Below are 72,089 nucleotides of genomic sequence, written 5' to 3'. Positions count from 1 at the left end.
TATTTCTTATAATTAAAGAAATCTAAATTGATAATTTTAATTGTTATTAATATAAAATATGAAATATTTTAAGATTCTTGAAATAATGTATTTAAAATTAAAAAAATATTTGTAATAATAAGTATAAGAACTCTAGCAATGTTAGATAGCTATCTATTAAAAAATCGAAATTGACGATTATACGTGATTGATTCAAATTATTTATTATAATTTTAAAATAAAAATTAAATAAAGTAACTCTATAAAATTGTATTTTTCCAAATTATTAAAATAAATTTAAAAAATATTTAATTTATCCATCAAGTTATTATAATATACTGTAGCCTGTAACTGTGATCGAGATTAAGAATTGATAATACATTAATTCAATTTTACGAAATTGTTATTGCTTTTAATCTCTGTTAAATTACTAAGGTTCATTCAAATTTAATTTATCTAAAATCCATTAAAAATAAATAATTTCAAATTTACCTTCTCAAAAACACTGCAAAACGTATTGACAATATTTTTTGTGAAGAGGCTAAGATAGGCTCGGTTAACATTCTTGACAATCGAATCGATGAGATAAAGTACAGGAAGTTTGATCTCGCTTCGCACCTAGTAAAAACATAATACTCACACTATCCTCCAACTATTTCACTAGAACTAATTATTCTTCTTAGGAGCTTGCCAAAGATGAATGCTTGCTTGCCTTTGTATAACAAGACACTTGTGTTTTTAAGTATTATAAAATTCAAATATTGACATAACTCGTTGGCATGTGATTTTCTCAATTATTATTTATTAAACATTTTATAATAATAATTTCAACATGGAAAATTTTAAACAATACGAATAATTATTACAAAAGTTGCACCATTAAAATAAACTAATTTGTTCTTAAAATATTAAGAATAAAAATATCTTATGCCATTACGTTCATGTATATTGTAAGAAAAATAATATTGATAAACAAACGATAGCAATGTAGATATTTGTATGTAACAGAGGAACACTATTTGTATATCATGTTTCTTATTTATCACTCATAAATATAGTATGTTGTGTGTTTGAGGAAGATGTATATATCGTAAACATACCAAGTGATATTTATTTTTTTTTCTCTCACCAGTGTCAACGCTTCACTGTTGTATTTGCCTATAATTGTTTCTTCTTTTGTGATCCAAAAATTCCTCTAAACCTCAATTCTTTTTAAAATTTTTTTTTAATTGTTTAGATCACATTACCTTATTAAATCAATTTTTCAGTAAGAATATATTAAAGAGACTAAATGTAATTATAATTATTCTATAATTATAATTAACCAAATTGAATTTATTTTTAGCTTCTGGTTTAAAAAAATGATTTAAAAATACATGTTTTAATCAATAATTGACACTTCTCTTTATTAATACATTAGAGTAAAAACATTAAAGTACCAAAATTGAGAGTTATCTTCATCTGTAGTTGAATTGAAAAGTCAAGCAACTATTTATAATTCAAAGCTTTAATCACTTTCTTTTATTTCAATAAAGAAATTATTACTTTATTTTAAACATATTGTTATTTATATGATGAACATTTTGACTACAATGATTTTTTGAGTCTTAAAATTAATATTTATATTGTTTATCTACCAATTCAAAAATTGATTGGGATCACATTTAGCGCAATGTAGTTAATCTTCATCTTATTATGAATCTAGAATATCATTAAATACTGACATTAATTTTTTGTTACTAATTATACATTTTTAATTAAAACAATACATTTTTCACAATATAATAAATTACTTTAAATAATTAATAAATTATAATATATTTCTATTCTGTTTAAATATTTCATATTCATTTGCTTAACCTTATTTCGTCTAAATAATAAAGTTTTACTTTTTAAAATATTTACAATATGTAAATATCTACTTTTTTTATAACAATGCATTTATTTTTAATATAATCAATAATATATGAAGTAAGAAAAAGTTCAAGAAATGATACACAGTATCTTGATATTATTTTTATGGCACAATTAAAAGATTGTATACAAATATCTATTTCACATACATCATAATTATGAAAAATGTTTATTTACTGATAAAAAATAATATACCTTTGAATAACTTATGAAAAATATAATTTGTTACAAATATGGACTTCACATCTACAATTTCACCCTAATATGTACAACAAATTATATATCATTTAATAAAAAATTTTTTTTATGATTTTATAATAAAAATGTAAAATCAGCAACGTAACATCAGTATCGATGTGTTAATATAATAATTAATACTCTTGAGTGTTTAATTACAAAAGATATTAACCTTTTGCAAATGGACTTCAACTGCTTCAACAATGGCTGTGGCATGATCAATGTAATCCTCTGCTAAAATTGTAAGCATATTAATCAGAGGTTTGCTGTTGATTGTCAGTTCTAATAAAGATGAAATATATTCCTCAACAATCTCCTCTGAGTTGTGACCTTTAGAGTTGTTGCTTCCGGACATTTTCAAATAATATTTAGTTTTTGTAATATAAACTAAATATATATAGTTTTTAAGCCTGTAAAATACAAAATTATATATAAAATTTTTGAGTGAACATCAATAAATTTATAAAAATTATATAAATTACATGTTTTAATAAGATTTGAATTATTATAAAACTTATTATTTATTTTAAATACATTTTAAGAATTTAAGTACAAATATTTAGAATGGTTTTTTTTTTGTTTTTTTTTTTTAATCTATATTTTTGAAAATAATAAAAAAAACAATTTATCTTTATTGGCATCACTTTTAAATAAATGAAAAATAATAAAATATTTTTCACTAATATTAATATTTCTATTACACAAGCGCCGATTATTAATTTTATAAAACTATAATTAAATGGTAAACATTTAAATTAAAAACATTAAATTTTTCATATTTACCTTTCATTATTAAAAATTGGAAAAATAAACACTTGATTACAGTTTCTGCAAGTTACTCTAGTTTTCTTTAAATTAATTTTTTTAAATTTAAGTCAATTTAAAAAATTCTCGCTTTAAAAAAGAATATCATACAGTTACTTGTTTTTATAAAACTTACAATATTACACTTTAAAATGTTGCAAAAATATATAACATTAAAAAGACCATATTGAATTTTATACTAAAACCTTTAAAAAATATTTTTAAAAACAGAAAATTCTATAATATAATAAATTATTTTTATATTACATTTTAATCAACAAAAGTTTTTACAATTTATCGTTAAATAACACTTTATTTGATATGACTTGATTATAGTTTGTTTTATAATAGGTTTAATTATGTTATAAATCATTTCTTTTAAATATTGAAAGACAATTTGGAAATTTAATCTTTTGGATAATATCAAATAAAAAAATTAAGACATTCAATTTTATTATTTAAAAAAATGTCAGTAGTCCATCATAATCCAAAAAAATGATTGAAAATATAAATATTATATTAATCTAAATTTTTATCAATATGTCAACTATTAAAATATATATTAAACTTAATATATCTCAAAAACATTCAGCTTATTTAAAAAATATTATTTATTAGTATATATGTATTAAATATCAATTACACGAATTATGCATAAATTTATTAATAAAATTTTTAACTAATATAGATTTTAATTTGATATTTGAATAAAAACATGTCATTTTAAATTAACTTATCAACATTATTGAAAAAACTAGATACACACACAACATTTTTGTATAATCCCTATATTACAAAATAAAATCAATATAAATTATTAAAGATAAGGATGATAAGATTGTATGGTAAATTAACAATTGCATTACTAATTACAAAATTTTAATAGAACTTTGATTACTTTAACAATGGCATATAAGTAATTTAAAAAAATAACTCAATGTGTAAACAATTCAATTATATACCCAGAAGATATTACTTATTTCAACTAAGAATAGAAAATTGCGTCATTCGATTCTATATAAAATAAACAAGGTTTACAAGAAATCTGGATTCATATAGAAAAGACCACAAAAACAAGACAAAAAAAATATATACGCGTCATTTTCATTTCTTTATTCATATAATTCTTATAAGAAAAACAAATCATAGTTTAAAACTGCTTCAGTCTTATATAATACAAATTTGCTCGTATTCTCGTATAAAATCATAACGCAGATGTAAAGCAGCTGTCGAAATAAAAATTTAAGGCTTATGCATGTATACACATAGGTACATACAAAGGCTCACCTCTTCATTAGCGCAGCATCGTGGCATGTGTTTGTATTTTCTAATCTCGGTCGAGAAGTATAATAACCAAAGGTTTAATTTTCAACAGAATACTGCCTTTTCCTTTCTGACGGCAGTTTTCGTTTTCTTATTGTGTCAAATAAAAAAAATAACGATAATGGTACGTAACTTAATCTAAACACTGGATGTACTTATTTTCTTGTTCACATAAAATTTCGCAACCGAGCAGCGTAAGACTAACAAGCGCAGAGAACCACACGGTCAAAATGGCGTCTTCTTCTCGATCGTTCTCTCTCTCTCTCTCGCTCCCCCTCTCTCTTTTTTCCACGTTTGCCCGCTCTCGCTCACATTCTTTAGAACTACCCGAGTACTTACCTACCTACATGCCCACCTACCCATTTACGTATATGCTTGACCAACTACCCACCTACCTACCAACCCGCCTATTTACGTATATGCCTATCTACCTGCATGCCTACTTACGCATATGTCCATCTACATACATATATCTACCTACCTACTTGCCTATTTACGTATAAGTCTACCTACTTACCTACCTACCTACCTACCTACCTACCGACCTAATCTGTCTTTCTTATTTGCTTATTTACTCCCTCTTTCGGCAAAATTTGCTTTCACGCAAGCATTTACAATTAATCGCATACTATTTTTATTTATGCTAAACTAAAGATAGAAGTATAGCTAGTTTTTTGAGAAAAATTTGTAATTACTGTATAATTATGTTCTATACAATCAATTTAACAAAAATACAAAAATACAAAAAATTCCTCATAAACCGATATACTCAATAGTTTTAAAAAACTGAAATAAATCTGAATATAACAATAAAAAAAAATAAATTATTAAAATGCTAAAGAATATAAAGAGTAAAAATAAGGATAAAGTATAAACAAAAAGAATATTGAAGTGGTCTATGCATTTTACCCTCAACTGCTTTGACAAATCCCAGTAACGTTATTATGCATTCATCAAATCATACAGTGCATCAAAATATGAAAAATTGCTCTCACATCCTAAATTATTTTTATAAAAATTATTTAAAAGTATTTACGGCACATTAAGGGGAAAATACCGAATTCCTATTCTTATTGGAAATTTCTTGAGTCCCTCATACTAATCCTTGCACATGTCCAATCTCACAATATTATATATAATATCCTAATATTATATATTATTATAAATATGTAATATTTATCATAAAGAAAAAAATTATCAACTAAATACAAATCATGTCATAAAAATTCGTTTTTCAAAATTATTTTTATTGCACATATCTACAATGAAAAACATTATTTGATTTTCTTAAAATTATTTCAAATAATGATTTTAAATACGAAAGGTTTCTCATTTGTTGTATATATTTTTTCTGCTTTTAATGTAATTTTTCGTTAAAAAGGTGTAAACTAGTATTAAATAATCTATTTTCATCAGACATTTTTCAATTAATTTTTAAAAAATAATAATTATTGAAAAAAATTAAAAAATATTTTTAATCTACCTTGTTAATATATTATATATTAATCCTATGATTCATTTTCATTTAATCAATTAATTAAATTTAATATTAATTTAGTTTTATAAAGTATGTAAATAAATTGCAATGACTTTTATAATAATGATTTTAAAATGTGTTAAATATAATGATCTAAATGCAATTTTCTGTCAATTTTAATATATTCTTTTTAATAAAAGAGAACCAAATAATTAATTAATATATTATTAATATATTAATAATTCCTTTTCTATACCATGAATGTATCTTATATATAATATGTTAGATAAGAAATAAGCAAATTTTTCAAATTTTTATTTACAAATTATAAATTATTTATTCGAATTAAAATATTATTTTTGGTTTTACGAAAAATGGTTACATGAAAAATATTTATAATATATATTATAAAATAATACATCAAATACGAAACAGGTTTTTTTTTTAGTTGACTTTTAAAAAGTATAGTTATAGTTATAATACAAAAAAAATGTAGTTTATAAAATATTTAAATAATAAATGAGGCCAAATAAAAAATTATTTTATTATACGGATTTTATATAAACGATTTAATTTGAGTTTTAAATTCTGTTGCTCAAAAAGTAATCATTTTTTTAATTTTACAGCATTGGAACTTGTCATACTTTGAAGTTAAGAAAATTAGTTTATGAATCTATTCAATGATAAAATGTAATATAATTGTAAAAAATAAAATCTTTAAATTTATTCATTTATGCGTTGTTAAAATTGTAACAATATTACAAAATACTTACGAAACAAAATATAGTTCAATTTTTGAGTTCTTTGAATTCTAATAGAAAGCACATTTAGATATTTGTAATACTCAATGAGACTTGTTACTTTCCACAATTTACTGTCATTTCGAATTAAAATTTAGTCTTCATATATTGATTTTATTAATGAATAGTTATTTACTTATTCCAAATTTAAAAATTAATGAAAAATCGGAATAGCATATTGTTATATTATGTACGCCTTCATATACATTTCTGCGCATATAAGCTCATCGTTTCCTTTAACCCTACGTAAACACTTCTTAAACTAATTTTCTCTAAAAATCCATAGTAGACATAATAATATTATGTCTTGAATGGAGTTAGATCCATTTTCTAGTCAAATAGTTAGCAACTAAAAAAGAGAAATCTTGAATCGATTTTATAAATATTCTGACCGAAATTTATAAAGTATCCTAAAAAAGCAGACATCATAATTTTCATTTTAACGTATTAAGGATATAATAATTTATAATCGTAAACATTCGACAGAAACTACGAATTCCACAATCAATTATCAAATTAATAAAGGTAGCAAATTACCAATTACAGCTATTGAAACAAATAAAACGATTTATATAAAATATAGTTTTGATAGTATAAAAAAAAGAATAAATTATACAAATCATAATACAATTAATAGTATTAATACATAATACAATTAATACATAATACAAACAATACTACCATTAATAGCAGAGTAAAGAATATTAAAGCTTTTAAATTGATGTTGTAAAACATTGAAAATTATCTTAAAAGGAAAGAAAATTAGCTTAAATGTAAGAATTATAATATAGCATTTCTCTATGTACCTTGTACTAATTAGAAAATAAATTTTGTTAAATTGTAAATATTGAAAATTCTGATTTAAATTAACATATTCCAATTCATCTTTTAGGCAGTTTACTCGAGTTTAGAAATGTACTATAAGGCATAATTTCCTACTGTGTATTATAGAATATTAAAATTTAAAACTATTTTTAATTATTCATAATAAAAACTTTACTATTCTGGTACAGTATAACACAATGTACTACTTCAATTAAATTGTGGTGATACAATTAATCGCTTTCCTAAATTAAAGGACATTTGAATTTACTTGGTCAACTTATCTTGCATTAATAAATGATAACTCTTTTATTGATGTATCATATGTTGTAATCCAAAAAAAATTCAATGCATCATAAAAACAAAAAAATCTAATCAAAGTTGCAAATGAAAGAGGGAAAATTTATATTAGTATTAAGTAACTTATTGTACTGAATGAATTGATATTAAAAATTTCAATATTTTATAATACCGAATTCTCAATTTATATTGTCATATCGATATTTTGTTTAAAATATATCTAAATACTGAATGAATTTATAAAATAAAATAAAATAAAGTGTAAGAAACAATTAAAAAAAGAATCAATTTTAGTAAACAAATTTTTAACTGCTATATAACATTAATATTATTGAGTAACACTATTCTAATTTTTCGTATTTTTATAATTTTAAAATATATTTCATATTATAAAAATAAATATTTTTTATACAAGAATGGTTTGTTAATATTGATGTTTAAATTATTTTTCAAAGTAAATAATATTACAATTTGATTCCTTATTTTGATAACAAATATTTTAATTGAATTTTATTAAAAATTACAAAATTAAGGTAAAAGTAAGTATACGGTCAATCTGATTCCAACACGTGTTGGAGATTTCAAGTTTGTTTAAATTTTCTAATAGAATAGATGTATTATATTAAATTGTATATTTTTAATTTTTTATGCATTTTATGTATATTTATTTATTAATACAATTAAATTAAAATAATATTATTCAAATATATTTACAAGTTTTATATATTTGTAACTATTTTCTAATTGAAACCCCTTATATTACAATTTGTTCAACAAAAATAAATATAATTTTGACCGTACAAATAACTTGTATTGTTATATTCTTACTTTTTAACAATATGCATAATTAATAATGTTTAGTTACATAACTCAGTTTTCATACTGAATACGTTTTGCGTCAGTAATATGAGATTTCTACTACGCATGCCTCAAAACTCAGTATCTATGATTTATACAGCCAACCAACTGACTTCAATCATTAGGTTTTAGGCTTACCGGAAAGTTATTACATTGATAAATTAGTTTTTCTTTATATAATTTAATAACATTTATTTGACTAACATGTATATTTTAGTAATTGAAATATACTACTACGATATATGAAATAGTTAAAAAAATTGTTATTTCAATGTTTAATAAACTTAAATAAAACTAAACATCTAACCTCAAGTTTTAAAAATATTTTCTTTAATATTTATTAATTAAATTAATTAATTCCTTTTTTATTATAAATCTATATAATTTAAAATGGCAGATTCTGATGAAGATATTGATAGAGATTTAGATACAGAAATGAACCTAGCTGGTTTTATGTTTGGCAATATTGATGAGAATGGTCAGCTTGAGGATGACATTCTTGACTCTAATGCAAAACAGCATCTTGCTTCTCTATGTCAGTTAGGTTTCAGTTCATTTCTACATGAAATAATATCAGAAAATAAAGATACTGAAACAAAAAATAATAAAAGTAATAAAGATTCATTAGAGAATGGAGAAACAATTCAAAATCAAAAAGATGATATAGATTATCTTATAAAAGATCCAACAGCTTTTGATTTTTCAGATATTAATGAGTTAGCAGAAGATTGTAATGAAGACATTACAGGTAGATACACATTTTTTAAGAAATTATAAATGCTAAACTTTCAGTTTTTCAAATAATATAAAAATTTTATAAATTTATTTCATTTATATCAATTTAAAATTAAAATAATTAAATGAAAATAATACATTTTTTATATGAATGTTTTTGATCTTATAAAATTTTATTTTTATTATGTAATATTATATAGTTTAAAATATTTTATAATAAAAATTTTGATTGGTTTTGTTTAGTTCATAATTATTTTAATATTTTTTTACAATAAATAATATAAATAGTATTAATAAATAATATATTTGGTAAAAATTCAAGCAGAAAAAGAAACTGATTATGATGCAGATGATGAAGAGGTAGAACATAAATTAGATATTCAATTAATGCCTCCTCCACCTATTCCTGAAGAAAAAGAATTGTTAACTGCAGAGGAAGCAGAAGCAGCATTAAAGCGAAAACTTGAAACCCCACTTGCTTCTATGTTACCATCAAAGTATGCAAATGTCAAAGTTACTGAACTCTTTCCTGATTTTCGTCCAAACAAAGTTCTTAGATTTTCAAAATTATTTGGTCCTGGGAAACCTAGTAGTTTGCCACAAATTTGGAGAGGTGTTAGAAAAAGACGTAAAAGAAAAAGACATCATGATATAAAAGATTCAGATTCTGGGTCAGATGAAAATAATAGAAAACCAAAATTCAAGGTAAAAATTACCTTTTTTTTTATTAATACAGTTTAATTAAATAATTAATTCCATAATACTAATAAGTATTTTCAATTTGTATGTAATTTTAATTTTAGGGTTGGGTAATGAATTATTTATCAGAACTTGTTGTCGATAAACTAGGTGAAGATGACGAAGAAAAATTGTTAATGCCTATCAAAGATAAAGAACAAATTGGAAAAAGTGGAGAAACTGGGGATAACGGTGATATGGGTCCAAAAGTTGCTGATTGGCGGTTTGGGCCAGCACAAATTTGGTATGATATTTTAGAAGTACCTGAAACAGGAGAGGGATTTAATTATGGATTCAAATTATCTGAAAAGGTATATTTCATTGTAATGTTAATTAATTAAAATTTTGTAAAAAATAAATTAATTCAATATAAATAAAATTCTGATATTGATTCAATACAACTACAAATAAAAATAAATAACTATAGTAAAATTTACATAGTGAGTTCATGAAAAACTATACTTCAACTTTACACTGAGTACCAGTGAATTACTAAATAGAAGAAAATAAATAAGGAAACTCATAACTAAAATAAGAATAAATAAATATAGCATACACCTTTATGTAACTGTTATAATTATTTCATACAATGTATATTATAAATAAATAGTTGACAAAAACTTTTTAAAATAAACATTACTTCAATATATTTTTTTATATGTCCAGATTGACGAAGAAAAAATAAATATCATTGATTGTGCTGATGATGCTTTTTTAATGGTTTCTCAATTACACTGGGAAGACGATGTTATATGGAATGGTGATGATATAAAACATAAAGTAAGTTTATGATATAGAACATAAAATTAAAAAAAAATTTGTTAAGCAATGAAGTTATAAAATATTGATTTCATGATTGCCACAATATTTAAAAAAAAATTCAAGTTTTAATCGAATAAAATTTTAATAACAGAATTTTATTATTTAATTTCTACTCATTAAATAAATAAATAGAAATATTAAAAAATATATAGAAACTAATAATAACTTTAGCTATTCATTATAATAATGATACATTCTATGAAATCAATTGTACAATTTTCAATTTAAAATATAATATATTTATGTAATATGTATAAATTTTAATAATTAATAGTAAAATAATATTAAAGTACTTGTAAAAACTTTCTGCAGAAATGTATTATTGAATTATAAAACATAAAAAATATAAAATTTTGCATTAATTAAAGTATTATTTTTATCTAAGAAAATATATAATATACTTATATATTTTTATTATTATGTTCGTTACATTTTTTATTATAAATTAATTAAATTTTTTATTACTGTGTTCTATAAATTATTCCCTTTAAAATTTGAAATTTTGTTTTATTTAGGCTAGACATAAATTAAACACAAAAAATAATGCTGCTGGTTGGGTTCCTTCTAGTGATAATAGAACTGCTCAAGCCTTTAGTCAACCAGGTAAAGGTGTACCAATTCCAGTAGCTCCAAATGTCAGATTAGCTACCTCACAAATTTCTACACCTATGCATTTACTATCACAGAAAAATAAAATGTAAGTGTTACATTTAGATTATTTCATCTAATAATCTGAGACAATAAAATAAAAAAGTGTATTTTATATATGTTTATGAAAATGTGAAATCTTAATATCACATAAGTTAAGGTTGGGTATTTTACATAGACTAAAATGAATTTTTTACTTTAATTAATTATAAAAGTATTTAAAAATGTATTTGAATTTCTTTAAATAATAATACCATAACAACTCAATTTATTGACTTAATTTAAATTTGTCTAGCATTAAAGTCATAAATAAAATCATATAACCAAAGTATTATTAAAAATATACTTCAATTTTTAGACTACTAAAATTTTAAATACAATATCTATAAAATATCTAGTTTATCAATATGCATATAAATATATATATATATATATATATATAGAATATATATTATAAATGCCATAACATTTAATGAATATCATTTCATAATTGATTCTGTAAATAAAAAAATGCCTGTAAAGTGTTATTAATAGTCCCTGATCATTAATGAAGTTAGTTCTTTTGTTGATATTTTATGAAGAATCGTAAACATTTTTTACAAATTTTAAAAAAAGAGTATTTTTTAATGTATGACTATATTACATATATTCTTGAGAATTTTGCATTACCATCTAGTTATAAATTTATAACATGCCATAATTTGATATTTGTTTTAAAAACTACTTATAAAATTTAAACAAAATTGTTTATTATAAAATCAGTTTATACTGAAATCTCAAACAATAACATATCAAAGCACATTTTTTTAATTTGTAGGAATAATACAAAAAATCAGCACCAACACTCAGAATATCATGATGACACTTGGTATTCTATCTTTCCAGTTGAGAACGAAGAGTTAGTATATGGGTTATGGGAGGAGGAGATTATCTGGGATGCAGAAAGAATGAAGAAAATACCAAAACCAAAAATACTGACATTGGATCCTAATGATGAAAACATCATCCTGGGTATTCCAGATGATATAGACCCAGCATTGTTGCATAAAGATAATGGACCTCAACCCAAAGTTAAGATTCCTCACCCCCATGTAAAAAAGAGTAAACTTTTACTTGGCAAGGCTGGAGTGATTAATGTATTGGAGGAGGATGCACCACCACCACCACCAAAGTCCCCTGACCGAGATCCTTTTAATATTTCAAATGACACGTGAGTTTGATTACTTTTTTAATTTTTATTATAAAATAAAACAGTGAATTTTTGAACATTTAATTAAATCATCTAAAATATATTAATATTTTGGTAGTAGAAAAAGGAAACTTTCAAATAAATATTTTAGTTTTAAAATAAATATTTTAAAATAATATAAAAATTATTATTAGAAAACTTATTTTTATTTTTAATCATAAAAGGTTATTATGAATTTAAATATTTAAATTAAATTGTTATTAATGTTCCATAATAATTATATTTATTTTTATTTTGAACAATTTATAAGTTTCTTTTTGAAATTAAAAACAATGTTTTACATTAAGAATTATAATTATAAAATTTAATATAATAAATATACATTTTTGTAGATACTATCTACCAAGATCATCAGAAACAACATTAAGATTGAAAGTTGGTGGTGGAAATCTTATTCAGCACAGTACTCCTGTGGTTGAACTACGTGCTCCATTTGTTCAAACTCATATGGGTCAAATGAGGTTAAGGAATTTTCACAGGCCACCACTAAAACGATATAGTCATGGTCCTTTATCACATATAGGTTCACATGGAGTACTACCGTTATTAAAGCATATTAAGAAAAAATCAAAGGTGATAGTTTTGCTTATCATTTTAAAAATCAATTGACAAAATACAGTAGAAAAAACAGATCTTTGTTATAGTGAATTTGTTATAAATTATTTATTATTCATTTAATAATTACAGTATTTAATAAAAAATTCCATTTAATTAGATAAAGTATACACTTAGATTTAGTTAATGATAAAAATTATTCAATAGAAGTACTGCAAAGTTCAAAATAAAAAATAGTTTACAAATTTTTATTGATGGTATATAAAAATTTGTATATTCATAAACACTTATCCATATCTATATATTTTCATAAGAGTATAACTTTTAATCATACGTATCTATATTGTGGATAAATATCAATTGTATTACTTGAATTTAGTTTGAACATCAATAAAATAAAAATAAAATAAATTCTTAATTTATTAAAAAAATTCATAATCCTTTAAAAATTTTAGATGCGGGAACAGGAACGAATAGCTTCAGGTGGAGGTGATGTTTTCTTTATGCGCACTGCTGAGGATCTAACAGGTCGAGATGGTGAGCTGGTACTTGTTGAATTCTCAGAAGAACATCCACCTTTGATGAATCAAATAGGAATGTGCTCAAAAATGAAGAATTATTATAAGCGTAAAGCTGGTAAAGATCAGGGCCCACCTAACTATAAATATGGTGAAACAGCTTATGCACACACTAGCCCATTTCTGGGAATACTAACACCCGGACAAAGTATTCAAGTTGTAGAAAATAATATGTACAGAGCACCAATTTATGAACATCATGTACCAAATACTGATTTTTTAGTTATTAGATCAAGGTGAGTGTGTATTAATGTGTTGTACATAAATATAGCACATGTATAGTAAATAAGAAATTCATAATACTCTTATGTTTAATTTTTAAAAACAACTTAATTTTTATATATTTAATATTATTGATGAATTGTAATGTTTAATGCAAATATTAATTGTATAATTAATGTCTATAATAATTTTTTTACAGGCAACAGTATTACATTCGTGAAATAGATGCACTTTTTGTAGCAGGACAAGAATGTCCCCTTTATGAAGTACCTGGTCCAAACTCTAAAAGAGCAAATAATTTTGTAAGGGATTTTCTTCAAGTTTTTATTTACAGATTGTTTTGGAAGTCAAGAGATACACCTCGAAGAATAAAAATGGATGATATTAAAAAAGCTTTTCCTTCACATAGTGAAAGCAGCATTAGAAAACGTTTGAAACTTTGTGCTGATTTTAAAAGAACTGGTAAATATCTATAAATTGTTATTAATTATAAAAATAATATATCTATAATTTTTTTCCATTAAAGTAGCTAAAACAAATTTTATACTTAAAATAAAAATTAAAAATCATACATAGATTTAAGAGGTATTAATAATTTAATGATAGGTTTGAATAACTCTTTTCAATAATTTTAAATCAAGAATATATGTACATGTTATATTGTACTACTTGATTTGATTTAAAATATTTTTATCATTAAAAATAATCAAATTAATTTACATTTTCCTACAATTTTTGAAAAATTTAAAAATAATATTGTAATTTAACATACATTTAAATAACAAAACAATAATAGAAAATATCTATAATTCCTTTTACAATTTTAAATTAAAAATTTTATTTTTACTGTATAAAATTCCTTAAAAATTATCAAAATGCAGTGAAAAGTAATTACAGTTTTTTTTTATAAAATAATCTGCAATAGATTACATAACATTTCTTTAATTTCTGTATTGTATTTATATAATTTATATAATTTTTTTATTTTATATATTTTACATAGTGAAGAACGAAAAAACTAAATAGCATTGTCACTGATATTGTTACAAATTCTTACTTCACTATCCCATCAATTATTTACTCTATAAATATTATTACTATTTCGCAGTTACATTATTTTATTCTGACGATCTGATTAATATAAATTTATTTCTGATTTAATGTCCTTATTCTTCGTAAAAATTTTATCTTTAACAAGCTGAAAGATTTTTCATTGTATATTATAGTTTTACATAAAATTGTGTATAGAATAAAAATAAAAATATGATTATCCGTCTATTTAAAAATAATTAAAATATTTTTAACTGTGAGGAATGGATTCAAACTGGTGGGTAATAAAGCCCGACTTTCGATTACCCACGGAGGAAGAAATACGTGCTATGGTCTCACCTGAACAATGCTGTGCTTACTTCAGTATGATAGCAGCAGAACAAAGGCTAAAAGATGCTGGCTATGGGGAAAAGTTTCTATTTACACCGCAAGATGATGATGATGAAGAAATGCAGTTAAAAATGGATGATGAAGTCAAGGTTGCACCATGGAATACGACACGGGCTTACATACAAGCAATGAAAGGCAAATGTCTCCTACAGTTAGCAGGCCCAGCTGATCCAACGGGATGTGGGGAAGGATTTTCTTATGTTCGTGTACCAAACAAACCAACTATTAGTAAGGTAACAGTAACATCAACTAAATTTTTTAGATTTTATTATAAATTTTTATTGGTAAATTTACAATGTAATATATCGAAAATAATTCCTAATATTCTATACAAGCTTTTTTTAGGAAGAACAAGAAGCTCAACCAAAACGTACCGTTACTGGTACAGATGCTGACTTGCGGCGTCTTTCTTTGAACAATGCCAAAGCTTTGCTACGTAAATTTGGCGTGCCCGAGGAAGACATAAAGAAGCTTTCACGATGGGAAGTCATAGATGTTGTACGTACTTTATCAACTGAAAAAGCCAAAGCTGGTGAAGAAGGCATGACTAAATTTTCACGTGGTAATCGATTTTCAATAGCTGAGCATCAAGAACGGTACAAAGAAGAGTGTCAACGTATCTTTGATTTGCAAAATCGAGTGCTTTCATCAAATGAAGTACTCAGTACAGATGAAGGTGAAAGTTCTGAGGAGGATAGTTCGGATATTGAAGAAATGGGTAAAAATATCGAAAATATGCTTAGCAATAAGAAGACCAGCACCCAATTAAGCCTTGAACGGGAGGAACAACAAAGGCATGAGTTGAGAAAAATGCTTATGAATGATGCACCAGGTAATTGAATTTACGTTTATATGCAATTAACCGAAATTTTTTAATGAAAAAGATTGTTTGCACAATAATTTATTTTATCAATAAAATGTAAAGAAACCTATTTTACTAAATCTAATAGGTACACAAGATGATAAAAAATTGAAAGACAAGAAGAAGGATGATGAAGAAGAAAACTCTTCTTCGAATTACAATTCACAGCTGGGTCGTGTATTAAAAATTCATCGTACATTTCGTAATCCCGAAGGTAAAGAATTCACCCGCGTGGAGATTGTCCGAAAGCCTGCTGTTATCGATACGTACATCAAAATTCGTAATTCAAAGGATGAAAGCTTTATCAAACAATTTGCTACACTAGATGAAGCTCAGAAAGAAGAGATGAAACGCGAAAAGCGTCGTATTCAAGAACAACTGCGTCGCATCAAACGCAATCAAGAGCGCGAGCGAATGTTGATCGGCAGTGCATCCTCTGTGCTAAGCTCCAACCTCATTTTGGAACGCACTATAAGTACTAGTAACCTTAATGGTGCGAGCAATAATTCTACTAATAGTCAAAATTTTGTACTTCCAAGTACTTTAGATAGAAGTGGAGCTTCAACACCTATTACTACAGGTGTTAACGGCTCAAACTTGGCAGCCACCCATAACTTCGCTTTAACAAGCCTTCAGCATATTGGTTCATCCTCAGCTTTGGGTGTTCAACAGCAGCACCATGGTAGTAAGTCACGGCATTCCAATTATGAACAATTTTCCAACTCTTCATCACCTACTAAGCGCAAAAAGTCAAAGCTGAAACCCGATCTTAAGCTTAAATGTGGAGCTTGCGGTAATGTTGGGCACATGCGTACAAATAAAGCCTGTCCACTTTATCAAAACAGTATGGCCAACGCTGCACCGATGAACGTTGCTATGACTGAAGAACAAGAAGAGGAAATTGAGAAGCAGCTTAACACTGAAGATCAAGATCTAGTCAATATCGACGGTACCAAGGTCAAATTGTCCTCAAAACTTATTAAGGTTTGGTATATTATAAATTTTATTAAAATAAATGTGTAATGATAAAAGATAAGATATGAAATTTCATACACAATCCTATATAATTGGGTAATATAAATAATTTTACAATGTAATAATTAAATAAATTCTTTCTATTTTAATTGCATAGATCATGTGTAAATGTTTGCATTTAAAAACTAGACATTTCCAAAGAAAAGTGATGATAGGCTAGGAGCAATTTAAATTTTAAATATATTTCTTTAATTCTAATGTTAAACAATGTAATGATTGTACAGCATGCCGAGGAAATGAAAAGGCGTACGTTATTACTGAAAGTCCCAAAAGATGCTGTATCAGCTAGGAAACGCAAGCGACCAACTGGTGATGATCATTGTGATTATTTAAAAAGATATCAAAGGCCAGCAGGTGCCAATCGACGCCGTACCGATCCAGTCGTTGTACTGTCAACAATACTTGAAAACATTCTCAATGATATGAGAGATCTACCTGATGTTCAGCCGTTCCTTTTTCCCGTCAATGCTAAGGTATAATAATTTTTTTAACAGAAACAGAACATAAAAACAATAAATATCAATTATTTAAGTACAATTTTTGTAATTAGCCAATTACGTTTGTGAACATTTATCTGAATTAGAAAAAAGTCTTTATATAGTGACAGTAATTCTGATTGATCAATACATTTTTAAACAATTTATTAACTTGTACAATCAATTAATTCTAATATAATTAAGAAAAAAGGAAGATGAAAAATTGTTAAGGTACAAAATAGAAATTTAAATAAGTAAGTTTATATTTTAATAGATTGTCCCTGATTATCCGCGAATTATAAGCAGACCAATGGATCTTCAGACAATACGTGATAATCTACGTCAAAAAAAATATCAAAGCCGTGAGGAGTTTCTTGCTGATGTAAATCAAATTAAAGAAAATAGTTTACTATACAATGGTCCAAAAAATCCGTTAACAGAAGCAGCACAACGAATGCTTGATTTTTGTGTGAAACAAATTGCTGAAAAAGAAGATAGAATAATGAGACTTGAAAAGGCCATTAATCCACTTCTTGACGATGATGATCAAGTTGCGCTTTCTTATATTCTAAATACAGTAGTGAATGATAGACTAAAAGCTATGCAAGAAGCCACGCAATTTCTCAAACCCGTTAATAAAAAGATTATTAAGGATTATTACAATATTATTAAAAGACCAATGGATCTTGAGAGTGTATCAAATAAAATTGCTGGTCAGTAATTAATTTTTTTTTTATTATAAAATAACAATAGCTTTAATACATTTTTTCTAATATAAATTTATTAGAATAGAATTTCATTTCAATTTTATATATTATTACAATATAAATTCAACTCGATAATTACTTATATTAGAATTCCTATAATATTATTATTAATTTACAACGTAATCGTTGTATTCAGTATATCAATATATTGATACTAAATATGAATTTCTTTTTTATAATTATTAATATATATATATATATATATATATATATATATATATATATATATATATATTTAATAGCTCATAAATACCATAGTCGTGCAGAATTTATGAGAGACATTCAACAAATAGTAAATAATTGTGTACTTTACAATGGTGATAAATCACTTTTGACTGCAAAGGCTGAAGTATTGCTTAAAGTATCCAAAGACACTCTAAGCGAGGTATGATTTAAGTGACATAATTACATATTATGACTTTCAAAAACTATTTTATCACTGAAATCTTTTATTTTACTTTATCAATATACCACAAAAGAATCAACATAAATAATGATTATCATTTTAGTATGATGAACATCTTTCACAATTAGAAAAAAATATCTCTTTGGTACAACAACGAGCTATGGAACAAGCAGATATTGATAATTCATGGATTGGTGATGGCAACTATGAAGAAAATTATACCATTGCTGAACCAGAATTTAGAGAGGTAAATAATTACAGTTGTCTATCATAGTGTTGCTAAAAATAAAATAATATAATTACCTATATATTATACTTTTATAGAGTCAAATAAGTTCTCCAGAACATCCATTTGGTAAATCTAGCATAGACGATTATGATTTTGTAGATGTTGAAGGAGATGTAGATGCTGAATTAAGCAGACCATCTGCTTTAAAAAAAAAAGATGTGCTTGAAGAAGGTAAAACGGTTTATTAGTTGTCTTCATTTTTAACTTTTATTTTCGATTGATAATACATCAAATTAAAGAGAATTAAATAATTGACTAAATGATTTATTTATTAATCAATATTATAAAATATAATAAACACAGTTTATTTATTCATTTATATATGTGTAGCTAGACGATCACGTGGTAAATAATCTAAATAAAATATTTGGAATTTTATTTTAAAGATTTTGAAAGTATACAAATGTCTTTAATTACAATCTTTATACCTTACAAATTCTATTATTTTAGAAAAAAAATATAAATGAAAATAAATATAAATAATATAAAATTTGTTTTACATTTATCTGTTACCAAAAAATTCAAATGAGAAATTCTTATTAATGATTTATTAAAATCTAATGAAAATTATTTTTTTAAATACATATTCTCAACATAAAAAATATTGTACAATCTGCAAGTTTAATGATAAATTTGAATATACATTTTATGTATAATTTACATTTTATAATATATATTATATTTTTATCAAATTTTAATATTGAATATGATACACATTTTTTTCACAAGCATATTTTTCATGTCATTCTGTTATCATTTTAGATTTACAATTTTCAAGTGAAGATGAATTTGATGAGGTGCCTTTTAGTGTTGACGATGCGTTCGAATCTAACGAATTAAAGCCACTCATACCAGTGGAAGTGAGACCTGATGAATTACCTGCAGATGATGACAGTCAACAAGTAGCTGAAGCCATGATTCAACTTGGCAATGCTGGATCTTATTTGGAAGAGCCATCGATACAACAACATGGCAAGTATTAAAATGAAATAATATCAAGTCAAGCATACAATAAACTTAATTATTTTAGAATTTAAAATAAAAATAAATTTTCTTTCAATTAATTAGAAATTAGTATCACTAAATTAATATAACTAAACACGTTTATAGTACACATTGATTGTAATTAAAAAATGATATATAAATGAAATAATATTTTTGAAAACTATAAACATTTATTTTAATGAATGTATATGCTGTATAAATATATTAAAACTTTTTATTCTACATTAAGTTATTGGAAGTAATTTATAGAAAATTTTTAAGTAAAAAATAATTAAATAAAGAAGGCTAATAAAAATAACGATTTAAAAAGAAAAGAATATTAAAATTTGAAAAATTTTATAACTTTTATAACTTATATTTTGTAATAATTAAATTCCTTAACTACTAATAAATGTGTAAAAAACTTATTTACAATTAGTAAATTATTCAGAAAATTTATATTCTTTCTTTAGTTGGTTCTAATTAATACTTTATTCTTTGAAGATGTATGTTATTTATACGAAATATAAAGTAATTTATATATTGCACTATTAAAAATAGCATAAACTTCATCAATTTTGAATATTTTACATTAGTTGACTGATTAATGTAATTTTTAGTACTATTACATTAACACGCAACAAATATTTCTTACGTTTACAGAAGAAAGTGTTGATTCAAATTATGATCCGTCCGATTCGTTTTTTACTACTTTACCAATCAGAAAGGATGATGGAGAATGTAAGATTCAAGATGATTTAGCTGTTTCTGAAAGTGACGAGGAAGAGCAGAAATCTGACATAAAAAATAAAGTACAATCTCTCTCAACGACGGAAGAAGAATTAGGAAGTGTTTGGTTTTAATAACAAATTATGCTTCTTGTAAAATATTTTTAAAAGAATCATGTTGAATCGATAGTCAAAATAAGCAAATTTTATTAGTGAGGTGTAATTCGTATATAAACATTTATAGATAAATTAGTATTAGATAGATACATGATATATTTTGCTCACAAATCAACAAATTGTTTAATTTTTAATATAATATAACATCCTTTGTAAATAAATTTTATATTAAAATTTTTTAATTTTAATTATATCATAGATTAAAAATGATTGATACTTATTTATTTTCTTAAAAGATACATTTATTTAAACGATTATACTAAATTTATAAAATAGAATGATTTTCTAATTTCTTTTTGTATTAATATGCATTCAAAATTGTGAGAATTTAATTAATTAAACTCCATTAAATGAATATGAATTTTATAATTAGAATAAATTTTAGCACTGAAACTGTATAATTGAAAACTAAGCAAAGCGACAAAAAGTAATTTTAAGAATTTTGTAATATACTCTGATATTGAAATAATTTAAAGTATAAATAAAATGTGTTTATCCTTAATTATAACTGTTTTACTTTTTTTAAAATATAAATAAATAAAAAAATAATTATAATATTGTGTTATAACATAAATAAGAATCCATTAACAAATATGTAATAACATAAAATTATGTTCAGTTTCAGAAAGTTAAATAAATATAAAAAATTAATTAACAAATCATTAACTTTTTAAATAATTATAAAAAATTCTTTTTCAAATTACAATTTATACAATAATTTATATTATATTTTTTAATTCTACTATGGGTACTTACTTAATTCTTATATGAAATCGATGTAGTTATAGATTTTATCGATTCTTTCAATCTAAACCGTTTCCATAACCCATAACGTACTTCCCAGTCAATAAGAAACAAATCAGACTTGTTCCAAAGAACATGATGTTCTGCAAATTTATAATGTGACTGCAGTGGTGGATTAAGATGTGGTGCCCATTGAGCTCTTTCCATCACTACTTTATTTACATATATATGAAAGTCTTTCGCATTATGAATCCAACATATGAAGGATATAACAGAAATGATGATGGCATGAATTTAAAAAAGTACATTAATTAAAAAAACTTTTTAGAAACCAATTTTTGTAATTAATTGATTGAAATAATATGTATAGATGTACATGATATTTATAATTCAAATCGTAATGTTTGATACAAATTTTTTTAATAAAAAATGATACAGTTAATTTTTTGTACAATAGCCATTTTATAAGACTTCTAAATATAATTATTTTATTTGTATGCATTCTAATACGTATTAGATTTCTTTGAGTCAATAACTACTTATATGAAACTCGACAATTAAGTATTGGAAAAATTTTTCAAAACCTCATAAAAAATAATTCATAATCCTTTCATTTAAAAAATTTTTTTATTAATTTTATGTGATACGTTGTTGTAAATTTCAAAATTTGTTTAACGTAATTTTTATTATCAATACTTTGATGAGAATGTAAATTTTCAAGATTTGTACATATTAAAATCTAATATATGCTTTTTTAATATATTGATTATTTTTGTGGTAAAGTTTTTGTAAAAAGGAAAACAAACTTGTATATCAAAATTAATTTTTCTTAATTAAAAATATTATTTTATTTAATAAAAGTTTCTAACCAATTTGATTTGATTTTTTTATAATAATTTCTTGAAGATTTATCATAAGGCATGATAAAGCAGCAGCAGTGAATCCACAGGGTACTTCTATGGCTAATAAACAAGCTGTACAATATGTTGTTTCTAAATTTAAACGAGTATGTCTGTGATTGATAAAACTCTTAATTAAACTTTCATGTATAATTTCTCTATGTTCCTTTAAGAATTTGATATCTTTTTTATCGTATTTATTAACTCTTAGTGTTAATTTAACATCTTCAAAAAATATTTTTGGAGTATTAAATAACATTATATTTTTACCTCTATCAATAAGATGTTGTAAAACACGATTTCCTAATAAAGATACAAATCGAATATTTGATTTAATCATTTGCATTATAAGAGACAGAATATCAGAAGTTAGAATACTAGCAAGCAATTCTCCTTTATGCATATAAGCTGCATATTCCAAAGTACTACCGAAATTAAGAATAACATTATCATTTATATTTTCATTAATTGACCAAGAACTCATATGTTGAATTATGATAAGAAGATGATTATTGGATGTATTTTGGATAATATGCCTAACACATAATTCTAAGCTACTTCTTAAATGAGTAAAGGGTAATTTGTCTAACTCTTCAGAAACATTATATAAACTCTTATAGTACAGATTAAGAAATCTTTTTAAGAATATTACAGTTTCTTCAGTTTCTGGCCAATTATAAGTATGAAACAATTTATATAATACTTTTACAATAAATTTGATATCAACTTCCATAGAATTTTCTGAAAATTCAATTTTATCACATATTTCATGATACACTAATGACGCATTATATCCATATTCAAAGAGACTTTTAATTATATTAACACAAACTTCTTTTACTTGCCAAAATTTTTCTTGATTTATGATGTCAATAATAATTTTTATAATATCTCCTTGTTTTTCTGTTATAAAAATTTTAAGTAACTTAATATAATTGTTCTTAGCATGCTGATATCTTCTTTTACACTTTCTTTTTGATAATACGGTTCTTATATGTACCGGAATGTTTGCATATTTTAATAAAATTTTAATCGTACAAGCAACTAATTCGTAATGATTTTGAGACTGTAATTGATAACGTGAACTTTTACAAAGAATTTCTGTTATTAGCTGTAGTTCTTTATCATTTTGTAATTTATTTTCACTATCTGAAAATTCGTTTGAATAAAAATTATTTAGTTCGCGTAATTTTTTAGTTATTTCTGCATCAGTAAAATATATTAAAACATGAGGAAGACAAAATTTCATTTTGTGCTCAGATATAATCAATTTGTGAATCAAACTACCAAAATTCTGTTAAATCATTACTCATTTGTTAATTATTTAGTTTACATAAATCGTTATTTATAGAAAATTATGCAATAAATATATTTTAATAAATTATATGCATAAACAAATTCTAGTTTCTTATATTTTATTTTTTAATTTTTAATTTATAAAAAATTTGAAATTATTAACGCTATAGTCCTATATTAATATTAAATGTATTAATAGTCGTATTAGTAATAAAATCTAAAAATTATAAAATTATTGAAGTTAAAATATGTAAGACATTTCATATAAAAATTTTAATTATACCATTATATACAAGTAGTATCAATATATTTTTTTATTTATTGTGACTTTATTTGCAATAACGATGAAGATTTTTTTACTTTATTAATTTATTAAATTCAACAAAGAAATATTATCGATATAAAGTATACATTACTCTTGATTGTATGTATGTATGACTATGTAGATTGAAAAGTACAAATTATTTTTTATTTAGTTTTATATTACATCTTGGTGAATAATAAAAATAAATTGTTTCTATTTGACACATATGATTTTAAGTAATTTATTAAAATAAACTACGTTATTTTTTTTTATTAGCCTAATTCAGAAGCCCAGAAGTAGAAATTAGGAATATGACATAAGTGCGGGTAATCGTATAGGGCATAGAGAATATCGAAAATCGAGAATAAGTTCTACCTTCATGGCATTAGTTATGTTAATATGTTTTTTATATGGATTAACATAACTATGGCATGTTTCATGTGTACTTTTGTAAATGCTTCAAAATACATATTCGAATGCATTGACGACTATCTCTTTTTGAAGAGTTTAGCGTTGTTGCTATACAGACATGGATCTTATGCGCAATCTGCAATTTCTTCATACGTTCAGAAGAATAGTTAAAAAAAAAAACAATTAAAAAGTTGATGCAGGTATGATTGAATTGATTTTATCCACAATATGATGAAATTGAATTCACAAAACAGAAAACAATCTGTTGTAAAATTTTCCACTTTAATGTTCATCATAATAAATTTGTAATGTGTAACAATATAATTGATATTGTTTTCATTATGAATGTTCATTCATAATTAAGACAACTGTTGTACTATTTAACTCTTGTTGACTATTTTTTTATTTGCATTTGATTTATAAATGAATTAATTTTAAATTTAATTATAAATGATTTATTTTTATTTTATATAATTACTATAAGACGTATTGAATTCTATAAAAAATTACATTGTTTAAATTTATATTTTTTAAAAATGATTTAATCATTAAATAAATAAGTTTTATGTATGTTATAGGTGCACTTAACAGAGATGTTAAAACAAAATGTTACATGATAATGGTAATTTAGAGGTATTGGCATCATGTAGAATTCTATGGCAAAAATGACAAGCCATGTTATGACTCTTACTCCTTCTAGAAAGCGATGGTTTATTGTATTATTAATGATCTTATTATTATGTATTATTTTAAATTTTTCTTATACTCCAGATATACATGATGAATCGATACTTCAAAGTAATATTGTTGAAATACAAATGAAACTAGAGCATTTACATTCTAAATATATAACAAGTCAAGAGGAGATACAGTTTCTTACTTATAAATTAGTTAAAATGACAGAGGGTATACATTTGCAACCTGATATTCAAATTTTTATCAATAGCTCTAGTTACAATATTACAAATATAAAGTTACCATCAATATATAATTTTCTACCACATTTACTGAATAATCCAAATAGTTTGCATCCAGCTTTTATTCACAGTAAAGGAAGATCTGGTGTAAGCATTGTCTTAGGAATTCCTACAGTTAAAAGAGAGATTCAGAGCTACTTAATAGCAACATTAAGAAATTTATTGAGTCGTATGAATCCTTTAGAAACTGCTGATACTCTTATCGTAGTTTTCATAGCTGAGGTACAATAACTTTATTATATTTTTTATTACTAATAAATCTTTTTAAAAACTTTATAAGTAGAATATAAAAATATGAATTATGATCATATCCACTATCATATATTACATGTGCACATAATATGTATTATAAAATTATGAGAAAAATTGTATACATATTTAATTATATCAATTTATAAGCACAAATGTTCACAAATTATATAATATACTGATTTAGTAATGTATAATTGTAATTAATAATCATCATTTAAAAATAATTACAATATAATTTAAAAAATTATAGTAATTAATACTAATTATGTTTTATTTTCCAGATTGATATTGAGTATGTAACTTATGTAGCAAAGCAGATAGAATTGCAGTAAGTAAGAGATAATTTATTATATGAATTCAACTTTTTATTATAGTATTAAAATTTTTAATATTGCTAATTATGTACTTAATAATAGTGATTAGTGTTTTTTTTATAACATAAAAAACAAATATATATTTACAAAATTTGTTAAGTAGTTATAAATTATTTATCTGTGAGGTTTATCTGTATGTCTTAATAGTGAATAAAAATAACTATAGAAAATTTTTAAATCTAATTTTTAATATAATTTAATGATGTATAATAATATAGTATTTGATAAGCTTTAAATATTAAGCTATTATAGCTTTAAAATAAGCTTCAAATATTAAAATTAGTACTTCGTATAATTGTAAAAGTTGTTTTGGAAAAGATTTATTATTTAATTATATATCATGTTACAATTATACAATGTTACAACCTTGTTACAATTAATTATTTACAAAATATAATTTTTTTTTACAGATTTCCAGAAGAGTTTGAATGTGGTGTAATTGATATAATATCACCCCATCCATCATATTACCCTGATTTTACAAAATTACAAGACACATTAGGTGATAATCATCAACGTGTAATATGGAGATCAAAACAAAATTTAGACTTTGCTTTTCTTATGTCCTATGCACAGACTAAAGGAATATTCTATGTACAATTAGAAGATGATATATTAGCTAAACAAAATTTTATTGCTACAATGAAATCTTTTGCTTTACAAAAAGTCAGTATGAAAGAAAACTGGCTTGTACTTGATTTTTGTCAACTAGGATTTATTGGTAGGAATTAATATTTTCATATTTGTCTTAGTTTATTCATAATACAGACATGTATTATGAATCTGTATAATACTTTTTGGCAGTAGGATTTATTGGTAGCAATCAATATTTTCATATTTGTCTTAGTTTATTTATAATACATTTCTTTTTACAGGAAAAATGTTTAAATGTGTAGATTTGCCAATATTTGTTCAATTTTTTTTAATGTTTTATAATGATAAACCTGTAGACTGGCTTATGGATCATTTAATATTTACAAAAGTTTGTAGTCTTGATATGGATTTTGTAAGTAAAATTTTATTTAAATATATTTTTTTCAATAATTTTAAAAATTTATATATATATTTATAGAAACGTTGCAGAATGGCTAAAACTGAACTATGGTTACATTATAAACCATCACTGTTCCAACATGTTGGTACCCATTCTTCTTTAAAAGGGAAAATACAAAAACTGAAGGTAATAAATTATACTATTTTAATTTATTTATAATAAATCTATTTTTAATTTAAATATAATTTCTAGGATAAACAATTTGGGAAAATAATATTGCATTATGGCCATAAAAATCCAGAAGCTATTATTGAATCACAAATAAAATCTTACAAGCAATTTACACTTAGTAAAGCTTATAGAGGAGATACATTTTTCTGGGGTCTTTTACCGCAAGTAGGAGATCATCTCAGATTTAAATTTATTCATCCAATTTATTTAAAGAGGTAACAAAAATTTTTCTTAAAAATTTATTTACAAACCTTTTATAATTTATACATCTTTATTTTAATTTATAGATATTTATTTAGAAGTGGAAATGCTGAGCATCCATGTGATAAGTTTTATAATACTACTGTTGAAGTCTTACCAGAATTGGCTAATTCTATCGATAGAAATCGTAATAATGTTTCAGAAGATGGTTACATTATTATAGGTAAACAAAATTATTTTTTAACTTATTTCAAATTTAATAATCAGCCACTTGTTATTTATAATTTTATTATTGATAGGTAAATTTGATCATGCTGGCATTGCTCAGGGAATTGTGGATCAAAAATTAGGAAAGATTTTGGTACTTCGATTGAATGTACACAGTGAAAGTGAAAATTGGGCAATTTTATCTGAAGTAAGTATCTGCATACAATACACATAAATAACCAAAACCAAAAATGTTACAAAAATTTAATGAAGTACAGTTTTGATTTTGAAAATAAAATGATATATTATTAAGATTAATTTAAAAACATTTAATATATAATTAAAATTTATATATCAATTTTTTACCTGATAAATAATAAATTATATATATACTTTTAATAGATTCATATAGAAGAAGATGCAAACAGCTGACAGAAAGTACTATAGATGTGTAAGGAATTCATTTCACATAGTTCATCATTATTTAAGGAATTAAAGTTAAAAATTTTCTAGGATTTTAGTATTAAAATATATAAAACTTTGAATTAAAACATCTATAAAGAATTTATTTATGAAGATTCTAAAATAATAAATTTGATGATGTATATAAAATTTCTCAAAAGAATCATCTTAAATAAAAATAGTATAAGAATTCTTAAATATATATAGTTCATACTTATTATATCTAAAAAATTAAATTTTAAATAATTAATGTATAGAAATAAAAAGTTGATTTCTAATTATTTTCTACATTATATATTGATCAATTTAAAGCAGGACTTTATTATAATTGTAAAATATTTTTAATTTTTTAAATATGAATTTTGGTATTTAAATAAATATTTGCTTTATTTTCCTTTTTACTTGCTCAATCAAATGAATTTTAAGAAATAAAAGTAAACATTCTATATATTACGGTTAACATGCATATACAAATACATAAACCTTTGCTATTTTTATTTATAAAATGCATTGTTATTTCCTAAAATGTTTTTAGTATCAAATGAATATTCATGCTGCCATTTTCTAATTATTTATTATAATAGTATTTATAGATATTATACAATTACCTGAGTATATTTGATTCTAATTTAAAAATTGAATGAAAAAAGAAATAAAATTCTCTTTAAATTTTATTCTTGCTATAGAGAACTTGAAATTTTCTCATTGTTCAAAAAAAATAAAACATTAAACATCAGTTCATTTTATAATCAATTTTTTGTGTTTCAATGTTGATATAAATTATTTAATGATATTTGTATATAAATGTTATGATCAAGAGATTATTATATATTAAAAATTTGTATAATAAAAACCTAAATTTATTAAAATTCAATTTATTATTAGCACCATTTTTCTTTATTTTATTGAAAAGTAATCTTGATATCATAATAGTTTCTTCAATACGACAATGAAAAATATTTATATAATATTAAAGTATTGTAAAATTTTTATATTCGTTGTAAACAGGAATATAAAATGTATTTATATATTATATAAATTGAATCTAAAAGTATACAAAGTATTGTCATCATATATACTAATTAAGTTTTTTTAATCTTGGAATTTGAAACTAGCCCTTTACAATTATTTATATATATTTATACAATATATTTATATCTTAAACCATTATGAGTAGTTCAATCACATTGGTGCAACTTGACTATTAATATATTTTTAATTTTAAAAAGCTTAAAATAATATTTTAAAATACACTGTACTTTTAATTAGATAGCATTCCAAATAAGTAATATTTTTTTAGCAATTTACATTTGCTGAAATTGAAATTCAATTTTAAGAATTTTATATTTTATATAGCTAATTTAAATACCATTTGTACCCAAAATTAGTGTTCAAAGATAAATCTTGTAAAATATTTTTACGTTATAATTAAGATGAATATCCTGTTTAAAACTATGACCAAAAAATCTTATTTTTATGCCATTTCAGTTAATATTCAATGATTATTTTATAAAGGCTTTGATATATTCATTTAATGAATGATAATTTTCACTTGCTTAAATACTATCTTTTATCTATACAAACCTGTTCCGTTAGTGCAAATTAATATAATTAATCAAAAATATATTTAACTTTTTAATAATTGTATTTAATTTCTCGTTACAGTACTGTGGGGGCATCAATAAATCGATGACAGTGCAATTAAAGAGTATGCATTACTGAATATAAATTTGAATTTAAAACTTATTAAATTTCATTGACGTATATACTCTAAAATTCATACAAACACACACACATATATATATATATATATATATATGTATATATATAAAAGTTGGAAAATATATTTCAGGCAACATACTTGAGATTTCGGTTTACAGTCAAATTATGTGCTCATCATAGATAGAAAATAAATTGCATAAATATAGTGTCAATGTATTATATAAACAGTTTAAGAAATATAATTTTAAGAAATTAAATAGTAAACATAAGTCATTTTGATACAATGATGAAAGCTATGTTTAAACTCTAACAAAAATTTAAATTATATAGTATATTCAATAGGTACATTGTTTTTGCTATGTTTATCAGTAGAAATAAATATATAATTTTTTATAATTTCTACTTTAAGTAATATATTAGTGTTTATTTTAACATATTATATTACATGTTGTTAAAGATTCAATTAGACATTTATTATGCATACTTTAAACAATTTTATTATACATGCTCCTTTAGATATTTTACTGAAAATGTATGGTATTTGTTATAGATAAAATTAATAGTTTACACTTGTAGATGAAAATGAACATGCTATAGTTTTGATATATTTGTAGTAATCTCTAAATTAAATATTAAGTAATAAAAATCTGTATTGCAAAACTATCGCATTAACAATTTTTTATAAAATATAATATGTGAAATAATTAAAAATACATTCTATTATGATAAAATATGATAGACAAAACAACAGATAATATATGCTTTATATTAAAAAATTAAGTAATAATTATTTACAATTATTAAAAAAAAAATTAGATATAAATTATTTGCGATGTAAACAAAATTTATGATTTCATAATTAAAATTATTTTCACACAGATATATGATTCAAAATCACAAGTTTCTGTACTAACTTATAATAATAAAGATAGAGAAATTAATGGTAAAATGATGAAGGCTATTTTTTTTTAAAAAAGATAAAATAAAAGACTATATAAGAGAAGACTGTTATATAGATGTTAAATAGAAAATTAATATAAATAAAAATTTTTATTTAAAAACGTCGTTTTAAATTACATAAATATTATTTCTATTATTCATTTAATTGTGCTACATTGTTTGTTTTGAAATATCTAGTTTCACGTTTAATAGTTTACAATGAGTCACCTTTATTTTACGTACTTATACAATTATAAAATTAAAATATATATTAAAAACTCTGTGATTAAAATATATTTAATCACAAATAAAATTAATAATAGCAATATTTAAATACAAAGTATTATTAAGTATGAGTATGTATAAATAATAAATTTATTTTAATTGAAATACAGAAATATAAAAAATATATTTTTTTAACTACCCATTAAAACAAATCTTATTATCTAAATATCTAAATATTTGTTTGAACATTTTGTAGAACTTAATATTAAATCTACATGCTAAAATTTTGATTGCACTTGTGATAATATAGGATGTACTGTATTGTATAACCAATTCCTTTTTCTATATAATTAAATATTTCTATGATACGGTAATAATGAAATTTACTGTAATGTGGCATGATGTAAATACAATGATTGTTATATAGGTTAATACCCAATTTATTAATATTAGCTATACATTTGCATAGTGAGATATTTTATAGGACTACTACTCTATTTTCTCATGCATTTCATCTTAAGAGAGCTAGCTAAATCAGAGGCTAAAAATATTTGAAAATAATCTTTAATGCTGAACATGTCAAAAAAATGATGTTAAAAATAATTGTAGTTTATAAGCTTTTATAATGATAGCTTCTATTTAATTATAATATATGAATAATGCGAGGCAATCAATTCAGAAAAATTATAAATTTCAGTGGTAATTGTTGATTGAACACACTTAAATATTTTACCTTAATAATTTAGTTCTTTCTTATTATTGATTTCTAAAATATAACGTATGCACAAACTTGAATACAATATTATATCGTATCATATTAATCATCTATTCTTTTATTTATTACAAAAAATAATCCTGTGCACTAATATGATCTTTCATTATGCCTGCTAACATACGACAAAAGTGTGTAGCTCAATATAATTTATTATTAATTAAAATGATGAATGAATGCTGGAAACTGGTAAATAATTTCTCTTTTAGAAGTTTAGTAATGTCTGTGGTTAAATAATTTAAATTTGTTGATTTTTAAAAAATTATATACATTTGTATAAGATTTTTATTACGTATTTTCATGAATTATTTGTTATCAACTATGTATTAAAGAAACATCATATTTTGAAGGAATAGAACTTCTGAATTCATCTTTCAATATGCTAGTAATAACTTGTTTGGTTTCAAAATAATGTTTTAAATTCATCATAGTTATTGTAATAGCAAAGAAAGAAAAGGTAAGGGGAAAATAAATATCTCTCAAATACAATTAAATAAATAGAAAATGCAAGTTACTCTAATAATCTATAGGTTAACAAAATATACAGAAATTTTAAATATTTTTTTTTATTATATTTCATATAAATTATTAAATTTATATCATATAAAAGTTATAATATACAAAATTAAAAAAAAATAAAAATTAAATTGTTTAAAAAATATATTTTCTTTTGTATACATTAAATGTCTTAATAATAGTTATGAGATGTTTAACTTAATCAGGATTTAATTTACTTATCTTCTTTTTCAAAGCAGTAACAGGCTTAGCTATTTATTATACAAACATAACCGTTACATTACTGATTGTATATAATTGAAATGTTTACTTTGTTTTCCTATTAATGGCAGTTTGCAATGTGTACGTATGTATATATATATAGATTTATATATATATATATAATTTAATATATGCATAACGCATTCAAACATGTGTATGTTTATTCCTACTTTCATTTTTTTAATTTTTTTTAACTGATACGTGTATTAATATAAAAGAATGAGAGTGCAACTAATCAATTTTTTTAAGGAATTTGAAGACAAATTAAAAAAAAATAAAGATGGAGCAAAAAACTAGCGAATAAGATGCTGAACTTTTATAGGTTCTCTTTAAAGGTTTATTTTTATTAAAAATTTCGAACAGAAGTAATTATAGTATATCTATAAACGATGCCAAAAATAAAACTTAGCCTCGTTTCATTTGTAATTATTTTTCTAATAATAATTTTGAGTGTTCATTTTTTTTCTATGTTACAGTGTTCTACTAAAAACAAAAAACTCGTAAATAAACCAAAATTTCATTTGATCATATTAGTATTAAGTGGCCCAGAAAATGTTGAACGAAGAAATAGTATTCGTGAAACTTGGTTATCACAAAAACAAACTGAAGTAAAAAATTTGTTTCCAATTGGGTTAATAAAGCTTAGGCTAGAGCAAAAACAAGCCATAGAATCAGAGAATGAAAAATTTAAAGATTTATTATTACTACCAGAGCTACTTGATTCATATGGAACTGTAACTAAGAAAATTTTACAGTCATTTGTACATGTATATGAGAATTATGATTTTAATTATTTATTAAAAGGGGATGATGACAGTTTTATACTAGTTGATAAAATTTTAAATGACTTGGATAAATGGCAAAAAAAAGGTTCCAAAAAAGAACTGTATTGGGGTTATTTTAATGGAAGAGCTAGAGTAAAGAAGAGTGGGCCTTGGAAAGAAGTAGATTGGTTTCTTTGTGATTATTATTTGCCTTATGCTTTAGGAGGTGGATATGTTTTATCCTACAATTTAGTGAAATTCATTGTCAAAAATGTTGATGTTTTAAAGTAATTATTTACTTATATGTATTTAAAATTATTTGAATCTAAAACTTTTAATTCATTAATTTTTAATTATGATATATTTTTAAACATTAAATTTAACAATTTAAGTGATAAGTATTGTTTTAATAATTATAAAAATTTGTTTTATTTCAAAATATTTAAAAACAAATTATTTTTAAAATATAATATTAATTTAAAAAATTCTAAGATTACAGAATTCAGAAGACGTCTCAGTTGGATTATGGCTATCACCAATAGCAAATATTGATAGAAGACATGACATTCGTTTTGATACTGAATATAGCTCTCGTGGATGTTCAAATCAATATCTAATAACTCATAAGCAAAGTATTGAAGATATGAAGGTAATTCATGAATTTTACACAAGAACTGGAAATTTATGTGTACAAGAAATTACCAATATCTTAGGATATCAATACAATTGGACTGTCTTACCTAGTCAATGTTGCAATAGACAATTAGGGATTCCTTAAATTTGTTTCAGTTTTTTCAAAATCTGAATAATTAAATTTATATGACAGTATTACGAAACTTTTAAGCTATGAAATATTTGTTTTTGTCATTATACTTAAGTTTAAAAAATAAGTAAAATGAAAATGATTATAATTTTAAACATTGTTCTTATATTATGTTCAAAATATGTTTAATTTATATACTTATATATAATATTTAATATTACAGAATTGAAATAAAATAATAATTAAGTTTATTAATCTAAATCTTGTTAAAAATCCTTACCTATGTATATTCTAAATATTTTGTAAATAAGTTAACTACATATAATATATATTATTTACCCAAGTCATTTAAAATCTAATGAATTATATAAAATATAACACATGTATATACTAATATTAAACAAAATAGAAGATTTTCCAAAATATTCTACATTGTATTCTTTTTTATTTCTTTGTTAAATCACTTTATTTTAAAATCAAATGTCTTACAAAATATGTATGGTACACAAGCACATTATTTAAAAAAAAAAATCACTATTACATTGTATTGTTTTAAATTATTTATTTTAAAAGTACTAGTCTTATTTTGTTTTTTAATTGTTTAATTTCTAAAATGAATACTGTAAATACATTCAGATTTCAAATGATTACTGTTTTAATTTTAAATTATATTTTGCCTATATACATTAATGTAGAAATTAATTTTATTAAATTATATACATGAATTATAATTTAATTGGATGATTCAATTTGAAAAAAATTTATATTTTAATATCAAATTAGCTATAAAATTACATAACAGACATCAAAAACTTTAAATTATATAAATAAACAAAATATTTCTTTTCAATAAAGATTATTTAAATAAACAAATTTACCTATTTCATTATAATAAGATTAATGGCTGGTTTTACTATTGCAATATATTATATAACAATATATTGTTGTTCAATGGATATAAAATTTTAATCACTATAAGTTTATTATAAAGTGTAAAAATTCTTTAGGTCAAGTAAAATTTTTGTTATAAATTACCACATTGTTTTATTTTACTTTTTTTTTCGATCTTGAGTACATTTTGGACAAAACCATTTCCCTTTTGGTTTTGTTGTAAGCCCAACACATGCAAAATGAAACCATTCGATACCACACTGAAAAAATATTTGATTTTAATAACAGATAAATAATGTTTTATTTAATAAATATTATAAAATAGTAAACTTACATCAGGGTTGTCACAACCAATCATTTCTCCATATGATACTTGATTGCATACACAGTAAGTAGGTTCATTCGGATCTACAGGCATATCTAAAACATCAGCTGGATGACTGAGTGTGCTTGAATCTCCCTGAGATCCACTACTAGTTGTACCAGCTACAACTGTTGATGTTACAGAGCCACCTTTTTTTTGTTTCTTTCTAGTGCTTTTTGTTTCATCTTCACTACTTGCAGTACCTAATTAAAAACAAATAAGTTAAATTTGAATTAATTTTAAATACAATACTTAAAATATAATATAATTGAATGATCAATATAAAGTGTTTATATTTAAAAAATATTAAATTATTTATTTACCTTTTTTACGTTTTTCTTTTTCTTTAAGTTTTTTTCTTCCTTTTTTACTGGATACACTTTCTTCTTGTGTCCTATTACTACTCAATGCTTTATCTTGGATTTCTGCTTCAAATCTCATTAGGTCAGAATCTAATCGTCGTATATGTTTATCAACAAGTTCATAAGTTTGTATTGCTAATTGTACTTTATCATCACCATATTCTTTTGCTTTATTAAATAAATTTTGTATACGAGTTAATTGTTCATTTTTCTTATCTGACGACTCTTTTTTCATATTTTTTAAATAATCATCAGCTAATTTATCAATATCTTTCATTAAAACTTGAGCTCTAGCATCAAGATCTCTCATTAAATTAAAATTCCTTCTTAATTCAGTAGGAAGATGCTCTAAACCTTAAAAGTATTAAAATATAATATTAACAATTTAATTAAAAATATATCAATTAATAATACTTATACAAGGAACATACAATATTTATCATAAAACTTTATCATATTTATAATTATAATAGTTGAAACTACCAAAATCTATTAAATATTGAAAAAAAGTAATAATTTTAGATCAAAATAAATTATATTTGTACACCTTTTCTTATATGCATATATAATAGAAATTTTATATATAATTTAAAAGTAATAGAACTATATTTTTTATATTTTTTATTTGTACCATTTTTTAAATTTATTTTACACTATTGCATAATACTAATTATTTTTCATATGCGAATAGCAATAATTGAATTACCAATGCTTTAATAATACAAAAATTAAGCATAGAAAAATTATGAAAGTCTTAAAGCAATTTAAATGAATAGATGATTGAGATGCCTATAGCTTTTAATGAATTAAATATTCCATTTTTATATAACAAAATATATAGGTATACGACACAGGTGCGCATATGTACCTATATAATGTACGTTTGTGTGTATCATAAATATACTTTCTCATTGAACTACATATATGGAACTTCACCAATATTAAATACTGTTTGCATTTAAGTAAAAATGATATTACAATTAAAATTTTTTATATTGTTACTTTAATCAAACTTACTATCCAAGTAATGTTCTAAATAAAAAGCAGTCGTCATTTTCAAATTCAATTTTTGTTTTGAATTAAAAATATTTATCAACTTTTGTAAAAAAATCGATACATTTAGATTATTAATAAATACGTGTTACAAAAACAAAAAAAATCTGATCAATTTGCACTACACAATATCGATTATTATTAACTACTTCTACTTGTGTAGACAAATATCAAAACACCAAGCTCATTCGTATTCATAATTCAATTTTATCTGTTGCACGTTCCCAAATGCATGATTCTGTTATTTTTAACGCGCCAAATTTCAAATATAGTAAGTTCTTGTTAACTATTAAAATATAATTAATTTAACAAATATAATTATATTAAATATTTATTGTATAAAATATATAAATAATATTAATTATAATATAAAAAGTAAAAATATCTAAATATTTTATTACAATTAAATTGTAAATTGTAAGACATACGTTGAAATTATTTTAATAATAAAGTTGAATGAAAAAAAAAATAAGAAAGTATATCGAATTATAGCAAAAAGTAAAATGATTGAAATGAGAAGTATTGATTTAAAATAAATAAAATGATAAACGAAGAAATTAAAAAAATTTATTTTTCATTTAATAACTTATGGAAAAAGCTGAAATTTTTATAGATTGTATGTTTTTTAATTTGGAGAATATTGGAAAATATATTACTTATTAAAAAACATTTTTTTTTTTTGAGATTTAATACACTATGTTTACATTGTTTATATTAAAACCTACGCATATTAAAGAAAAATAACATTCCAAAATCCGATTAAAGTCCAGTTAGATTTGATACGAGTTAAAAGGAATATTATTTAATGCAAGGTAATTTAAAACGTTTTTAATTAAAATTTATACAGTGACTAAATATTTTATTTTTACGGTGAGCTTTCTCTCGTATGAAGGATTAAACACTAAATATAGTACAGTTCATTGTAATTATACTGTAATTTATATTCCCACAGATTAGATTCTATTACGCTTAGAGTATAAATTATCGAAAAATAATAAATTCCTTAAAGAATAAAAAGTTTTTAATTTATAAATTCATTCTTAAGACAGTAGTTAAAGTGATCATATATATTCATAAAGACAATAGTTAAAGTGATTATAATATCTTGAAGTTAAACTGTGTTAAAATTCATATGAACTTATATTTTCGTTTATTTTACAATAGTAATTTAAAAAAATATATAATAATCTATTGATATAATTTAGAAATGTCATGAATCCACTAATAAAATAAAATAATTTATTAATAAGAAATATACTACTCGTATTGATAAATTTGCATCCTTTTTATTTAAAAATTGTTTTAAATCCAATAAATAGTTTTGAATAGATCGCTTACAATGATCCATGTGATATACGTTTTTATCTTAATAAAAGCATGTTTTTGGTAGGATTGTGTATTTAACTTCATTATCTTCATTAATCAACTAATCTAATATACATTTGTATACTTCAAATATTTAATTTCCTCTTTCTATATATTATTTGTAATATACCAATAAAAATCTTATATGATTTTGTAGTTATTTAACGTAAGTTAAGCAATTCAATATTATTTAAAAAAATGTTGATTTTAAAACCTTTATTTTAATAAATATCGCATTAAGGTATGAAGAAAAAAATGCCCTTCGTTAAAATACCGATGTAAGAAGAAAATAATTCAAATTATTGAAATTTTCTTAATTGATATTCAATTAAAATAGCATTGTATTCTCTTGCCTACGGCCTTAAAGACCTTAAAATAATGCTTATTTAAACAACTATACAAATGGCATTTTCGGAGTCTTCTATAGAAGAATTAATAATTTGGACGACAGCGTATCATTATTATATAGATAACAATTATTATAGATGAGTTTATCATAATCTAAATAAAATATAGATACTGAAGTTTCATCAATTATAATGTTAATTAAATTATTTAACTTTTATTTTAACTTTGGAAAATCTTTCTATGGTACTAAAGAAAATGTAATATCATCTTGGAAAACAAGAAATCATTATTACATGCAGATTTTGGTTTTTTAGATCAATATTTTTTTACCTATTATATCAATTTATGGATATATTAATATATAAATTAATAAATTTATGGATATATTAATGTATAAATTAATAAATTTATGGATATATTAATGTATAAATTAATAAATTTATGGATATATTAATGTATAAATTAATAAATTGATGTATATATTAATAATATAAAGTATTAATTTTTAGTATTCAATAAGATTCTATTTTACTGCATGCATAATATTAAATACTGCATTTAAAAAAGTAGTAGAGTAAAATACTTTAACAGCTTTTTTCACTCTGAGTTCGCAGTGATAATCAAATACATAATATAGATAGTAAAACCATCAGTTGGTGACTTACTTTTGAAAAATTAAAGAAATTTCTATTATTGCATTATACTGAATAAAGAAAAAAGCGTTCCCAATATTTCAAATAAACATATTTAATAGAAAAAGATAAGAAATTTGTAGTTCACATTTTATTTCGAAATAAATTAGCTTATTAATAACAATATTATTTACAAATATTCTAAACTGTTTAATAATAAATATAGGAGAAAAAACATTATGCTAGCCAATAACAATGTTTACCTATTTCGTGCAGGAAATAAAAAAATTTCATAACAAAATTAATAAAACCAATAAAAATAAAAAATATTTAATATTTATTTAACATTGGAAAATTCTTTTATTACTGTATATCTAAAAAATAAACATAAGTTAAATATTAACTAAGTTGAAAAGAATAATGTATAAATAATTATATACTGTAAGTGGCAACCTGAAATAATATAAATAATAATTATTCATACAATGAAAAATAATAATAGTACATTCTATCGTAATATTAACTAAATAATTTTCAATACTATTTATTTGATTGTATAAATGTATTATATATTGTATTACATGAATTGTAATAAATTGTACAAATGATATATTATTTTACTAGGTTGTGTATTAACTTGAATTATTACTGTGATAAAGAATCGATAAAAAAGCAGAGAACATAAAAAGAATCAATTAAAATAAAAAAAATATTAAAATAAAATGAAATATTTCAATTGCACCGCGTAAAATAAAGATCTTCTTCGCGTCCTCTTTAGGAAGTAAATTGATGTCTAATGAACCATTGGAGCGTGATTGGTATAGAACTGCCACTAAATTGCATGTTGGAAAATAAAGTATTCACTCTTTATTAAATTAGTAACTGTATGCTAGTGTTTTATTATATATAAAAGATTAATAGCGATGTTTGTCAGTACGATTAATAGTAGCATTTTGTTTGTATTGTATAATAAGATTTTGAAAATCAGCTGATATTCGAGAATATTAATGCGGGCTTTGAAAACATGCTAAATATTTTGTGAAGTTCTGCGCATTCTTGTATGAAGATATTAGTATCAATTTTCTTTCTCTTTTGGAGGAACTTCTCAAGTAAAAAAATAATATATATATACATATTTTTAAAACGACTAATTACTTTAAGTAAGGAAGGTGTGGATGATATTAAAAATATTTTTCAAGAGTAAACATATGAATATTTAATTTTCATTGTTTGAGTCGTATTAATTTTTATATTTTAATATGGTATAAAAAATAGAAGTATATATATATATATATATATATATATATATATATATATATGGATATTTTACTGGAATCTGTTTTCTGGAATTCTGGAATGTGTTTTAAAAATTATTATAGGATTATTTTTTTAAGGTTATTAAATATTTAAAACACTCCTTTTCTCTATTAAATATTTGTAATTTATTGATAAAGCTAAAATAATATTTGTTTTCTTGCCTTTTACTATTTTGAATATACAATGAATAATAACATGTTATTATTAATCCAAAAACTAATAACATTAATATGTTATTATTAATCCAAAAACTTCTTTTCTAGAATAGTTTGGTAAAGCTATAGTATCCTAAAGTTGTTTACTAACATTCAGTATTACTTGTGATATTTGAAATAATGTGGAAGTTTTATGATTATTCTTACAGTTATAATAATAAATGTTAATAATTTTATAAATTTGTTTTCTTGCATGAATGTGGCAAAAATATAAATATGTAATATTACAATATTAAAGAATAGAATATTTACAAATAATTAGGAATTTAAATAATTATATTTAAGTTAAATTTATAGTAAATATATTATCAAGATAAATTAATTTAATAAAGATATTAAAATTAATTGAAATAGTATATATATTTGTTTATTATATATATATATATATATTTTTTAAATAATATTGATTTAAATTTACACGATAGTAATATTTACTGAATTTTTAATTTTTTTATTTATTTATATTCATAAAGAATATGCTAAAGCTTTTTCTACACTAATTTTATTGTTTTATCTGAATCTTGACAGTATAATTTAATTTTAAAATTAATAATACTAGTAATTGAATATTGAATATTAGTTACTTCCATCATTTTATTATTTTTATGAAAGATATTAAATATATTTAGGAATATATCAAGATATTATCAAAGTTAATAGTTTTAAAATTAATTTATGGATTCTAATTAATCTTTTTAATGAATGAATCAACAGGTATTCTGGAAGTTAACTTTTATATAAATAATTAGAAATTGGTATGAAATGGAAGAAGAACTTAGTGATCCACATGAGCAGCAACTTTTTGCCGTCTTTAAGAGCTGTCTAGGAGATGGGCAAAATGAATTAGATAAAAAAGGCCTATTAATACTTTGCAGCAAACTTGAACTAGAAGAAAATCATAGAGATGCAATATTTGAGTTACTTGATATAAATGTGTTTCAGAGAACAATTACATTTTATGAATTTAGAAACAGTTTTCTTGCATTATTAGGTAAGTCACAAGAGGTACCAACAAATAGGCCAGAAAAAGAAGTTCATACTGAATCAGAAACATATAATAACAACACAATGTGTACATTATATAGTCATCAATCAATAGAAAAGAAACAAGTAGAGGCCATGAAACGTCAACAACTTCAAATAGGTATATATTGTGAATCTATATTATTTACTTTAAAATTGTTATTATTCAAGATCTATGTCTTCACAGTAATTTTAATCAAGCGATTAAAATATCTATATAGCTGTTTAAAATAAAAGTAATTTTAAATCAAAACCTTCTATATATTGTAAAAATTATTATGCACTTTAACAAATTTTATATATTATATTTTAGTTTTGTTATGTATATAAAATATTCAATAAATTCACTTTGAAATTTTAACATAATTTTTTAGAAACTTAATAGATTAATAATGTTAACATTTGAAATTATGTTTTCAAATATATAATTTTCTTTTTTATATTATTTTTTAACTAAACTGCTAAATATTTTCCTCAATTAATAATCATTACAAAAATTCTATTTAATGTATGCTTTTAATTTAGACAAAAATTGTAGTCAACAAAGACAAGAAACATGGAGTAATCAGAATTCTCTGATATTAGAAGAAATAAATAGTTTTTGTAATAGGGGATTTGTTCTTCCTAAGCAAGTAAGTTAATATTTTGTATAAAAAATTAAAATCATTTTTTTATTATTTTAATACTCAGAAATATTTGCATATAAAATAATTATTTAAGAAACATTAATTACTAATTTTAAAATGAAAAATATAATATTTTTATTAGCAATTTATTTAATATCAATATTGTATAAAATTTAATAATAATTAGAATTATTTGTAATTTAATAAAATTTAGTTTTTATGCAAATAACTTTATATTTATCTAAATAATCATTAAAAAATTTATATCTTTATCTGATTTTAGACAATTGAACTTATTTTTAAAAAACTTGATATAGATTGTGATGGTTTAATTAATCTTGAAGAATTTTTACATTTTTTTCAAAGTACCAATAATACATTATTGGAACAAACAAATGTAAATTGGTCTACTTATTTACATGGAGATCACGTTAAGTCAGATTGTTGTAAACAATTTGTTTATGATCATTCTGGGTAAAAATATTTGTGATATATTAATTATTATTATTGTTAAGTTAAAAATATAATAGAATTACTTTTATTTATAAATTAATTGTAAAAATAAATTTTATTTAAAATAGATACATGTTAAGAAGTGTCATAGTTGACTTATGGGAAGTAACTGGAGTGTCTGAAGCTAATTCGCTTTTGCTTGACTTAGGATTTGATGCCCCAACAATTAATCTTATTGACTTATTAAATGCTTTATCATCAGAGCTAAAACTATATCATAATGAATCTCATACAGAAAGTGTAGAAGAATATGTACGTTTATTAAAAGGAACTTTAACGGTTTATCAAGAGGAAGTTAAAAACTTAAAGTAATTCACAATATTTATTTTACAAAAAATTATACTATATACAATATATAAATTTTTTTTAATGAAAATGAAATATTTTAGAAAAATAGCAATTCAATCTATATATATAAAGATTAGATCTTTATAATTTGCTTATTAAGAATAATTTACCATATAATTTCAATGCCAAAAACTATTTTTAGCTTTCTAATATTATCATATAATACTAAATAAAAAGTAAATATTTAATAATTGAAGAAATATATTTAACATTAAATTATATCAGTAGAATAAGGTTTATTTTAAGAAATGATTGGATATTTAACCTGTATGTATGCTTTAAAGTTATAATATAATTAAAATAGCAAGAATTATTAATAGTATTTATATTTATATTTTATATAAATACTAATTATATTGTCTTGAGGTGTAAATACTTATGTTTTTTTTTAAACATAGAGTTTAAAAATTATTTGATAATTTTTTTTAGAAATTAATTTTAAAATATTACAATAATAGATATTTATATATTTATTTCGACTTAGTATGATCTTATTTATAATTTCAATAAATTTTAGTTTTTAATTTATGTATTTATATATATCCAAATATATATAATAAAAAAATTAGATCCTTATAATTATGTATTATTATATGCATTATTTTTTATAAATTCATAATTTATTGTTTTGTAAAAAAGAATTTTCAAAGGTTATATTTTATTAATTATTTATATTCATATACAGAAGAGAAAGGGATTGTGTCCACATATGTATGTGAATACTTACATACATAGTGCAATAGAATTAAAAACACAATATATATAGTCAAATATAATCAAATGAGATATATTTGTTTTACAAAATAATTATATAATACAAATATTAATTAATTTATGATTAAGAAAGAAAATTAACCGATAATCTCTTATAAGAAGTATACCGTTGTATTTATAAATTTCAAAATTAACTCTCCTTTTTTTCTCTAAAGCTGTTGAATCTGTTTTTTTTTTTAAGAGGTCATATTATTATTATTATTAGTTTTGTTACTTTTTGTGTTTCTGATACGTAGCAGACTTTTTATTTTTATCTGTATCTGACTACCAAATTTTATTTTTTTAAGTTATTTTAATACTGACTACTTGTCTGACCGATATAAATGTGACTTCTTACTAGCTTGTCGATCAAGTAGTTTTGTGTGGGAAGTATAATCATTCTTAGCAGAAAAAGTTAAGACCGCGTGTGAAACTACTGTACTTACGTTAATTCGACTTCTATCGTACAATTGTATAGTTGACTTTTAATGTATATATATATAGAATAATGTTTATTGTACAATTAATATACTGAGGATGTACTTTGCAATAATAAATATAGTTTCTCATGTTCAGTCATAAAACTGACAATAGAAATATTTATATTTTTTAATGTACATTTTTTATTTGTTACATCATAGAAATATATCAAACTCAAATATTAACAGTTATTTGTTATTATTTGGAGCTATTTGTAATTACTTATTGCTTTCAATATCATTGTTATTTAAGATAATTCGCGTCTGTAGCTATTTATAAATACTTGTTAGTATTTTATATTATATTTCTTCGCGATTACTCGGGTTAACATTAAAACTTAATTCTTTTCAATATTCTCTTAAATTTCAAAGTATTTTTAAAATTTTAATGCTTATTCATTTTTCTCTTTTTATACTTTTGTTATTTCTAATTTTATTTACTCACTTTGTCGTATAGCATACAAAAAAGAAGAAGAGAGGGTATAGGGGCAGACTCGTAAAAATTGAAAATTCGACGTGCCTAGTTAAGTGGCCCATTATTAAGCATAGCCCCTTTTTGTAGATAAAGTAATTTACGGGTAAGTTAAATGAACTCATATAATTGAAATTCAACTCGCATACTAACAAATATTTGACATTATTATGATAAAAGGTAAAGAAGAACACTAGATTGACTAAGAAAAACAATTTACAAAATTCTTTTCATTGCTGTTAAGCCAGTCGAAAACTTGAACTGCATTTCTACAATGTTAAGTTATTCTCAACATAATATTATTGTTATTTTCAAAAATCTATTACATATACATTATTTTGTGGACAAATGTGTGCATGGTAGAAAGATAAAAACATTTCTGGCACTGAAATATATATGGTGTTAGGTAAAGTTTTCAATCATTATTAGTATTGAATATTATAAATTTCATTAAAAATTGGACATTTTAATACTTATAGGAATTTATTGAAATGTCTGAATAAATTTTTAATGTAATTGTTTATAATTTTATTACAGCCATATAAATATTTTTTAAATTGTGTATAGAATTATTAATTGCACAATTTTTTGTTTGGATCAGTGTTTCAATGTTAAATTCAGGTTCACAATTATTAATTCTTGAATTTATCGATTAAATTTATCTATTAAAATGTTAAAAACATATTTTTCAATTTACATAGTCTTATTTTTTTTTTACTACATTGTTCAGAAAAGAATATATTATTCATGAATTGACTATTTATTGTTATTATTTTTTTGGAAGAGGGAAATATCGAAACACAAAACAAATCAAATAAATATGTTTATATGTTATTTCGTATGTTACAATAAGTTTTATTAATTAAATAATACATAAATAAATTTGATATGTCATTATGAATCAAATGAATTTAATTTGATTTTTTCATTAACAATGGGTTTACTTTAAATATGTTTAAGATATTAATTAATTAAATGCATAAATAGGTTTGAAATTATTTAATTAATATAATCAACTTTTTCTAATTCAACTATTTAATTGACACAACATTATTTTCAAATTTTCATAATTAAAAATCAATAGGAACGTTCTTTGTTTTAACAAATTTATTTGTTAGTATTTCCGTGGAGCATCTATACTGTGAACGTAACAAGTTGCGCGCAGACATCAATGAAGCGAATGAAAGAGCAAATCTTTTTGCCCAAGAAATCGACGAACATCAAATACGCATGGATAAATCTCGCCAGGAACAACTCCGACAGTTAGATATTAAACATACTGAAGCACTTAAAGAACTAACAAAACAACTGCACCTCGAACGTGAACGCAGTTCGAGCGGTTTAAGATTATTAGAAGAGCAATTGCTTTCATCTCAATTTGAAGAGCAAAGAATCAGAGATGAACTGACGACGGTATTACAGGATCTTAGATTACTAGAAACTGAAAATCAGAATCAAAATGAAGAGATTAAGAAGCTTGAAGCTTGTAATGGTCAACTTTCATTGCAGATTCGACAATTGGCAGTTGCACAAGATCAGGTTAGATTGAATTATAAAAGTGTTTTTATTATTAAATAATATTTCTTGTCTTTTAAATATTATTTTAACAATTAACAAAACAAAGTAAAAATGAAATATGAAAATGAATATTCGATTTGGATTTATTAAAATTCATTTTTTGATCTTTTGTTAATAAAAAAATTAAAACATGTTTCTTCTTTTTGTATTTTAAGAAGAAAATTTAAATACAATTGTATACGTTTTTCGTTCGTTGATTCGTTGAAATTTCATCCTGGTTGAACATTATGTGTCATAATGAAATGCTGAAAATTGATAAGCCCTCTTTAAATAACACACTTATTTATATTAATTTCAAATTTTGAAATACAATTTATATTTTAACATTTAAAAAAAGGAAATTTTTACAAAAGTTTAAATTAAATAAAAATACATATAAAAGTAGCAAAATTATAAGATTCTATAATTATTTTTTAATAGTTTATATTACATTTAATTATATATGTTTCGTATTATAAAAAATATTGATTAAATGAAGCGAATTTAATAAACATTCTGTAAATATTAATATTAATTTTTTTTAAATTTTTTTCGTAACAAAACGATTGCGTTTTTAAGTCTAATTTTTTTAGTAGCACGTTATGATTATTATTTATATCTCGTTATTTAATTATTTATTTTTAATATATAAAATTTTTTTAATATTTAATAATTAAAATGTAATTGGTCGAAATGGTAATTTAAAAAAAATATATTAAACAAAAATTGTATTTATATATACTAAAACAATTATTGTTATAATGAATATTAACATATATATAGGTCCATTAATATGAATATGTGTGTATTTAAAGCAATATCTATTAATCGACCTTTTACAGTGCATATTTGATTCAATTTATTTAAAATATTATAATATATTATTTTCTTTAATACATTAAAACTGAGTAATAAATTTGTGCAAGTATATGAATTTATAAATATATGAATATCATAATTTTCATAGTTTTATATAAGCACACGCCCGCGTGCGCGCACATGCGCGCACACACTCATATATATATATTTTCAATTTTCATTAGCATTAAATAAAATTAAGTAAATAAATATTTTAAAAATTGTTATCTTTTTAAAATAATATGAAAAACAAAGCATTAATAATATATTAAGAAAATTTAAAACAAAATTTAATTTATTTAGACATATACATATATAAAATTATAATATTGGAGAAATGAAAAATTTAACGAATTAATTATAAGAAATCATAAAATATAAAATTGTAAATAAAATTACCAAATACGGTTTGTGCAATGTAGTAATTATGTATTTTTCTAGATAAGAAAGAAGATAATGCATTCGGAAATCTGAGAATTACATTAGATTTTATTATTAAAAATATTAACAATGTTACGATTTCATATTATTATTATTATATAATAATTTCACCTTATTACAAATTATAGTACAATTTATCACATGTAGTTAATATATTGAAGTATAAATATTTTCTCTTCATTATAGGCTTGGTAGATTTTAAAGCTACGTAGTTATAGTAGGTTTGAGACAAGGAAATGTCAGGCTATCGTAAATTATCCACCGTTAATGTATACATAAATATCAATGTTGCTGCATAACTTTTAAAAATTTAATTTTAATTCAGAGTTCAATATCTAATGTCAAAATATAATATGCAATATCAAATATTTTTGTCTGTTTGATTTTTCTAAACATGTCTTCATACCGATTATAAATACTTATAAATATTTTTTGTTCCTTAAATATCTTTATTAAAATTTTGAATTATTAAATTAAAATAATTGAAATTAATGATTACATTTATATATGCAAAACAATATAGTACAAAATATATCATAATACTTACATTATTGATATACTATAACACATTTTTGCCAATATAATTTTCGTATAACTCCTATTATATATATATATGCATTTTATCGAACATTTTATCGAATATTTTGGTATTGGAAATAAAACATATATTAATGTTTAAATTATGATTTCCTGATTTTTACTTATTGATTTATATTCAATTCTACATAGTTTATGAGAAAGCCAGTTTTAATTTCCTCATTGTTATATTTTTTAATTTTTAAAAATAACACTATATTATAAAATATAATAAACCTTCTTATTTAAGAAACACCAAGTTTGATTTCTTATAAAAATTTTCAAGTAAAATACATTTCGATACTTATAAGTATTTTAAAGTAATAGAGTTAATAAATATGTTCCGTTTACTAATTTTCTATAAAGTATTAAGGGAGAATATTATTAAAAAAAGTTGAATCCTGCTTCCACAAGAATAAAAAAAAATCCACATAATACTCATGAAATTTTCCGTTTGAAAAGATTTATAAGTTTGACTTACGAAGCTCAATAGATTAATGTAGTAATTGTAAATTGGCATTTTATTGAATTTTATCTACTTTAAAAATTAGTCGATTTACCAAAGTATATATAATTTAGGTATCATTTAGGCATTATAACTAAACCAAGGATTTCCAATGCATTTATCGTCTTTAATTTTTTTTATATGAAATACTCATTTAATTTATTTTCTGAGTATTTCAAAGTTAAGTAGATTCGTAGTATAGTGAGATATTTAATTGAAAATATTGTTTATAGTTCGATGTATTTTGAATTTATTTGTTTTTTTTATTTTTTATAATTTATATTTATATTATTTAATTGTATTTGTATAAACTTAGTTTAAAATTTTATTTTTTTTTATTTAAAACTTTAGTTTAAAATTAAAATTGTATGCATTATTAAAAACTTAAATATTTTTCTATAAATATGTTAAAAACTTGTAAATAAATAATTAGATTGGATTTTTTCCATATTTTACTAATTGAATACATCCTTCGTTCACTTCATTTTGTATATATTATAGTTTAAGGTATTATTATTTAAGAGTGATTATGATACTAATATAATGTAAGTATGTGATTTCAATTAATAGACATGTATTTTTTTATTACATAGGTAGAAAGCATTGAAACAAGAGAAAATGAACAACTTTCTAAATTAATGTCTGATATTAAGCATCTCCAAACGGAGACAAAAATCTTAAGAGACCATAATGATGAGCTTACAATTGAATTAGAAATATTAAAACATCACGATGATATGAAAAGTATTGTGTCCAGTGTAGAAATAAGATCTACAATATCAGATGAAAATTATGGTATTATTTTATACTTCTTTATATCTCAATTGAAGTTATGTATTAAAATATTTGAAAAGCACTAACTATTTCCATAATGACTTGAAATGACTTTCAAATATTTGGAATAAGCAATATACAAAATTAAATTTAAATTAATATCAATTAAATTATTAATTATTAAAGTAATTGCGTATATTATGAATCCTGCTTTTAAAATACTTAAATTAAAATGGAATTATTTTTTACTCAAATTAAATATTAACAATGTTTTATATAAAATAAAGTACTACAAATTATCTAAAAAAAATCGGTCTATTTAAAAAAATTTATTTAATTAATAACAGGTTTAATTAGTATTCCAACAACAGAAATAAGTGATACAGAAGATGAAGACAAGCAACAACAATATCAGTATTCGGATAATTCTAAAACAAATAAAGTAACAAATGTGGTTAAATATAAAGTTGTTGAATATGAGAGTAGTAATAGTAATAGTATTAATAAATTAACGGAAATTATTCAAGAATTTAGAAATTTTCTTACTAGCGCAAAATTCTGTACGGAGTGTTCTGTACTTCGAAACGAAGTATCCTCTTTGATTAGTGAATTAGAATTTTATCAATCTAATGTATTGGAAATAACAGCAACACCAAAATTTACAAAAAAAAAAAAACATTTAAAAAATCTAGCAAATGAACTAGGTAACACAATAATTTTTATTTAATTAGTATATTTCAACGACTACTTAATATTAATACTTTTTGAAAATACAAGTTAATTTGACATATTAATTAATAATATTAATAAATATATTTTTTTTAATTTTGAGTGTTTTAAATTTGACATAATTTATAAAATAATTGAAATTAAATTTATGATTTAAATTAAGAAATATATTCATTTTGATTGGTATAAAGACTAAATTAAATCTCATTTTATATTTATAATATTTATATATCACATTTTCGTATATTATTCACACTAAATATGCTAAATTTAGCTTCCATCTATAATTAAATATCTTTTATTAAAATAAAAGATAAGTTTCATAATTATGATATATTTATTAATTGTAATTTATATAATTTCATTTTTTTAATTTATAAATAGTAACTCATTGTTTAATTTAATTAGAAGCAGAAGTTAAAAACAATCAACACTTAAGTGAATCATGTCGAGACTTAATTATCACTAGAAATGAAAAACTCAAGCATTATAAAAGAATCTCTAACAGTGATGATACAACGCATAATGTACCGGATGGTAATCTCGATAATATGGAGATGAAATGTATCATCAAAAATAAATTGTCTGGGTTGAGAGATTATCCACCACGAAAAGAATTGGAAAGAGATAAAAGCATTTGTAAAGCAAGTGTTATTAATAATTTGGATATAAGAAAGCATAATATTGAAGCTACTGAGTTACTGAGAGAAGAAGAATCAAAGCATATAACTGAAAAAAAACAGTTAGTTGACAGGTACGAATAAAATAAAAATTTTTGAAAATTGCATAAAATTTAGGAAGTTTAAATATAGTATTTAATTAATTAGAATAAAACAAAATATTATATATATTTTTATAATGGTTTATTTAAAATAGAAATAAAACATTTACGATCAAAAGTTTAAAATGCTTATAATTTATAACACTAATGACACATTAATAATGAAAATTTATATTTAGTGTATTATTATAATAAAAAAGAAATAGATAACTAAGCAAAGAATAGATTCCTTGCAATAAAACATTTATTCTTTTTAATATGCTTAATAATACACATTTATATATATTATTGTCAATTCTGTATTTAATCTGATAGTTTATTTATCAATAAATATAAGAGTAACTTGGGTAAATTATATTCTATTAATATATTGAATAAATGTCTATTAAGATGTAATATTAAAAAAAAAACTTTTTTAATCATTCGGTAAATATAATTTAGTTATAAATGCTTCAATATTTAATAAAGAAAATAATAATGAATCAGGTGTAGTGAATTAGAAAAAAGTTTAGAGATGTTGAAAGCTGAGTACGAGCAATGCGAAGATTACTGGGCGGCGAAGCTTGAAGAAGAGCGTCGAGCAAGAACAAAAAATAAGTGACGAAAAGTTTGCGGAATTAATATCAAAAATGGCCGAATATGAAGAACAATTCAATGCGGGTGATAAATCGCGAGATGATGGTAGACTTTCACCTATTGAAGAACGGATTAACCTTGAACAGCAGTATCAGGATCTCGAGGAAGAGTTTGAACGTTGGCGATCTAATGCTCAGAGTGAGCTAGCGAAGAAATGTCGCGAAATCGAAGAGCTCAATACAAAATTGCGTAGTGAAAATTCTTCGTCACTCACAGATTTCTCGGTACAATTTCCTGATGAACAGATGGATTTATATTTGAAGAATGGGGCTATGGATACTGACAGTTCTTATAAGAATAATTCACAGTTATTGAAAAAAACAATATTGCGTTCAACGTGTTACTGTATACAGGTATATTATATTTTTTCTTGTTTATTATTTTTATATAATATTGTATTATAAGTTTTGTATAAGGATAAAGATTTTTAAAAGAAGTTTTTATAAGGATATATAAATATATATATATTTGTAATTCTTAAAATAGAATAAGGCAGAAGCAAACAACAGCTACTTTTATCATCTAAAATGATGAAAGTAATCTATCAAATTGTTCTAACAATTGAAGTTATTACTATTACCTGTGTAGTACATCCCTCTAAAAAAAGTGAATTATAAATTAGAGGTGGTGATAGAATTTATTCTTTGTTTTGTATTTTCTCCTTCCAACTTTCTTCTTGTCCCTGCTCTTTGATAAATCAAATATACTCAATTTTTACGCTTTAGAAAACATTGGGAACTGCTAATATCGCTAATAATAATTGCTAATAAATGTTTTTATTTCAATCTCTCTCTCTCTCTCTCTCTCTCTCTCTCTCTATATATATATATATATATATATATATATATCTCCTCCAAATTTATAAGTACAGGTATATCATTCTAATTTAGATTTTATATTTTATGTATAATTAATCTACTATATTTCATTTTTCTAAGTAATAAATAATAAAATAATTGTAAAAAATTATATTTTTATATTATTTTGATTATAATTTATTCATTCAATACACTTTAAAAATATTTTTATCCTGTTAAAAAAATATATATATTATTATGCCAGTTTTTAGCTATTTTAAAAAAATTTTATATGTATTTTTATGAATGTATAGTGCCATAAATTAATGGCGCAAAGTAATTGTAATTGCTGTATTGATACTCAACATCAACAACAACATCGAGATAAACGAAAGAGTCGAAAAACCGAGGACAAAGAAAAACATTGTAGTCATAAAAAACTAATAGATATCAACCTCGAGTACAGTAATCTTATTAAAGAGAAGGAAAAACTTAAACAAGATATTATGAAACTGCGGAGCCTTAGGAATGTAAATACAAATCATATTTATCACCTTGGCACTGAAGATCATTTGTCTAATTTGTGTGCAAAGTTATGTCTTCAAGAACAGAAGCATAAATATTTTCAAATATTCTATCAAACTCAGCAAAAAGATAATGAGCGAATTCTACAAGGTACAGTGTTGTCTTAAATAAAATTTATAATCTAAAATTTATAATATTGCAATAGTTCATAATCATAAATAATAATATTATATGCATATAAATACGTATTAACATATTTTTCTCTATCTATAGCTAAATTTTTGTTCAGAACTAATTTTAAATGTTAACATACATTTTTTGTATTGTATTATTTAAAATGCTTAGACACCATCAATAAATATCTGGAAGATAAATTTTATTATGAATATGAAATCACAATTTATTTTCATATATTTAATCATTGTTAATAATTTAAATTACATACATTTTGAACTGATGTAATTATTTTAAAATGTTATATAGGAATGTGGAAACAACATCTTCTAGAAACATCAAATTTACGATTTGTTATCAAAACAACTGAAGAAAAACTTAATGAGCAAATAAAATTAAACAAAGAGCAGGTATATTATCTTTAATGACATGGCTATATCATATTTATAGATTATTGTTTTTACATTAAAATTTGAACATCTAACGTATAAAAAACAAATATATGAAATTAAAAAGTGTTACTTTTAGTTAATAAATTTAAACTAAATTTTTTAATTTTAATAAAAAGAAGTATAAATTTTTTTATATTATTAGAATACCTGTTATAGTGTATTTCATTCTTTTATAATTTGAATATATATTTTCTAATTGTTATTTTACGAAAATATATTGATTCCAAATAGAAACATATATATATAGTATTGATTAATAATTCATTATTATCTTTATATACACAAATAATTTTTAAATAGCTTTATTTAAGTTTTCAATAAAATTAATATTTCTTTTTTAGAATGAAAAATTAACGAAAGCCGATTTTTTAACTAAGGAATTGTATGTAGAAAATGCTCAGCTGTCTGAAACAATCAAGCGTCTGGATCAACACTGCCAAATTCTTACAAAAAATCGTATTGAACCATCCTCAGCTTGACTGCAAAAACCAAATTTTTATCAGACAATGCATTACTGTACATTAGTTGGGATGTGTATCTCAGGGATCAAAATGATTTATTGATAGTGAAAAGATAAAATGAAGTATTTAATGATTTAAAGATATAATTGTCAATTTATTCTTAGTTTCTATTCGTTTATTTGTTGCCCTAAATATGTAGTAATGTATGAAAGAAATACTTGTATAAGATTGAAAGCGAAAATATTTTGTTAGAGTATCAAAGGCAGCAGTGTTCATTTGTATAACTTATAGAAAGTGTAAAAGTAAATTAGTATAAATTACTGTAAATCATTTAATACTATGAAAAATCTATGCCATTTTTCATAAGTCAATATGATTCTTTATTTACTTAGTAATAAGTATATAAGAATTAATAAAATACTCTTCCAAGAGTGTAGAATAGGTAAAATTTATTATTAAATTTATAACTCAATTTCGAACATCAATTTGTTAATCTATTTAATGACAAATGTTACATATTAATCTTCTTAATAAACTATTCGTTAACATTTTAATTAAAAGAATTAATTAGAATTAATTATTAATTGTTAATATTTTCAAATGTAATTATTAAATAATATTTTAATAGAATTAGTTTTTTTGTAATTATAATCTTAAATTTTTTATTTAAACATAATTGAATACCAAAAGTATGTTATAAATATCTTATAAAATAATTCTAAAATAAGATATTCTAGCTCATAATTCATAGATCAAAATATACTAATAATAAGATAAATTAAGAATCATTATAAGGGTATTACTATTTTAATTTAATATTTGTAAAAAAATGTTATAGATTATTAAATGAAGTTTCATGAGTTTTTATATTGAAAACAATAAATGTATTATAATTTTGTATATCACTGCTTTCAATGAATACAGATATTTAGAAATAAATGTGTACATCATATAAAACTTATATTTAAGAATAAAAATATTACCTATGTTATATTATATTGTATTAAGGAAAATATATTGTGATATATACCTGTTTTATATATTATATTAATATAATCATTTCTTAATAAACTTGAATAAATTATTCTATGATAATATAATTATAAACAATATTAAAAAATAATATAATCATATTAACAATTAAAATCAGAAATTTTTTAATTAAATAAAAATTACATTGAGATTAGAAAAATAATTAAACAACCCCAGGAATTAATTAAGAATTGAACACAATTGAACATGCTTTATAAATATAATAAAAGGTTTGGAAAATAATTATATACATGCGTGTGTATATACGTACGTATGCATGGAAGAATATTGGAATATAGAAACAATTTATTTTTTAAATTAATAGTTATAAATTTGTATTAATATAATTCTCTTTATTTTTATAAATTAGTAATTATAGAGTAATGAAATTAATATGATTTGAAAACGTATTTTTTATGAGCTTAATTCAAAATGAATAAAAATTATTTTTTCATACTTAAATATTTCGCGGTAAAATCCTAATTCGGTTTGTAAGTTCTGTTGATAAGTTGGGTTACTTTTTTCTAACGGTGAAGCTTAACGCACTAGTTTTATTTAAACATAATTATTTTGCTAATATATGCTTAAGAGTATTGAATTTTTTGTAGTAAATATAAATCATAAAATTTTTTAATAATTTATTTTTAAAATTAATAGATTAATTTGTCATTAAAACGATCGATTCCCGAGTACATTTTATTTACAAATGGTTATTGTAATTATTTTATGTTCTTTAATATTTATTGAATTAAAATTAAAAACGATTTAATGAAAAGTGATTAATAGAGAGGTAAGAATGTAACAAATTATAATTAAATAAATTATTTTTAAATTTACTTTTAAACAATTTTATGAAAGCTTCAATTTAAAACAGATAATATGCAAAATAAATATTAATTATTAACATTAACAATGTATTTTGTAGTTAAGATTAGCTTTGTTATGGCACAATCATCATCTAGTGGAACTTTATCTCGAAGGCACTTAAAAGAGCATGATGCCAGTATACCAGGCTCACCTCGCTATGTTGATAGTGAATGGGAGAGTAAAGAGGTTAGAGATGTATATTTATAAATTATATATTAAATAATTTGAATTACACGTATAAAAGATAAATTTCTTACGATATTGACATTTTTAGATATATTACATATGTTATTATGAGTTTACTAAAAAACAAAGAACAAAATGTTATACAAAATACTAGTATAAAAATATGAAGTTATAATAATTAGTATTATAATTACATTTATTGTCTATTATATATTTTTTAAATAATTAATGTTTAATTTTATGAATTATAGAATTTTTATAAATTTACTATTATATTCTTATAGTATTTTTTTAATATATTATTTAGTAATTTTTAACTTCACAATAAGTTTATAACGAATGATTATAAAAACTAAAATTTAAAAATAAAATTAATAAGAATTTAACAAGCATTTTCAATTTGTGTTGAATTTAAAATATGACTAATAATACATTTTAAAATTTATTTTAGATCTAATTTGTATTTATTCAGAGCTTATATTAATATTTAAATTTATTATTAATTTATTATTGAATTTATAAAGAAAATTACAAAGTATGCATTTATTTTAAAATACTTTGGTAATAATTTTTTTTTAATATATTGTATATTATAAACAAATATTTTTAGATTAATAAAATTATTAGTAAAATTATAAAATTGTATTTCATTTAATTATAATTAGTTATATAATCTAAGTCGTAAAATTAAATAATTAAATCAATATTTCATAAAATAAAGTCAATAATAACTGTTCACTTATTTTCAATATTTTTATTTTTTTTATATATAATTTTTAAACTTTAAACTACTTTGGCTTTCAATTATGAATTATAAATGAATGTATAATAAATAGAAATAAGAGTTTATTCATTATTTTAGAGTATATTTGTTTTTTTTTATAAAGAAATACAGGATTAAATATTCTATAATTTATAAATATAATTATTATAATGTGTATTTTTATATTTTCTTGAATAATTAAACAATTCTACTATATTTTAATATTAATAAATTATAATGTATAATTTATGTATAATATGTATTGTGTATTATATATTATGTAGTATATATTATGTATATCATGTATAATATGTTATCTTTTTTGTTTAATTAAATTGTATTTATAAAATATTATTTATTATAATAAAGTGATACTGAACATAAGATAATATGTTTTAATTTGTATTGACTTCATTTGATACAAATTTTGCACAAAACTTTGAAAATATTTTATTATATATTTAATTCTTTTTAAATATTTATTTAAATCTAAAATTACAAATTCATATTAATTAGGTATTTTTCATCTGTTGCAGGTAATAATGCATAGAGAACTTGAGGAAGCAAAAGCAAGGGCAGGACAAATGGAGAAGACAATGCGATGGTGGTCTGATTGTACAGCCAACTGGCGAGAAAAGTGGTGTGAAGTTCGCGATGAGCGAAATAAAGCTAAGAAGGACATGAAACTTTTGAAAGCTAAATTGGAAATAACAATAAAAGATCTAAATGCACACAAAAGTGAAATTCAAAAGCTTAACACGGAAAATGTTCATTTTCGAAAGGAGGTGGAGAGGATATTTAATTTACTTCCCAATGATGTAAAAACTAAAGATCTAGTATCTGTACTGTCTGATAAAAATTGTACTAAACATTGTACCATGCACAAAAACAGTATAGATCAAGACAAGCTTCATTATCAAAAGGAAGGGCTCTCGCCTAACCCAGAGGTAGTGGTTCTTGATGACTTACAAAATAAGCGACATTCGCGAAGAGGTATGGTGAACGAAGAAATCCTTTTGCAAAAAATATCAATGCTTAATCTGAAACTTGAAGAAGCTACAAAAACTATAGTAGTTGAAAGAGAGTAGGTTTAAGTCTAATTAGTTGATTTTAAGATTTTTGCTTCTCTTTAAAAATATTTTTGGAAATTGTTTTGGAAATTAAATTAAAAATTTTTGTTAACTATATATAAACAGTAAATATTAATTAAAATGAAAATATGTACAAATATACTAATGTATTATTAAATTATATTTTTAATTGTAATACATTATTCACAAAATCATAATTTTTTTGTAAATTCTGTTATCAACTTTATTTGAGAATCTACACTTTATTTATTATATTTTAACAGTTTTGAAATTAATGAATGATATACAGTAAAAAGAAAATCTTAAATTTGCATATTTCAGAGAGAAAAATTCATTGCATCTAGGTTTAGAAAAATTGAGAATTGAAATAATTCAACTAAAAGATAGATGTGAAGAACTACAAGACAATCGATCGGATGCATTGAAAGAATTACTAGAAATAAAGTGTCGTTTTCAAGGTGAACTAAATGCTGCCCAGTTTAATCTAATTGATGAAGCTACTAATCGGGAAGGTATGGATCGTCGATTGGCAGAACTTCGAACAGAAGTAAGATTGTTTATTTTTATTTTATCTTAAATAATACTAGTAAATTGAGAAAAGAAAATTTTCTAGATTTACAGGTGATGTTTATTGTATAAAATGGTTTAATCTGATTATTAATTTCCATAAATTATTAAATTTTAGAACATATTAATATTATGTTTAATGTGGTTTCTCGCAATTCGTTCTGTAAAAATAATTTAATGTTAATAATTTAAATACATACTATTGAAAATCATAATATATATACAGAACTTTAATCTTATTTAAATTCTAGAAATAAAATTTTTTTTAAATGCTGAAATATGTAAATAATTATACAAAAATATATATATTGTATAGTAATCATGAATTTTTAACATAATTGCTATAATTCAGAATATTTGATGCAACGTTTTCATTTTGTACTCTGTATATAATAGTATATATAATAATAGTATACTATATAAAAGTAATTAGATACTTAATATTTAACTTAACTTAAATATAAAACTTAATTCAGATAATATAAATGTGTTGAACTACAGAATTATTTTATAATTTGCATTAGTTTTATTTTTAAAATTACATTACTTTAATAATTTTAAATTAAATAATTGATTCAATTACAATCAATCATTTAATGCTGAACTAACATATAAGTGCTCTTCAATTTTGTTCCGTTTAAATACTATGGTTATCAATGTATTAATTATTAAATACTGGATTAATTAAACACGATAATAAATACTTGAATTTTGGATTTAAATTTACAAATTTTAATGTATGCTCGCTTAATTGTAGATATTTCACTGGCATATTCTTAGCTGAAATATTTATAAATTTTGTAAAATATTTAAGGTTTAATATTTTATTTTCTTCATTAGAAATAAGAGTTTTTCTCCTATTTTAGTACTACATAATGTAATAATTTTAATTATTCTTTTCCTGTACATAACTTGTGTGACAATAATTTTTCAATAATTTATCATTTAAGTTGATTCATACAATTTTAGCATTGAAAAAGAAAATTTAATAAGCTACTTGTATTATTTAATAAAATATACAAATTGTTGCACGTGAACACCCTCTATAATATAGATAAACCAGACTAACAATCATTAAATTGTGGAGTTGGAGAGACTTCAATCAGAGAATGCAACTGAGTGGGGTAAGCGCGAGCGGCTGGAGACAGAGAAGATTTCACTTGAGCGTGAGAATAAGCAGTTGCGAGGCGAGCTACGAGAACTCCAAGAAAAGGTGGAAAATCGTCGAACACGCCCCATATCTAGTTGCGACATCGACTCTAAACAGATGCAGCTCGAGCTTCTGGAGCGGAATAAAGAGGTTACTGATCTTAAGCACTCTCAAGACAAACTTAAGAAAATTCTCACAGAGAAAACAACTGAATTATCACATGCAGTGAGGCGTTCTGAACAATATGAATCCGAGGTAAAAAGAATAAGAACTAGAGTTGAAGAGCTCAAGAAAGAGCTTACTATTGCACAAGATGACCTTGATACAACTCACAGTACAACGAGAAAACTGCAGAGCACCAACGAAGACCTCAATGAACAATTGGAATCTAGTCGAGCTCAGTTTGAACATTACAAAAACAGGTTTCGTATTTTACATATTTTTCAAATATATTTTTTCAAATTACAATGCTGAACTATAATCATTTTACTTCAAATTGATTTTGTAGATTAATTTTCTTTCATTGACATTTTTATTTATTCAATAAAATTAATACCATTTCAATACAAATTAGTTTTGCACAATATTTGAGAAAATATACTATAACGTTTTAATTGAGAAATAATTCTGTAAACATTTGTAAAATGGAATATAATAAATTCATTGTAGTTTAATAATATATTTATAATAAAAATACACATGCACACACACACATGCACGCACAAAAAATCCAGACCATGTAAATATCTAAAATATAAATTACTATAGGAGGTATTAATAATGTTATTTATTTAGATTAAAATTGTAAATAATTATCAATATAATTTTTAAAATTAATTTTAATTCTCTATTCTTAAGAAATAATAACTGTACATCTTTAAATTCACAGATTCTTTATCGATTGTTAAATAATAATTTCATTAATATATTCATGAAGGTTTTAAAAAAATTAATTAAAAATTCTATTTTTATTTAATAAAATTTAACAATATGGAAGTAATCTTTAAAATAATATTTCTATATATAGCGTTTCTGAAAATCAAGCACCAGATGTGGTAGCAGAAATTATAGACAACACAATTCATGATGGTAATGAAGATAAGAAGATCAACAAATAAAGAATAAATTAAAATTTCAAGTATATTTATATTTTAATGATGTAAAAAATAATAGAAATTTCGTAATTTCTTGAAAATTATAACAAAATTTTCTTAATCTCAAATATAAATAGGAAGTCTATAAAAGGAAATAATAATAAATATAGTAATTTTTACAATTTACTGTAGATACTCCAGATTATAATATTAATTAATATTTAGAAATTAAGTATAGATAATAAAATTTCTGCAACAAGTTCAAGGCATAATATATTAATATTTGAATTATATTTCACATAAATATTCATATTCATATACAGAAAGAATACATATTTTCATTTATTTTAAATCTGTAGAAATTTCACTATTTTACTTTTTACCATTTATATGATTAACTAATTTTATTTTCTACGTTATATTTATATATAAATATCTATATGCTTATCGTAAATTGGAGAAAATCGAGAATATGTATAAGAAAATAAAATGTTTATATAAATGATAACTCATGTTTATTAAAAATTGAATATTTCTTAAAAACAAACTTTGATTTTTCATACATCTGATTAATATTAACTATTTTGAAAATACAAAAAATGAATATGGTACATAAATCTCAGTGTTATAATTAACCCATAAGTGTTTTATAATGTTAGTAAAAAAATTAAAAGATTTATAATATTAAACCATATCAATGTAATTAAAATCAAAATTTCATTTTTCTAACATTATTAGTCAGAATTTTTCTTATATGCATTTACACTTAAGGAAATAATGTTTAAGATCACCATTTACTCAATTTTTTGTTTAAAGATTAATAAATTATTTTTTTATGTAAATAATATACATTGAAATAAAAAGTTTAGTGTATAACAGTATATATAACCTTTTTAAAAGTTCATATTATACAGTCCATACTTTTCTATTTATTAATCCAGGTTTCAGAAAAATGACAGTATTCTGTTTATTAGCAATGTAATATTTATTTGTGTTATGAAGATTGGACAATTTAAAGTGCAAATTTATTTATTAATTATTACAACATTAATTGGAGAATGAAATAAAAAAAAACATAGATAAAATTGATATTTTTTATTTAAATCATTTGGTCTAATTTCTGTACACAATATTTTCCATTTTTAATGCTCAAAGCTTAAAATAATTTTCAATTTTCGAATTTATTGAACATTATTTAATATTTTTAAACTAACGTAATATTATTAACGAACATTTCGCAGTCAATATATAAAAAAATTTTTTTTTTAAACTAAAGTTTCTTTAACATTTGGATGTTTTATCCGGGTACGTGGGTATTTTCGGTTTACAAATCTTACTTATTCCACTGGAACCATAAACCAAATTACAAGAGAAAGTAAAATAACCGCAAGTCGAACTCTTCGTATAATATTTATGTTCATAATTTTTTGTAAGACTCGTGTCTTCCATCTTACCAGCTATATTATTTGAAACTGAGACAAAATTCGTTTTGGGTGAAAGAGACTCTTCCTGAATTCTATAATTCTTCAAATTTCCATAATAAATACCACCAACACGATTAGAATGTAAAAATCTCTCGTAAGAAGGTTTTGAAATAGTACCATTGAATAATGCAATTACAGTCTTATTTTGGGTTGTAATATTTTTTGGACTAATTTGTTTTGTGAGTGAGGACGTCATATACCTTTTCTGGGTATTTGCTATGTATCCCGGCAATGAATCTCCAGTGTTATTTTCATGTTTTATGTTTTCACTGAATCCAGTATTAGTAAAGGAGGCCATTGTTTGATTTGTCTCATCTAATCCATAAATAGGTTGTATGTATTCTAAGTCACTATTATTTTCATATTCGTACTCCTTGTATTCATCATCAGCATTATTAAGATCATACGAATACGGTTGCTTTGATTGAAATGTCTTTTCAAGGTATTTATAATTCGGTTTCATAGTAATTGTAGCATGTTTTGAGCTTGCATTAGAAATTTCCAGATGCTCTTTAAATGCAATTTGAGTTGTCGTTTCTATTTTTTCATGTTTTTCAAACTTGATAGATTTAAATAACTTTGATTCAGGGTCGGTAAAATTAATTTTTTTTAGAGCTGTTGAACCTGCTCCAGATGAGGCTTGAGCAGCACCTGAATATGATATACCGTAGTGAAAAGAGCCTTGAAGCTGGGATTGAGATTGGCCTATAAATGTATTGCTTTGAGCTGAAGCAGTTCCACCACCATGAAATGGTTTTGCAACTTTTTCCAGTTTTTCATTTCGATTGATATATGGTTGGAATCCAATTTGTGCTTGACTCGAGGTTTGTCCATCACCATTTGCCTGTGCATCAGCCATGCCGCCTTTTGCACTAGCTTCCACTTGAGAATTTGTATTGTGATTCCAGCCATTACTTTGAGCATTAGTAGAAGTAATTCCAGAATCAGAATCTAACTGCACTTGAGTTTGACTTTTTCCGAGGCCACCGTTACCTTCGGCATGGCTTTGCACACCACCCTTACTAGCACTAACCTGTGAAATTATTTTACTTCAAAACTATTAAAAATATGATCGTTCCATTTATTTTATATTCTAAAGTTGGAAATTTTCAAAAAATAAAGAATTCTTATGAATTGATTTTTATATTTTGAAACAACTTAATCCAGTAATTAAATAAATTTGTATCCTAAAATTAAAATAACAAATAAAAACACTTATATATGATGGTCCTCTAAAAATTAAGAAAATATTAATTTTCATATAGCATTATATTTATTTAATAAAATAATGTTGATATTCTATAAAAGTCCAATTTAATTTAAAATATTTTCTGAAAGTTTTTCAAATATAAACTATATTAAATAAATATTTTTTTATTTAATAAATATTATTTATGATATAATAAATATTTTTAATAAGTGAATTCAGTGTGTATACTGTGTAATTTACTAATTAAATTATTTTATTTTTTTACAATTAATAATTTCAGTTTATAAGCTTTTGATATTTTACTAATACTGTACCTGTGTTTGAGCACTTTTTGTATCGTCGCTTGTACCAGCTTGGGCAGAAAATGATCCAGTACCGGTATATATTCCACTGACTTGCGACTTTGCATTGCCTTGGCCGTGTTTTCCTTGTGCCGATGCACTCGCAAGCGTACCTGCTTTACCTTGTTTTACAGAACTCATAGCTTGTGAGTCGGAAGTATCATCTGTTTTAATAACTCCCTTATTTGGTTGATTTATTGCTACCTCGTGTTCTTTAACATAAAAATTTTTAGAAGATTTTGGAAAATTTAAATTGGATTCTAGCGCATAACCTGTATTAGGAACAGCAGTTGCTTCATTTCTTTCATATTTCTCTGATTCTTTTAACATAGTATATTTGTCGATATTTCCAGGACTAATATTTGTACTGGGATAATTCATTTGAACAGATGGATGCATTTTTCCTGGTAGAAGAAAATTATAAAATATATAACTAATTATTGATTAGACATTGATCATATTTTTTGATAAAAGAAATAGTCCCAGATATAACAAAACTGATATTAAAGGATTAAAACAATTAAAACAATCCTTCAAATATACCATGATTGATAGATATTCTATTTTACAATATATTTATAATTTATTTATTTATAACATAGAATATTTTTATAATTAAGATTAAAATATTGCAATATTGGATAGTCAATACGGAAAATACTGCATTTAAAAAAGGCTTCTAATTTCTATGTACTTGTTCTTAAAGTTTCTCAAATTCTTATATATATATATATATATATATATATATATCATATTTATTGTTTCTAAATTATTTTAAACATTATAATTCTTATGTATATTCACATCATTACACGCTAGTATCAGAATTGGACAATCTTAATAAGATTTATATATATACGATTATACTAGGTATAATAGTAACGATACCGGTTTCTCGTGATATAAATTGAGTAGGTATACTTGGTTGAATAGGTCCATTGATTGTACTATTTAAATCCTCTAGAAATAATTCAAATATAAAATATTATATAATAACACATTTATTGATATATAAATATAATTAATTTTTTTTAAATTATATAAAATTAATATAATATTACAAAACGAATTTACTATATACAATAAATTCATGAGAAGGAAATTATTTTTATTTAGTTTATACTATATACAACGACTTTTTAATTCTTTAAGTTTATTTACTTGATAAAGGTTTAACAAATTATTAAATGATTATAACTTCAAAGGCTCAAGATTTTAGATATAACTTTAAATATTTACATTTTAATATAGATTATTTTTTTTTATATTTATACGGATTATATAGAGTTTAATTTATATATAATAAATAATTTTTAATTTTATATTCGAAATTAAGTAGTAAGTATAATTACCCATATTAGTTACTTCAGGATATTTTTTATCTTGAGATCCAAATGAAGTTTGAGAATCTAACGTTCCACTTGAAATATATGCCCCTTCTAAAGGTTTTATTCTTTTTGTATTTGCTATGGTACTTTGAGTGTTACGATCGCGATTTGGAATCCATGAACCTAAAAATTAAAATTTCCTTGAATATATATTCTATAAATACTTTCTCCAATATACATTTTATTTGTTTACACACCTGGTATATATATATTTTCTCCAACATTTTGATATTTTAATGAGCTACTTCTTATATTTGATCTACTGAATGGATATACATTGTCTTCTGTTATGTGAGTTCGTGAAATTGTATCACCCATATTTTGTATATTCACTGGATATGCCGTTTCATCGGAAATTTGAGTTCCTAAAAGATTAATTCCTCGCATTTCAGGCAAATAGTAATTACCTTTTGGATTTTGCATTCCTAAATTATTATCTAATATAATTCTTGAGCTGTGTGGATATCCACTATTAGGTATTTGAATTTCTGAAGTACCAGTTCCTACTTTTTTAGCTAATGAATTTATTTGTTCGGGTATTTTAATATTTGTGACACTGTCATCTACTTGCATCTTTGTTGGATTTAATATCGTATTTAACACTTGAGCTCTGGGTGCACCGTAATCTTTAAGTTGTATATTTGAGAAATATACTGGTTCTCTTAATAACGTATTTTGTGGAGTATTCTTTATTGTCATTTGTGTACTTGATTGATACAAGGATTCTTGGGGTATTTTCCTTTTTAAAATATCTTCGATTATAACTTGCGTGCTAGGTAAATATAAATGATCAACTCCTTCTTTTTGTATAATTGGTAAATATTTAATTTGATTTAAATTTTGAGCACCTACATTGTTATTCGGTGCTATTTGTGATCTTGGTAAATATATAATCGAACCAGGTATCTGAGCTGAAGCACTATTTGCTTTTAATGGTGTTTCTGGTGAATATATAGATACTTGCGGATTTTCTTTTCCTTCGTTACGAATTTGTATCACTTGCTTATTTGATGAATCCATATTGTTTCCTCTTATATTAGTTTTTAATATATCATCATTTACTATTTGTATAATTTCTGAATATGGAATTTGTCTAAGTATTTCATTGTTTGGCATATTCTCTTTTCTGATTTGGTTACCTGGTGGACAAATAATCATTTCTGATATTTGCGCATTTTGAGTATTATCTATCAATACAGGCGTTCCTGAATGATATGCCTTTTCTTTTGTTATTTCTGGTCGTAGTGGATTGCTGCTCCTTAATCGTGTATCAGGAAAATATGTATTTATTTCCAAAACAGGAGGATCAAAGACTGGATTATCCTTTATTTGTATACTTGTTGGATATACAGTTTCTTTTCGTTTTTGAGTAATTGAAGTAAAAATATTTTCTTTTGATATTTGGCTATTAGATTCGTAATTTTCAATTGTTTGTGTGCTTGGTTCATTTGTACTTTCTATTTGATTTGGTGGAATAAAATCCGATATTGATTTAGTGTTAGAACTATTTTTTTTTTTTTCTGGTATTTGAGTATCTACATACTTACTATCCATCTTAACTTGATCATTTTGATTGTACATATCGTTCCATGGTACTTGAATTTGTAAATAATGATTATCTGCTATTAATGTATCAGTTGGATACTTATTTCCTTTTATTTGAACATTAGAAGTTTGATCTTCTACTCCTTCCATTACTTGTGGATACGCGTTTGTTCCTGATATTTGATTTTTTAAAATATTAATTTTTTCTGCTTGAAATCTCGATGAATGTTTATGTATCTCTGGTATTTGAATAATGTGTGGAAATTGTTTTCCACTAGCTTCTTCAATTCCTGAATTAAAAATTTTTTCCTTTTTTGAAAATGTAATGTTAGACGGATAGACATCAGTAATTCTTTGAGTACCTAGATGAATGGTTCCAGAATAAATAATGGAAGAATATTACAGTTTCTAATGTTCGTTTACCTTGTGAAGAGTTTACACCTGAATAATGTGTGCCAAGCACTCTATCGAATATTTGCATTCCTTCATTGGTTCCTAAAATATAAATTCCATAATTCTTTGTTTTTTATTTGAATGGGTAATTAAATTCATAGAAATTAAATCTATGATATCTTCTTATATTTGCAACTCAGATAATATAAAAACGCATACCTATGTTTTGTATTGTACGTATATTAGGTATTAATTCTTCAAATTGTGATTTTTCTCTTTGAGTATTTTGCTCTATTCCTGCAATTTGAATTTCATTAATAAATTCAGACGGACAAATTCTATCATATTGTAGAAAATTTACGGTTATACTTGAAGGTGATTTTATTCCTGATTGTGTACTAATAACATAAGTTATTGTTCAAGGCTTAGTACTATTTGTGAATTGAATGGGCAATATTTGATATTTGAGCTATATCGATAATTTATGTAAGTTTATTGAATTCTTTATGTTAACATTATTACAAAATTTTTACAATATATTATATAAAACTTTATTCGTGATCTGTACTGAGAAAATTCATTCTAAAGACAATACAAAGTATACACATTTTTATTAAAAATTTTTTTTATTTTGTTAAAAACATAAAGTCTTGACATATAACGTAAGTGTAGTGATAATATTAGTAATGTATATAATTATATAACAAGATACTTTATATATTTATCATATTAGGACATTATATTGAAATTAAGTCATAGATATAATGAGAAATTCAATTTTAGATTAAAAATACTTTATTTTTTCACACCTGTTAAATAATCTTGTGCTCCCAAGATAAGATTTCCTGAATCATTGCTTGGCTTATTATATTTCGAGCAATTTTCACATATGCCAGAACCAAATGACATACTTTGAGCTTGGCCTATTCCACTACTTCCACCTACAAAGAAATTAATACATCATTAGAGTAAAACATCGAATGAATTATTTATTATATAATTAATTTTTTTATATATCTACGACAATATCAAAAGATTAACTAATTTAGAAAATATGTAATTACTTCCATTCGAATTAATTGTATTAATAATTATAAAATGTATTATTACCATGAATTATAATAGTTTTAATGCTTAACTCTTTCTATACTTGTAATATTTATTATATAGTAATAAACTACATTATGTATTACATTATGATACTTAAATTAAAAATCATAATATATTTTTACAAATTTGAATATTAATTTCGAAATTTATTTAACTTAAAAATTAAGTAAAATTTATTTAATATTTTTAATTCTATTTATATAGTATATTCAGTAATTTTTTGTTACATATTTCTCTCTAATATTAATAAAATATGTTTTACATCATAAACCAAATTCATAATATATAATATAATATACCAAAATATATTATATTAATGCAATTAATATAATATCTTAATCACGGAAATTATGATTTTTGATAATGAAAATAATAAAATCTTAATTTTACATTATGAATTCATGTAATTAAACATACTTCGTGCAGACAACCCTTTGAGTTCAGTTATTTATAATATTAATATTAATACTATATTAATATTAGTATTTTCGATGTAAATTAAATATTTGTGAAATAAATAATGAAGATGTTTTGGTTTTAAAATAATGCAGAAGATTTTATGCATTATTCTAAGAAATTAATTGTAATTTCCTTGTTTAATAATTATTATTTATATCGTATATACTAGTCTAATTTTAAAACTAATGTACTATTTTAAATATTTTAATATTTAAATAATTTATGAATAGTGGAAAAAATAAACTTACTAACAACAGCTCGCGAAGATTGTTGAGTAGCTTGGGCTTCTGCTTTTCCTTCGTTTTGCCTATTGGTATCAATATTAAGGTACTGAGACTGCGTTTGACCATGAAATCTATTTATGAAAGGTAAAGCTTCCCGTTTTTTGTGCAAGCGCATTTTATGAGTTGTTTTTTGAAGATTTTTGAGTATGTATTGTTTAGTAGATTTTTTCGCGGCCCCAATAGTGTTATCTTCCTCGCGTGGATACTTAAAAAAAATGTCGTTATCTTCATTCGATAATTCATTGTAATAACTGTTATCGTCGTGATTGGGTATAGGTATAATTTCTTGTATTAAGATTATAATTGCGCCCTTACAAAAATTTACAATCTGTTCTCCAGCCATTATCCACGCCTGAGAGGAATTAATGTACTATATTGAGTCATCATTGGATGATCTATTTTTATAGGATTATTAATTACTCAATTAATGATTGAAATTTAGATATTGTCTTTATACAATCGTTTTTTACTAAATACAAAATTATTATAATATGCATAATATATAAAAAAATTATCTTTTTGTAATAATAATAATTTATTATATTTAATTGCAGTGGCAAAAGTGTAACTATCAACATTTAAATGTAATTATTTGGTATATACTTACTTAATTTAAAAATAATAGCTTTTAAAAGAAAAAGTAAAATTGTTATATATACATTTTTACTTTCGCATTATATACATTTATTGAGTCATAGCATTTTATTATCTTAATAAACGTGTCCTAAATTTTCAACAAAGTTTACATTATATAATTAAAAATTATTTAGTAGAGTAATAGTAATAATGGATTACATTAGCATGAATTAAAATTATGAAATATTACTATTATTATAAATCATAGACCATTCATAACTATTATAAACTATATTATACATAGTTTATAAATTGTCGAATATTTATTTCATTACTGTAATAAGAATTATAATTTATTAAAAAATAAGAAAAATAATATTGAGTTGACTATTCTTATTCTCATAAATGTAGATGAAATAAAAAAAAAGTTTTTCATCATTGTTTAAAATAAATTCACTGATTATGTTTAGATCTAAGGATTATGATTACAATATTACCTTAGTTTTTGTTAAGTAAACAGTTGAAACTGGATATTTATCATGTTGTGTCATTTTTTCCAGATAACAAAGTCTATTATTGTTTACTTTATAGGCTCTAATGTGCTATTAAAATATAAAGAAAGTTCTTATAAATAGTTCATGACTTTTTATAATAATTAAAAAATTTATTTAGTTATATTCTATACCGTTTGAAAATCTGATAAAATCCTTGCCCTCTTAAATCGTAGAAGATAAGCTTTTGCAACATATTTCATTTCATTATTTACCGATCGATCAAATCGTGTTTTCTCCTGAAACATTAATTTAAAAAAAATTGAAACTGAAATATGTTAGAGTTGTATTTTAAACCATCAACTCCGTTCAAACTTCACTAAATTTAGAATATACGATACGCACTAACAACTTACCGGATCACATGAAAATTATTATTTGTACTAAATGTGCATGTAGTCTTTGTTAATAGTAAATTTATATTAATATTTAATTACATGGGTATTTAAAACTTTTGAAAAAAAATTTAATAAATACGCATATATATATATAAAAAAATTACTTTTTGTAATGACAGAAAATACTTTTTAAAAAATATACTAAACTTTTATTTTAGTATTTAAAAAAAAATAAATATTTTATGAAAAAAATGTTTAACTAATGTTTGAAAACATATTAAAAGTGTTTGAAGTAAAAATTTTCATATTTCATTACATGATATGCTAAGTAAAATAAGGTAACAGAATTTTTCATAATCTTTAATATAATAAAAAGAATTTAATAAATATTAACAGCTTATAAATTTAAATCTACATTTTATTTTAAGTTTTATATAAACATGCTTATTAAATGAATAATAATAATGAATTTAGAATACATTTACAAATATTTAAAATAATGTTTCTAATTTATAAATCTTCATAACCCCATAATATATATTCTGAAAAGATTTATATTAACATTTTTATAACATAAATTGTATAAAATGTTTATAAGTTTATATATAAATATGCATAACATCAAATAAACTTCTATTTTTACATGCTATTGAACATTAGAAATAAAACGTAGGTAATTAGAATAATATCAGTCTTGATGACAAAATAGAAATGCATAAAATGTTTTAGCACTACATAATAAAAAAGGAATAAAATTTTATTTGAATAGAATGTAATACATTATACTTGTTAAAATTTTAAATAAAAGACGTGTCTCACTTTTCTTTTATCAATTTCCCCCAACGAACTTTAACTTCCATCGTTTCAAAATAGCTTAGAAAACTCAGAGAATCTTAAAGTGTTCATGAATTATTTCCACTAAACTTATAAGAATATTACTGCTTTCATTAATAATATAATAGGATTTGTCAGCTAAATTAAATTAAAGTTCTATAGAAATATGAACTACAATTTTCAACAATATTTAAACAGAATTATTAATAATTATTTTCAAACATTTAAAATATATAATATTTATATAAAATCATATACGG

The 72,089-nt window shown here is 22.5% G+C and overlaps 9 protein-coding genes and 1 long non-coding RNA gene across 12 annotated transcripts in view; 5 read left to right on the top strand and 5 right to left on the bottom strand.

Moving 5' to 3' along the window:
* Positions 1 to 4,532, bottom strand: part of LOC105359850 (uncharacterized) — a 16,495-nt gene extending 11,963 nt beyond the window's left edge. The window contains exons 1-3 of the mRNA XM_011496569.1: positions 4,222 to 4,532; positions 2,303 to 2,540; positions 472 to 597 (exon numbers count right to left, since the gene is read on the bottom strand). Coding sequence (XP_011494871.1) covers positions 472 to 597; positions 2,303 to 2,540; positions 4,222 to 4,229 — 372 coding nt within the window. The 5' untranslated portion in view covers positions 4,230 to 4,532. The remainder of the gene's footprint in view (positions 1 to 471; positions 598 to 2,302; positions 2,541 to 4,221) is intronic.
* Positions 4,533 to 8,904: 4,372 nt separating this feature from the next.
* Positions 8,905 to 19,037, top strand: Taf1 (TATA-box binding protein associated factor 1). Of its 2 annotated transcripts, none has more exons than XM_011496567.1 (15): positions 8,905 to 9,262; positions 9,575 to 9,954; positions 10,053 to 10,298; positions 10,654 to 10,767; positions 11,325 to 11,506; positions 12,275 to 12,667; positions 13,039 to 13,279; positions 13,717 to 14,075; positions 14,261 to 14,523; positions 15,373 to 15,734; positions 15,847 to 16,333; positions 16,452 to 17,347; positions 17,623 to 17,871; positions 18,149 to 18,587; positions 18,884 to 19,037. In XM_011496567.1, the coding sequence occupies exons 1-15, from the start codon at positions 8,905 to 8,907 to the stop codon at positions 19,030 to 19,032; spliced, it is 5,118 nt and encodes a 1,705-aa protein (XP_011494869.1). In that variant the 3' UTR covers positions 19,033 to 19,037. The 2 variants fall into 2 exon arrangements, with proteins under 2 accessions (XP_011494869.1, XP_011494870.1); XM_011496568.1 differs by having other exon boundaries at positions 8,913 to 9,262; positions 9,572 to 9,954.
* Positions 19,038 to 21,981: 2,944 nt separating this feature from the next.
* LOC105360048 (uncharacterized) lies at positions 21,982 to 24,181 on the bottom strand. The gene is given in 3 exon segments (XM_011496822.1): positions 21,982 to 22,289; positions 22,839 to 24,017; positions 24,178 to 24,181. Coding segments are annotated over 3 exon segments (1,491 nt in total).
* A 579-nt stretch (positions 24,182 to 24,760) lies between these two features.
* On the top strand, positions 24,761 to 28,625 carry Mgat4a (alpha-1,3-mannosyl-glycoprotein 4-beta-N-acetylglucosaminyltransferase a). The gene is made up of 10 exons (XM_011496566.1): positions 24,761 to 25,079; positions 25,458 to 26,078; positions 26,390 to 26,436; positions 26,893 to 27,203; positions 27,358 to 27,488; positions 27,555 to 27,662; positions 27,729 to 27,922; positions 27,995 to 28,131; positions 28,208 to 28,323; positions 28,518 to 28,625. Exons 2-10 carry the CDS (start codon positions 25,536 to 25,538, stop codon positions 28,545 to 28,547), a joined length of 1,617 nt encoding a protein of 538 aa, XP_011494868.1. The 5' UTR covers positions 24,761 to 25,079; positions 25,458 to 25,535; the 3' UTR covers positions 28,548 to 28,625.
* Positions 28,626 to 33,231: 4,606 nt separating this feature from the next.
* On the top strand, positions 33,232 to 34,067 carry beta3GalTII (beta-1,3-galactosyltransferase 6). The gene is made up of 2 exons (XM_011496564.1): positions 33,232 to 33,347; positions 33,489 to 34,067. Exons 1-2 carry the CDS (start codon positions 33,318 to 33,320, stop codon positions 34,065 to 34,067), a joined length of 609 nt encoding a protein of 202 aa, XP_011494866.1. The 5' UTR covers positions 33,232 to 33,317.
* Positions 34,068 to 35,547: 1,480 nt separating this feature from the next.
* Positions 35,548 to 37,265, bottom strand: Ing5 (inhibitor of growth protein 5). Of its 2 annotated transcripts, none has more exons than XM_011496562.1 (4): positions 37,174 to 37,265; positions 36,118 to 36,510; positions 35,765 to 35,997; positions 35,548 to 35,690 (listed from the first exon to the last, which is right to left on the bottom strand). In XM_011496562.1, the coding sequence occupies exons 1-4, from the start codon at positions 37,208 to 37,210 to the stop codon at positions 35,589 to 35,591; spliced, it is 765 nt and encodes a 254-aa protein (XP_011494864.1). In that variant the 5' UTR covers positions 37,211 to 37,265; the 3' UTR covers positions 35,548 to 35,588. The 2 variants fall into 2 exon arrangements, with proteins under 2 accessions (XP_011494864.1, XP_011494865.1); XM_011496563.1 differs by lacking the exon at positions 37,174 to 37,265 and adding an exon at positions 37,025 to 37,081.
* A 4,534-nt stretch (positions 37,266 to 41,799) lies between these two features.
* On the top strand, positions 41,800 to 54,997 carry Bsg25D (blastoderm-specific gene 25D). Its single transcript, XM_011496821.1, is given in 13 exon segments — positions 41,800 to 42,230; positions 42,635 to 42,741; positions 43,019 to 43,209; positions 43,317 to 43,556; positions 46,419 to 46,839; positions 49,831 to 50,032; positions 50,359 to 50,715; positions 51,149 to 51,494; positions 52,008 to 52,097; positions 52,099 to 52,510; positions 53,269 to 53,629; positions 53,963 to 54,063; positions 54,447 to 54,997. Coding segments are annotated over 13 exon segments (3,348 nt in total). The 5' UTR covers positions 41,800 to 41,848; the 3' UTR covers positions 54,585 to 54,997.
* Positions 54,998 to 56,527: 1,530 nt separating this feature from the next.
* On the top strand, positions 56,528 to 61,396 carry LOC105359844 (coiled-coil domain-containing protein 102A). Its single transcript, XM_011496561.1, has 5 exons — positions 56,528 to 56,651; positions 57,951 to 58,498; positions 58,827 to 59,052; positions 60,160 to 60,644; positions 61,250 to 61,396. Exons 1-5 carry the CDS (start codon positions 56,541 to 56,543, stop codon positions 61,338 to 61,340), a joined length of 1,461 nt encoding a protein of 486 aa, XP_011494863.1. The 5' UTR covers positions 56,528 to 56,540; the 3' UTR covers positions 61,341 to 61,396.
* Positions 61,397 to 62,581: 1,185 nt separating this feature from the next.
* LOC105360046 (uncharacterized) lies at positions 62,582 to 70,108 on the bottom strand. The gene is made up of 9 exons (XM_011496820.1): positions 70,100 to 70,108; positions 69,495 to 69,900; positions 68,487 to 68,618; positions 67,897 to 67,974; positions 67,708 to 67,779; positions 66,147 to 67,574; positions 65,704 to 65,862; positions 64,325 to 64,755; positions 62,582 to 63,833 (listed from the first exon to the last, which is right to left on the bottom strand). The coding sequence occupies exons 1-9, from the start codon at positions 70,106 to 70,108 to the stop codon at positions 62,598 to 62,600; spliced, it is 3,951 nt and encodes a 1,316-aa protein (XP_011495122.1). The 3' UTR covers positions 62,582 to 62,597.
* Positions 65,239 to 65,858, bottom strand: LOC105359843 (uncharacterized). The gene is made up of 2 exons (XR_912788.1): positions 65,704 to 65,858; positions 65,239 to 65,311 (listed from the first exon to the last, which is right to left on the bottom strand). It is a non-coding gene; the product is annotated as an uncharacterized LOC105359843 (long non-coding RNA).
* Positions 70,109 to 72,089: the final 1,981 nt, after the last annotated feature.

Source organism: Ceratosolen solmsi, unplaced genomic scaffold, assembly GCF_000503995.2.
Source record: "Ceratosolen solmsi marchali unplaced genomic scaffold, CerSol_1.0 scaffold29, whole genome shotgun sequence".
Taxonomy (NCBI): Eukaryota; Metazoa; Arthropoda; class Insecta; order Hymenoptera; family Agaonidae; genus Ceratosolen; species Ceratosolen solmsi.
This window is presented reverse-complemented; position numbering and strand designations above follow the sequence as displayed.

Coding starts and splice junctions, on each gene's coding strand:
- Mgat4a (XM_011496566.1), top strand. CDS start 25,536: ATGGCAAAAATGACAAGCCATGTTATGACTCTTACTCCTTCTAGAAAG. Junction 27,663..27,728: donor GGAAAATACAAAAACTGAAG/GTAATAAATTAT, acceptor TATAATTTCTAG/GATAAACAATTTGGGAAAAT. Junction 28,132..28,207: donor AGATGGTTACATTATTATAG/GTAAACAAAATT, acceptor TATTATTGATAG/GTAAATTTGATCATGCTGGC.
- beta3GalTII (XM_011496564.1), top strand. CDS start 33,318: ATGCTGAACTTTTATAGGTTCTCTTTAAAG. Junction 33,348..33,488: donor TTTATAGGTTCTCTTTAAAG/GTTTATTTTTAT, acceptor TCTATGTTACAG/TGTTCTACTAAAAACAAAAA.
- Taf1 (XM_011496567.1), top strand. CDS start 8,905: ATGGCAGATTCTGATGAAGATATTGATAGAGATTTAGATACAGAAATG. Junction 13,280..13,716: donor ATATTAAGAAAAAATCAAAG/GTGATAGTTTTG, acceptor TAAAAATTTTAG/ATGCGGGAACAGGAACGAAT. Junction 15,735..15,846: donor ACAAACCAACTATTAGTAAG/GTAACAGTAACA, acceptor AGCTTTTTTTAG/GAAGAACAAGAAGCTCAACC.
- LOC105359844 (XM_011496561.1), top strand. CDS start 56,541: ATGGCACAATCATCATCTAGTGGAACTTTATCTCGAAGGCACTTAAAA. Junction 56,652..57,950: donor GTGAATGGGAGAGTAAAGAG/GTTAGAGATGTA, acceptor CATCTGTTGCAG/GTAATAATGCATAGAGAACT. Junction 60,645..61,249: donor TTTGAACATTACAAAAACAG/GTTTCGTATTTT, acceptor TTCTATATATAG/CGTTTCTGAAAATCAAGCAC.
- Ing5 (XM_011496562.1), bottom strand. CDS start 37,210: ATGACGACTGCTTTTTATTTAGAACATTACTTGGATA. Junction 36,511..37,173: donor TTTAGAACATTACTTGGATA/GTAAGTTTGATT, acceptor AATACTTTTAAG/GTTTAGAGCATCTTCCTACT. Junction 35,998..36,117: donor AAAAGAAAAACGTAAAAAAG/GTAAATAAATAA, acceptor GTTTTTAATTAG/GTACTGCAAGTAGTGAAGAT.
- LOC105360046 (XM_011496820.1), bottom strand. Junction 67,975..68,486: donor AGCACAAGATTATTTAACAG/GTGTGAAAAAAT, acceptor TTCAAATTGCAG/GAATAGAGCAAAATACTCAA. Junction 67,575..67,707: donor AGGTGTAAACTCTTCACAAG/GTAAACGAACAT, acceptor TTTTTAATTCAG/GAATTGAAGAAGCTAGTGGA.